The sequence below is a fragment of the Cornus florida genome, unplaced genomic scaffold (genome assembly GCF_030987335.1).
Source record: "Cornus florida cultivar Cherokee Brave unplaced genomic scaffold, ASM3098733v1 CherokeeBrave_3.0.0_Hap2_Chr01, whole genome shotgun sequence".
NCBI classification, from domain to species: Eukaryota; Viridiplantae; Streptophyta; class Magnoliopsida; order Cornales; family Cornaceae; genus Cornus; species Cornus florida.
In genome coordinates this window covers 81,254,387-81,326,475 of record NW_026775571.1, presented here as the reverse complement: position 1 = coordinate 81,326,475, position 72,089 = coordinate 81,254,387, and the positions used below count along the sequence as shown (strand labels likewise).

The 72,089-nt window shown below is 34.3% G+C and overlaps 2 protein-coding genes and 1 pseudogene across 2 annotated transcripts; 2 read left to right on the top strand and 1 right to left on the bottom strand.

Moving 5' to 3' along the window:
* Positions 1–34,986: 34,986 nt before the first annotated feature.
* LOC132302801 (poly(ADP-ribose) glycohydrolase 1-like) lies at positions 34,987–47,719 on the bottom strand. The gene is made up of 11 exons (XM_059799761.1): positions 47,264–47,719; positions 46,004–46,198; positions 44,881–44,984; positions 43,512–43,716; positions 43,258–43,362; positions 42,664–42,782; positions 39,203–39,346; positions 38,653–38,797; positions 38,209–38,409; positions 36,776–36,838; positions 34,987–35,206 (listed from the first exon to the last, which is right to left on the bottom strand). The coding sequence occupies exons 1-11, from the start codon at positions 47,516–47,518 to the stop codon at positions 35,033–35,035; spliced, it is 1,710 nt and encodes a 569-aa protein (XP_059655744.1). The 5' UTR covers positions 47,519–47,719; the 3' UTR covers positions 34,987–35,032.
* Positions 47,720–52,737: 5,018 nt separating this feature from the next.
* Positions 52,738–61,280, top strand: LOC132302798 (6,7-dimethyl-8-ribityllumazine synthase, chloroplastic-like). Its single transcript, XM_059799749.1, has 8 exons — positions 52,738–52,966; positions 53,072–53,202; positions 53,804–53,899; positions 56,339–56,434; positions 57,162–57,240; positions 59,801–59,847; positions 60,088–60,147; positions 60,913–61,280. Exons 1-8 carry the CDS (start codon positions 52,801–52,803, stop codon positions 60,952–60,954), a joined length of 717 nt encoding a protein of 238 aa, XP_059655732.1. The 5' UTR covers positions 52,738–52,800; the 3' UTR covers positions 60,955–61,280.
* Positions 61,281–61,718: 438 nt separating this feature from the next.
* LOC132276000 (inactive glucose-1-phosphate adenylyltransferase small subunit 2, chloroplastic-like) lies at positions 61,719–67,697 on the top strand (annotated as a pseudogene).
* The last annotated feature ends 4,392 nt before the right edge of the window (positions 67,698–72,089 follow it).

The window sequence follows — 72,089 nt, the reverse complement described above, 5'->3', positions numbered from 1 at the left end:
TTGGACTTGGAGGCGGCTCCAAGTGTTTTTGGAGCCTGCTCCATCTTTGCTTCTTCCAATTTTTCACGTTCTGCTCCTTCTCTGTTCAGTTTTCAGTAGGGAAGGTTTTAATAGTTGATTTTCTAATTTATTCTGAGGAGAATAGATGTTGTAATGGATGTTTAGAGACTGTCCAAAGGAAGATTTAAGTCTAAAGGAGCAGAGAACATAGATTTAGACACCGAGTTTTAATTGTTGAAACTGTATGAAAGTTGTATGTGCTTGGCAGACTGTTTGGTTTTGGGATGGTTTTCTTAATTATTTTAGAATTTCTGTGAGAGTTGTTCACTGCTAATTTCATGTTCAAAGAATAGAATTAGTTGCTAGGAGTCTATATTTTCTTAAGATTAATTGTCTAAAATGCGGTGCATCAATCTGTTGAGCAGAAAGTTTTAAGTGTGATAATTTACTTATATTTATGTTGCATGCCATAGAATGGAAGTGAGACAATATTTCTTTTAGGCTCCGTTAATTATATAGAAACTGGGTATAGAGTTATAATACAGATACAGTCCTGAGTGATCAAGTTATGGTTTCTGTATTGGTTTAATTAAGCATGTCTGTTAAACTGCTGTATCATGCTTAGTTTGAAATTCTTGGTATTGATATTTATATGGTCAGTATTTTGTTAACTGTTGATTTAATTAAAGCATGTCTATTAAACTACTTTATCATGCTCAGTTTAGAATTCTCGGGATTAACATTCATATGGTCAGTATTTTTATCAACTGGTTTAATTAAAGCATGTTTGATAATTACTTTACTATACCTAGTAAGGAATTGTTAATATTGTTATTGTAAATACTTTGTCAACTATTGGATAGATGGGATTGTATGCACCGGTATGGGACAGTGCCATACTAGGTTTGGATTAGCTCAAATTGCTAAGTCCTACCTATTTTGGAATAAGGGCACGGGTTATTAAATACAATCCTCCTTATATATATAAGTCGGTACGGTTGAATGCGCCGAATGACTTATTGGATTTTTTGCGGATGGTTAGGAACGGAGTTTAGATATATTTTTATGATACCGTGTCATGAGCTTGAGTCTCAGTGTCGACGGTTATGGTGCATATATGCAATTGGATGTGTAGCTGGCTATGAAGATTGAGGTATATCCTGTTTAGGTTTAAGTACTCATGCCCACTCAAGTACGTATTGTGTGATACCTTCTATTCAGGTTGAGACCCTCTTCATAGTTTAGCAAGAGTCCAGTAGTGTGGATATATTTATGTATGGATTATTAGTTATTGTTGAACTATTTAGTATGTACATGCGTATCGAGTCTCTACTTGGATTGTAGTAGGATAGAACTTGTTCGTGAGCCTGAACCACTCCTATTTTTCAGGTATACGTCAGTTCCAAGCTTGAGTTGGTCGTGCTGAGTAGAGACGATCTTCCACTCTACCGACGACGTAGGATTTCTTTCCGGATAATAGATTTGGATTTTATCTTCAGTTTTATTTTCATTCCAGTTTGGAGTTTTATTAGGGGTCCACTAGAGATGGATTCCCGAATTGTTTAAATTATGGAGTTGTGGATTACCAGATTTAAGTATTTAATTATTTAAGAATTTTATATTTCAGTTTCTTTCAGCTCTTAAATTTTATTCTTAAATTCATCATTTTGTCATCTGTGTTCGTTATAAAATATTAATTGTTCGATATTCCCTTGGGTTTGGGCCCGGGCCTGATCAACCCGTGTCTCAGATCCGAGGGGTATCACAAGGTCAAAGGGTAGCATAGTCATTTAACACCTCAAAAGTACTATGGTCCCACTAAAAATTGACATTTGCGGTGTAAGTAAAATGTTAAACCATTAATTCAAATATAAGTGAAATCTAAAACCAAAATGTCAATCTAGCCAGGGGCGGAGCTAGGATTCCAAAGTGGGGTGGGCTAAAGATAAGAAATTTTTTATCTTGAGGTCAGAAAATTCCTACCTTGTCAGTGGGAAGAACTGGGTCATAAAACGAAAAAAATTAAGATTGAGCTTCCACGTCTGAAGAAATTTGGAAAATGGGTTCTTCCTTCTCAGTGGGAAGAACTAGGTCAGAAATGGAAGAAACAGGAGGGCCTGCTCTGCCCTCAATTGAAGATGAAAATAGATGTATCTACAATCTAAATTTAAGCACTTACAAGATGATTTTCGGATTTTTCCATTCTAATCTGACTCTTCAAGTCTTCATCATCATCTTCTGGTCCAATTCCGAAGGTTCTTGTTCAGGTCTTGTAAGGGCTCACTCAAGTGGGTGATTCATCATTCATGGGATTTAGGGTTTCAGTATTCAAACTCTTGTAGTTGTATCAGTTCATGTATGTGGTATGCCTCGACGCTGAATAATTAGGTCAATCAGCTTTGGTTTGGTAGACTACTGGGTTGGGCCATTTATCATGGATTGGGCAACTTGGGCTGGGTTATAATTGATAGGAAATAGTAGTAGTAATTTATTATTATTATTATTTTTTTTTTCGGACCTGGGCTACAACCCAGGTTAGCACATAGGTGGCTCCGTCCCTGAATCTACCTAAAAAATGACCTAAAGTCTAAGTGTAATTTACCCTAAATATTAAGTTCATTCTAATAACTTAACATATATATAATTAAGCTTGTGTTAAACATGTTTACTTAATGCCTAAGAAATAACTATATATGACCGAAACAAGAGGGTCTTACGAATCCCAGCAATACGAAACGTCTCAGGCAAACTAGTTGGAATTTTTAAAGATAATAAAAATAGGGTGAGAATCATCTCAATCCTAGTTGGAATTGTTTGTAACCAAACTACGGGTGACATGATTCTCACCCTGTTATCTAGGATTGAGATACGAATGCAACCTAGGCAACCCCTAGGTTTGGACATGTCATTCCAAATTCAAAAATACCATGTCAAATCAAATTATCCCCCTTTGAATCTCAAAAATTATTCCCATTTAAGGCACTAGATCATGTCCTTCATTGATTTGGTCAAGTCTTTGAGGCAACAATTTTCAAACCCACATTGGCAAGCTGGCTCCATCACATAATATGATATTATTCGCTTTGGGCTTGAGCTTGCATAATTTGTAGTCTACTAGTGCCTCTTGTATCTACTCATGACACACCAGCTCAAAAGGTCACTACAATTCCCCTAGAAACTCAACGTCTCTGTCGGCCACACTTGCATAGGAACCCAACGTTCCTATTTATAACCACTCAATCCATCATATAAAATGACATTTTTTCAATTTGAGGCCAAATTAATTACCAAGCTATCTAAGAGGTGAACCTTACCCAGAGCGATTGTCTTTTATGTTGGATTAATTTATTTATATACAGATTAAAGAGGAGCATACCCCTGTACGGTTATGCCAAGGGCTGAAACTATACCATAAGTAAAAGAATTGAACAATCTAATTAACCTCAAAACCAAGCCTGGGGAGAAAAACTAATAGCAATAGTGATATCAACAACCCTACAAAAACATACTAGCTATTCATCTTTTAACTGCTGTGGGATGCATGCTAGCTAACCATTGGGGCACACAAGGCAATCGTGGGCAATAAATCAAAGTACAACCAAAAATAAATAAATAAAACTTATGATCAAAATATCATAACAGCCAATATTTACGGAAGTATTGATCAAAATATCAAAATATCATAACAGCCAATATTTACCCAAGTAAGTATTGAAAGACACCACTAACTAGATTTCACAATAAAGTTGGAGATCATCATAAAAGTGTGTTTAACTAATTTCCTAACAGTAACCAAACTAATGATCTAAATTGGGTATATCATCAAACATCTGGTCGACTTGTACCAAAACCCAAGTAGTTACCACAATTCAACCATCAAATCAACCAAGAAATGCCAAGTTTCCTCATTTCAACCAAACAAAAACCAAAAGAAGTTCATCAAGTAAAGACATCCTTCAACCTCCCCAAGCTCCCCAAGCTTTCTTGCATTCCTCCCAAATTCTGCAAAATAAAAAATAAAAATTGATGATGATGATAATGAAGACTATAATAAATTTTCAAATTAACTTTGACTTACATATGGGGACAGGTGGCCAAATGATCCAACATATCCTCCTGTGTCGGGAACCCATTACCGCATGACTCGCAAAACACATCCTTATGATGACGTAGGTTCTCAGCAAGGTCTGGATCCTCTTCCTCATGTGTCTCGTAATGGCATTTTACCTCTTCCCAACTGTTCATATTTGTCCTCAGGCCCTTTTCAGCCCCCTCAGGGTGAAGCCAACACTTCTTACAACGGAAGGGTGGTCTGGGTGGGAAGTGGGGCTAACAGACCACAATATTGCAATAAAATGGCATAAGAAAGGTGTTGGGATTTATATGCCCTGGCATAGCAAATTCCTATCTGGATTATAGTGACATATGTTCCTGACATATCTGAAATATTTATGATTTATATAATTGGTGAATTCAATGTATTATGTTTCGATTCACTATGAAATTGATAGTGTCCATTTAATTACAAGAAATATTTATATATATGTATGTGATGACAATCAATGCATGATATATAAATAGTAATTATAAATTGTTCATAGTCGGTAATTATGGATGGACTCATAATTAATTAAGACTTGAACTGGATCCGCGTTAGGTTGAGATATATTGCGAGAGCCGTCGTATGCAATTACTCCCTATCACCGTCATGGCATTTGACTCTTAAGCATGAGAAAAGTGTAGTCTCTTTTATTAATTAATAATTACTTTGATTTGTTCGGCGGATTCTTCGGGATCCTTAGACCGACACTTTGGGTAGTTATGTAATTAATAGTTAGAGGGTTATATTTTCAATATTTGCATTATTGCTACTTGTATTTATTTTGTATTGATTATGGTTGATCACAAAGTAAATTCGAAGGCCTTCGTGTGGTTTTAGACAAAATGATTTATTATATATTTATTTATTTAAATTATTATTTTTGTCAAACAAATGTTTTATTGTGATCGAGCCAGAAATAATCAAAGGTACCAAAATAAATATATTAATTAAGTAGTCGGATTGATGGCTATATTTATCCGATAACTAATTATGCATAGAGGGGTCAAAGTGCAATATTGACTTAGAGGTTATTTATTATTTAATTGGAGTTCAATTAATTTCTTTTAGTGGAGTAGAAATTAATTTATGAATTAATTGAATTGGGTCCATGGACCGGGCCAACTATTAATTCATTGTAGCCAATAAAATAATAGGCCCAATGGATTCTCACTCATAGCCCAACTTGATATTGGAATCATATTAGATTTGAGACATATGAATTAGAAATGGAGAAGGATTTGTTGTTTCCTTTTCTTTATTTTTATGTTGCCTATAAATATACATGGTCTATGTATATTTTAGGGGGTGATTTTTATGAGAAGGAAAAAGGAATAAATTTTCTCTCTCTAGAAAATTAGGGTTTATGTTCTCATCTAATGGAGGCTCCCACAAGCCTAGTTTTCCAAGGTCATTCATGAAGGCATATGAGTGATTCCTAAAGGCAAAAGAATTACCAAGAAGATGGAGATCCATGGAAAAGGTGTCTAGCAAAAGGGATCTACAATAAGTGAGAACATTCACTTTAGAGGAGAGATCTAAGGTTTACTCAAACCTTGATGTAAGTATTCAATCTTTTAATTGAATGATACATCATGTTTTATTTTTGCATAAAACTTGTCTCTAAGTGATGAATCAAGATCTATGAATTTAAATCCCTCGAAAAGTTTTTAAAACTAGCACGTTTCCCAACAGTGGTATCAGAGCATGGTTTGATTCATTATTAGAGATCATGATTTTATGAAAATCATCATTCATGGATCCAAAATTATATTCATATATATTTTTATTGATGTATGTTGATGTATGATTTAATATGTTGATATATATTGATACATAATGATGTATGAATGATTGTGAATGAATGATGATGTATGGTTGGGCCATGGATGAAGCTTATAGGTTAAATTAATGTAATTTTATCTTTGGATGAATGTAATTAAGGCTTTGATTTAGCCGTTTGAAAGTTCAATGATGTAATTTAATTTTTTCCATTGTATTTCAAATTGTAAATATTTTTAAAGCCATGTACTCTTCGTCAAAGGATGCTATGAAGCTTCAAGAAGGTCCAAGAGGGTTAAATTAGGCTTCAGAAATTTTCTGGGATTTTTTAGCAATTTTTCGGAATTTTTCTGGAATTTTTTAAGGCCTAATTTAATTTCTGGAAATTTTTATTAATTTTTCTGGATTTTTCGGCGTTTTTCCGGTGGCCGGAGCATCACCGGCGGCGAGAAGAGACGTCGGAGGAGGCTAGAATCAAGTGTAGTGCATCTGGGGTGAGCCTGGCGCGTGAGGAACACGCGCCAGGAGGTGACATCTGCTGGCGCGTGCATTGCACGCGCCAGCCAAATGTGTATGGCCTCCACGCGCGTGCAGGCGCGTGGAGGCGCGTCCCACGCGCCCCATGCGCGTGCCAGCGCGTGGGGGCGCGTCCCACGCGCCCCAGGCGCGTGCCAGCGCGTGGGGGCGCGTGGCTTCACCTGCAGCATGCCCCAGGCGCGTGTGAGCGCGTGTGGGGCCCTCCAGTCGCGTTCCAAGCCGTGTTTTGCTTCTCCTGGTGCGTACCAACCTTATGTGGGTGTTTGCAAGCTGATGGAAGATCTTCGCGCAGTGATTAGAGCAATTAAATGTTAAAAGCTGATTCCATTGGCCATTTTATTTGCTTTATCTGTCATTTATTATTGTATGAGATGCATGAAATAATTAATTGCTAATTATTATTGTTCATGCATTGGATCCATGATATTTATTTAAATGGCTTGATTTATATTAGTTAAATTATGAAAATTAATTGGATTTGATTACTAATTAATTAGAGGGCACTTATTGGGAAACGAAAAATTATTTTTATAAATTATTTTTGAAGTGTGCCTCAAGTTAAATATTAGTGAGTCGTTTAAAGTCCAAATATTTTCTAAATTTAATTGGATTAAAATCAAGACGTTTTGCATGCATTATATCATGTAAATGAATAAAATGAAAACCCTGATTATGAATGATTAAAAATTGAGTGGGAGCGGGGATTTTTATACATTGCCCCATGGCCTTCGTTATTAAAACCATTGTAATTAGATCTTCAAAAATAAGGCCCCACGCATGATTTGAAGAGTCTTAATATTACAAGAATGGTTGTCTCATGAAAATAAAAATATTAAATGTTCATTGTAATTAGATCTTTAAAAATAAGGCCCTACGCATGATTTAAAGAGTTTAGGTTATAATGACAACATATTTAATGTTTTATTTTTCATTAGAGCATTAATAATGTTATACACTCAATCTAAAATCAATCGTGTTAGCTCCCCAACGGAGTGGTCTACACTAGGTGATTTTAGAAAGGCTAAACATAATCGGGAGTCATTTCATATAGATAGACAAGGCATTGTCTTAAGAGATATGGAGATGATGGGATTTGCCCGCCAATAGCAATAATGAACTTCGCCAACCGAATAAGTTATTGGTGTATTGGTTATCCGATTTTTCATGCTGTGGTTAAGGGACCCACATACTATTTTAATGGAAGTGCTCACCTTATAGTAAATGAATCTCAACAATAGTAATAATGAACTCCTCCAACAGGATAAGTTGTTGACATATTGATTGGTTGATTTATTATGCTACAGAGTTGAGGGACCCGCATTAATTAAAAGGGATTGTTCACCAATAATGATAATGATCTCTTGTTCGATTGAGATTTATTATATTATGTGGTTAACAAACTCATTTTAATTTTAAATATGCATGACAGAATTAATAATTCACCTTGCATATTGTATGAATGCATTTATATTCAGATTAATTATGTCTAATACAGTTTATCTACTTGCTTACATATTCTATGATATTGGACCTTATTTATAATGACTGGAAAATAAACTTAGATATTTTATTCACAACGTAAGGGTACAAAATGTGTTTATTACTCCTATACCTATCTCTTTTACTTTGAGATACCAAATTTGACATTAATGCTTTTAATAAATTAGATAAGGCAAATGATATGACTTGGTGCAATATTCTAGAGTTTAGCTCGAATATACTCCAAAGCTAACATTTGTATTATTTTATTTTCTTCAAGCATCATATTAAATGTCAATGAAAAATTTTGGTGAGATTAGATAGAGCATATGCCTAAGTACTGTGTCAAATTTAAATACCATCAAGATAGCCTGATGAACTCCAGTTTGAAATCAAATTTTGGAAAATGATTGTTTATTATTTAAAAATTAGCTGGAGATCAATAAGGCTGACTTGGGTGGTAAGTTTCAAGTTGACATGATTATTGCCTTGTTACCAAACTCATTCGACTCTGTTAGAGTGAACTAAATAAGGAATCAGTTTGAGTTCACACTCGCTGATATTCTTATAGAATTGGTAACAGAAGAAGGGATAATCAAGAGTATGGGCGTTCCTATTAATCTAACCTAGTCTATACCATCTTCTTCTAGGCCCAAGAGGAAGGGCAAAGCACAGAAGAAGGATGATAATAGGACTAGGCTAGCACAAAACATAGGTATCTAAAAGGTTAAAGGGAATAAGGCAGTGTATGTTGAGGGCGAATGAAACTGTTTCTTTTGCCGTTAACTAAGACACTGAAGGACAAACTGTCTAAGCAATGACGTGGCATAGGAAAATATATATTTAATCATTGAGCCATGTTATGTGGTTGTATCTATTGATTCCTGATGGATAGATTCTGGAGCCACTAAACATGTTTGCAATTTATTGTAAGGATTTCAGGAATCCAGAAGCCTTGATGATATGGGTATATATTTATCTTTTGACCTGATGCCAAGGTTGTAACTAAGTCAGTGGGAGTATTACATCTGAAATTAGAGAGTATGAGGATATTAGTATTAGAGAACTATCTTTATGCACAGAAGTGAAACGCAATCTCATTCTTATTTCACTTTTGGCTTATAAAAAACTAGATCGTTATTTTGTAAAACTGGTTTTATAAAATTGAATAGATATGTGATTGCTTCTGGTGTATTGAAAGATGGTTAATATACTATAATCACAAGCTCTTAAGATTTGCAGGATGTAGAAACTAATGTTGCATCTTCTAGATTGAATGTTAAGAGAAAATTTGTTATTCCTGACTCATTGTATTTTTGGTGTTTATTTTTGGGTTGTAATCAATCAAAATGAGATTTAAAGATTGGTTAAAGAAGGTTTATTACCTAGTGAGGCAGAGGAGCCTAAACCAAACTTGTGAATCTTGTTTTGAAGGATAGATAACTCTAAGGGCTTAATCAGCCAAATGAAATAGACATAAAGAACAATTGGAGTCGGTACACACGTACACGTGTAGTCTTATGAACATCCAATCAAGATTACTCACGTTTTGGATAAATTTACCTGTTGCGACACAAGTCTTATACTTTTGGTATATTCCGAGAGGGTCAAGACTGATGTGGAGCTCAGATTAGGTAAACTTATCAAGACACTTCGATCTGATCGAGTATTTGAGTATTTCTTGGGATAGTGCAAAGACTATATGGATAATGAGGGTGTTGTGTACCAGTTTTCCGCAATTGACGCTAAATTAATTTAGGTGTCAAATAGGAATAACAGAATTCCACTTAACATGGTTAGATCTATGATCAGCTATGCTACATTATCTCTTTCATTTAAGAGTTTAGCGTTAATAACATCGATGCGCATTATGAACTGCATTCCATCTTAGTCTGTCTCAAGGATACCGTTGAGCTGTGTTTTTGACTAAATCTTAGTTTGAATCACATGCACATATGGGGTAGTCTTGCACATGTGCGCTTGATATGGACAAGTAAGTTGGAAACAGATCATATGCATGATAGATTTGATAGCTACTCTAAAATGTTACTAGGACTGATTATTTTATGATCTCAATGATAAAAGTTGATTGTTTACACTCACTGTTTATCTATAGGAGAATCATATTATGAATCACATACCTAGTAGCATAGTGTTAGAGAATATGGTAAGAGTACCAGATGTACCACAAGTGAACACACTTATTATAGAGATTGAGAATAATATATGAATTCCCTATTGATGCATTAGCATCATCTACAACACAGATTCTTGCATCGGTACATTGATGTAGTGGGAGGATTATGATCCAATTCGACAGAATCATGTTTTTAGGTGAGACCATTATGGACATCCCTGTTAAACATGAGTTGGACCCAGTATGCTACACGGAAGCGTGAACCGATGTGGATACAGATCGTTTTGGTGAGTTACTATGAAATCAGAGTTGGAATCTATGTATTCTAATAAATTCTGAGATCTTGTAGAACTTTCTAGTAGGGTGATTCCTATGGAAGGCAAGTTAATCTACAAAAAGATACCAGAAGATTTCTTAGTGAATAAATCATGAGTGTACAAGGGAATGTCATTATTTTTCTTAATTCTATATATTGATAACATCCTACTCATTTATAATGACGTGGAAGTTTTGTCATCAATTAAAAGGTAGTTGTTCAATTACTTTTAAATGAAGGAATTTCAAGATGTAAGCTATATTCCTAAGATCAAGCTTTTGCAAGATCAGGTTAAAAGGAAAATAGGCTTATCTTAATAATCCTACATTGATAAAGTTTTGACCAGGTTTGGTATGCATAACTCAAAGAATGAGTTCTTGCTTTATTGATATGGATGGCTCTCTCTAGTAAGTAGTTTTTCAAGACTATCAAAGGAGATTGAGCAAATGAGACTGGAACAATATGTTTCGGCATATGAGAGTCTCATATATGCCATGGTCTATACCAAACAGGACATCCGCTACATAGTAGGGATAGTCAGTAGAGATCAGTCCAATACTGGACTTGACAACTGGTCTGTTGTGAAAAATATCATTAAGTACCTAAGGAGAATCAATGATATCATACTCATTTATAGATGTGATGATATGGTTCTAGTCAGGTATGCTAGTTCTGATTTTCAATCAGAAGTAGATATTATGAGGTTCATGACTCAGTGTATGTTCACTTAATGGAAGGGAGATCAGTTGGTAGATTGTTAAGCAGATTTCAACTGCTGACTCAAACCTGTAGGTGGAATATATTGCAGCCTTAAAGGCGGCAAAGGAAGCCTATTAGTTTGATCTCACTGATTTAGAGGTTGTGGAGTATACTAGCCTGCCTATTGAGCTATGTTGTGACAATAGTGCAGAAGTAGTCCAAACCAATGACCCAAGGTTCCATAGAGGAACAAGATACACTGAGAGGAAGTATCATGTTCTACATGATATTGTCCGGCAAGAAAATGCACTTGTAGTTAGAACATTGCATTGGAACACAACTTTGTTGATCCATTATCAAAGGTGTCATTGATCAATAATTTTGATCATCATCTGGATAACATTGGAGTTAGGTGCAATTTGAATTGGCTATGAGGGCAAGTGGGAGCTGTTGGGATTTATATGCCCTGGCATAGCAAATTCCTATCTGGATTATAGTGACATATGTTCCTGACATATCTGAAATATTTATGATTTATATAATTGGTGAATTCAATGTATTATGTTTCGATTCACTATGAAATTGATAGTGTCCATTTAATTACAAGAAATATTTATATATATGTATGTGATGACAATCAATGCATGATATATAAATAGTAATTATAAATTGTTCATAGTCGGTAATTATGGATGGACTCATAATTAATTAAGACTTGAACTGGATCCGCGTTAGGTTGAGATATATTGCGAGAGTCGTCGTATGCAATTACTCCCTATCACCGTCATGGCATTTGACTCTTAAGCATGAGAAAAGTGTAGTCTCTTTTATTAATTAATAATTACTTTGATTTGTTCGGCTGATTCTTCGGGATCCTTAGACCGACACTTTGGGTAGTTATGTAATTAATAGTTAGAGGGTTATATTTTCAATATTTGCATTATTGCTACTTGTATTTATTTTGTATTGATTATGGTTGATCACAAAGTAAATTCGAAGGCCTTCGTGTGGTTTTAGACAAAATGATTTATTATATATTTATTTATTTAAATTATTATTTTTGTCAAACAAATGTTTTATTGTGATCGAGCCAGAAATAATCAAAGGTACCAAAATAAATATATTAATTAAGTAGTCGGATTGATGGCTATATTTATCCGATAACTAATTATGCATAGAGGGGTCAAAGTGCAATATTGACTTAGAGGTTATTTATTATTTAATTGGAGTTCAATTAATTTCTTTTAGTGGAGTAGAAATTAATTTATGAATTAATTGAATTGGGTCCATGGACCGGGCCAATTATTAATTCATTGTAGCCAATAAAATAATAGGCCCAATGGATTCTCACTCATAGCCCAACTTGATATTGGAATCATATTAGATTTGAGACATATGAATTAGAGATGGAGAAGGATTTGTTGTTTCCTTTTCTTTATTTTTATGTTGCCTATAAATATACATGGTCTATGTATATTTTAGGGGGTGATTTTTATGAGAAGGAAAAAGGAATAAATTTTCTCTCTCTAGAAAATTAGGGTTTATGTTCTCATCTAATGGAGGCTCCCACAAGCCTAGTTTTCCAAGGTCATTCATGAAGGCATATGAGTGATTCCTAAAGGCAAAAGAATTACCAAGAAGATGGAGATCCATGGAAAAGGTGTCTAGCAAAAGGGATCTACAATAAGTGAGAACATTCACTTTAGAGGAGAGATCTAAGGTTTACTCAAACCTTGATGTAAGTATTCAATCTTTTAATTGAATGATACATCATGTTTTATTTTTGCATAAAACTTGTCTCTAAGTGATGAATCAAGATCTATGAATTTAAATCCCTCGAAAAGTTTTTAAAACTAGCACGTTTCCCAACAAAAGGATCATACAGACACATGCAAAATTTTAAATTTGTGTTTTTTAAAAGATCGATACTACTAATACCTTTCTAGAAGAAAATAGCCTTTTGTAGACAACATTTTTGAAAAATTGATTTGCTACTGAAAGTGAGATAACCATCATTGTCCAGCTGTTCCCTGGACTAGCGGGTTTGAAAGGCACCAACTCTGCTTTTCCATTGTCTACAGCTTTCATCTGCTCTGCCTGCACCTACGACACACCATATAAATAATGGTCCCACCAAAAAAATGTTCAAATTAATTTCATAAAATTAACAGCTTGTTGCAAGCTCCAGTATGGTTATTGTGAGCTGAGGATGCATGGATAGAGTGATTACTAAACTAGAGAATGGATAAACCAATACCAAGCAGTTGCAGATAATAAGCAGAAAGAGACTCGAGACCGCATACTAGCAGCAGCATAGTGATTACCAATTGAACATGGTTACCCTTTGAGTCTCTCGAAACATTGAACACACTGATTCTTCTCTTACTATGCCTTAATTTCACCTTTGCTATGATACATATAGCTTGCATCACCATTAATTTTTGAGCATAGATACCATAGACGCATTAACTGAAATACTAATATTTATTGTTTGATTCAGTTAGCCATAGATCATATATTACTAACAAGTTTTATTACCTGCTCAACAGCGTCAACCATTTCAGACCTGTGGATCCCTTTTCTTTTTGCTTCTGTTTTTTATTTCCTTCTAGTTAGCACACTATAAGCATATTAATAAGATGCCATAGTTAGTGATATGTTATGGTCCATAGTCATAGGAACGGTTTAATAGAGTTAACCACTAATATATGTACGTATATAAAATAAATAAATAAAAACCTATGAACTTCCACACAGAAAATATATAATCAGGATTGACTCAATAAGTACCCGTATTTAAAATTTCCTAAACCCATATTTAATTCTACTTCATAGTGGGTTTGTAAGGCACTACCTCTGGTTCTCCATTATCTTTAGCTCCCATCTGCTCAGCCCAATTCCTCAGCCCATCATAGCATTGCAGGATCTTTAAAAACCCAAAATGTTTCCTTTCAAGGCCGGCCACCAAATTTCCCCAAACTTGAATCATCCCCTTTACATCTGCTACCTCCACCAAGTCATCATCAACCACAATGTTGGGATGCTGGACAAGCACCCACTTCTTCCACACATAATCCTGATAATTGTAAGGCGGCACCTGAGACATGACATGACAATAAAATCAGTCTGTGAGTTGAAAATCCATGACCTTTAACATAAGGTAAACATATATATATGTGTGTGTGCGCGTGCGTGTAATGATGAATCTTAATGAAGAAAAATAGAATTATAAGTATAACACAAAAGAATCCATGCATTCTATTTCAATTTTTTTGGCTTTCATTCTTTGACTTACTCTATCTTAGCAGGAAATTAGTTAAAAGAGATGGAACTTAGAAGATCGATCTTTTCCTTGAAATAATTTGAGCTTAGCAAAAATGTATTATACAATAATAGATGCGAGCAGAGTAGCACGATAACAAGGGTTCTCATTCATTTTCATCATATAGGCATTCGGGCACTTGATGCAAATGCTTTTTACTAGAAATATGACCTGGGTATGGACCATTCCTCTACAGAAGCACGACAAAGCTTATCCCCATCACCCAAACGAACGAGCCAATGAAAAACATTGAAGTTGGGCTAAAACAAGGACTATATAGTTTTGATTGAAAATAAGGTACTGATAGATGGCCCCGTGCGGTTATCGCATCTATGCTGGCCTCATTGTTTCGATTCCCAAACTGCGATTGCGGTTGTCGAGTCAAGTCTAGGACTCAGCTGTATAGCTGCAGTTCCACCACTCGTTTGCAAACCCGTTGACATCACCTATGGGACAACCTCTCGGTAATTATAGCTCCTGGCCACTATTTTTCCTTCGCGGATATGGTATACATCAAGGCTGCAGGGAGGACTAAGCTCTGCAGGCGGGCACCACTATTCATCATATCAAGACAGATTTCCAGACTCCTCATGACAGAACAACATGCCAGAGGTGGTAACATCTCGGAGTCTTCTTCTACCACAAAAAATCAGTTGAGTATAGCAGCGGTTGTGTTGCTTCAATCAGTTTCGGATTGAAAGGTTCCTTGCTTACCTGGCTCAACAGGAGAAGCCGGAAATGATCGGTTGCTAGCAGCTTAACCCCACCCCCCACGTCTGTGATGAGATGGGCAGCAGATAAAGGTCATTAGTGGTTGCTGGTTTCGAAGGGATCTGTCATCGATGATAAGGAATAGACATGGACCGGATTAGCCACCCTCGCTCGGTGAGCCACTCGAATGGAGGAACCAGCCAACAATGTGCATATGTGTTTGTTGGTAGGCATTTGGTGCCATCTGGCCATCTCTATCGGCCTACTAAGCAACAGAGCCTGCGTAGAATACTACAGTGCTAGGATGCGCACCACAAGATGTAGCACTTTCGACACCTCTGTTTGCTGGGTTCGGTAGGGAGGACAAGCTCCTATCCTGTGACCCCTAACCCTAGTCTTCAGAGTGCCTATGACCCCAGCGCAAGGGAATGCTCAAATGTATGAAATCCCAAGGGATAAAATGGAAGGAAGCAGCGAACCAACCCATCTTTACTAAAGTCAAGAAGTGGGACCAGTAGTGATCGGGGCATTAAGGGCCAAGGCCCGCTCTCAAGTCAGTAACCGATAGCCCAAAATCCTTTCCCTACCATCAATGTAGGAAGCCAACTCACATCTGAGTTCTTTCTTTCTGATTTCCAGTGAGATTGTAGATCGAGGAACTGTGGGTCCAATGTGCCCGCAAGCACGGACCTGTAGGTCCAGCGTGGCCGGTCACCCACCAGCTAAGATTCTTTCTTCACTGGAACTGAATTAAGAATGAACTCGAGTAAGGAAGGAAAGTTAGCATATAATAGAGTATATTATTTCAGAAATAGCTTGTTCTACAGTTTTCAGAAAGGGAAAACTGTCACATCCCAAAACTACAGGTTGTAATTTAATGAAGTTTTGAGGGAAAATGAGGAAAGCAGATACAATTTAAGTTGAAAATAGAATCTGACCAAGAAAATGGAGTGAAATTTTGATCTGTCTTAGTCGACTATCCCAGCCTCTAACACACACACACACATATCCTGCACACTAAGAAAAATCTGGAAATTCATTGCTAAAAAAACAACTCATAACTACCATAAAGCAACCAAAATTTCATAAGTAGCATCAAGCAAAAATAACACGACAGACATGATCCTATGGTCATCTAAATTGGCCAAAAAATAATTTTCAAAAGATCCAACAACAGAGGATGGAGCCTTCTGAATACGCAAAGGAGATGCAGCATTTACATACCCAAAAGGAACACTTTAAAGGAACATTACATCAGCAAATCCAACTCGAGAGTATAAACTACTCTTCTTCTTTTTTTAGCTTGAAAACCAAATAAAAACTTCAATACACAAAGTGAAAAAATATGATTAACAGAAAATAATAATAATAATAATAATAATAATAATAATAAAATATAAAATAAAATTGAATTTACCTTCTTAAGTATCCGGCATATTCCAGGAGTGGAAGCGGCAAATTCAGTATCTTGCTCAGACCTGTTCGAATAAACAACATAATAAAATAAAAAATTTATAATCTCGATAATTAAGATTAAAACACATTGACTACCATGGCCCTGATTAGAGAGGAGATGTGCAACACTTCTATAATTCGCTTGCACCCCAACTGAAACCAGATGAAAAGAATGCTGATAATTCATGTGGTAAAGGGGTCAAGGTCAACTGTTGATGAGTTGTTGCAAATATCCAATCACTGTGGAAGTGTTGCACTAGCTGTGGACAATCCTGAATTGTTCAACCAGATTGTAGAAACCTTCTGTTCCCGAGCAGCAATAAGATTTGTCATCCTACTTTGAGGTGAGAAATCAAGACTAGCTAGCAAAGAAATGGAGGGTTTCCAGTTTATAATTTCAAGGAGATCATAGATTTGGGATGTAAAAGTTGGATGGTTTTGTTTGATTCGTGATGCTAGGCAAAACTATATTTATGAAGCGATCAGCTCCAATGATATTGCTACTAAACTTGTATATACAAGGGAATCCAAAAGGTGCAATGCTCACACTTTAAAATATGTTGCACTAAATAAATAATTTATGGCTTAAAGTACTCGCTGAACCAGGGTATACATGTCTATGTATGCGTCCACCCTAGCATGCATATGAACCAGCTTGAGAATATATCATATTTAGATACAGAATTGAGCAAGTTTACACAAGTGAAAAACTTGAAGCAATAATTGCGACACTATCAGCCCTGATACCCAATATCTGATCCTTTAGTCTATGAAATTTGGGTCTACAATGGGGTTCGAAAACAGATTTCTACAAGCTCTGTCATTCGTAAGTTTGTGCACTATTATTTATAAAGACCGATTTGGCATACATGGAGTTCAGATGAATTTATGTGGGGAAACGTCTAACAAGGAGTCAGAAGCAACATTTCTTCCTAAATTGCAGGATAAGGAAGAAAATCGGGGAATTAAATTCAACGGTAAATGCAGTATGGAAGCTTGTGCAGAGAATAGGCAGGCGCTGGTCAGTCTTTACAAGGAAATGGAAGGTTGTGTGGGATATGCAGATATACAAGTGATGTGGGAGATGATTCAGACTTCATGTCCTCCTAATGCCCACAAGAAGAGAAGGGAGTCAAGAGGCCTTCTCATTGGAGATTCTGTTTTAGGCCAACCTAAAGTTTTGTTGTTCCTTTCAAAGATCCGAATTTAGATGGGTTTGATACACATCTTTTTTGTCACTCTTCTGGCTTCAATTAGAGGGGGTCTCACTCCAATCTATATTTTGCCTCTATAATTAAGTAAATATGAGCAGCTGAGTGTCTATACAATAGATTTCTTCCTATGTTTATTTTAATAACAATAATACACACATTTTCTAGAAAAACACCCCTGATCTTGTGCTACAAAGAACACTTGCTAACCAAGAAAGAAAACAATAGAGAAAAGCTTGATAATGCTGCATCTCCCTCATGAAGGGCAATATCAGTAGATTCAAATAATACCACAAATAATAACTCCAAATTGTGTTTTATGCCGCAAAACCCATCTCTATTAACCACAAATAATACCACTCAAGATTTACAACTAAATCATAAGTCATAACACAAGCAAGGATCCAAGTTCAAGCATCAACCATTAGATAATGTGCACTGCTCTAAACATTTATATTTAGCATATGCATACATCAACTTCATGTATCTACATAAATGTAGTACTCATATACATATATAAAGATTCTAGAAGTCTTCTAATTTAATCCTTTACTCCATATCTACAATTAACTCATAGTGAAACAGAGTATTTAACTTATCTAATTGCATGCATTTAATCCTTATACATAAATATTACATAAAATTAGAATTTATATTTATAGAAATCTTAGATAATATTTATATGAATATAATAAAAAATCAAATTTTAACTGCCCTCTCCACAAGTAGATTTCCAATTTACATGGAGATTGATTATGTGAATTTTCAACCTCGAAACTCTTTATTTTCAACTATTTGATGTTGCTCGTGGAGTCCTACACCAAAGGGAGTTTCCTTCCCAAGAAATAGACCCTTGTAACCCCCCAACCAGGGAGTTTCCTTCCCAAGAAATAGGCGCTGGTAACCCCAAACCAGGGAGTTTCCTTCCCAGGAAACAGGCGCTAACTGATATTCGATCGCTTCACCGACTTCGTTCCTAAACTTAGACCTTGTTCATTTTCACATGGTGTATATATACTGTCCGATATTTCCTTTTTTCACAAAGAAATATATATTTGTGTGTATGTAATGTCTGATTTCTTCTTTTTCATAATATATTTGTATGTGTGTGTGTATATATGTAGTGTGAGATTTCAAAAAGTGGTAGAGAAGATAAAATGACGACTGGAGATCTAGAGAGTAGAGGAACCACGAAGAACAGAGGCATATATCATGACAGAAAATGGAAAAGAAAAAAAAAAAAAAAAAAAAATGAAGCCAAAATACAATCGTCTAGAGTGATAGCAAAGAAAAAAAAACCTGCAAGTTGATATGACTGACTCAGTGACTTTCTTCATCGCCGTCGCAGCTCTCTTACAAACGGAAACCGCCATTCTAAATCTCAGACTCATTTTCTTCCCTTCGATCTCTACTCTGCTCTCTCTCTCCTACAAAGTCTGAACTCTCTCTCTATCTCTCTCTACCCATTTTCTTTTCACATTAGAGCCATTTTATTTCTTTTGGAGTCTTGACCCTTCTCTCTCTCTCTCTCTCTCTCTCCTAAATAGCGTGTCTGTCAAGCTCTATCAATCTTCTCTCTAGGCTAATCTGATACCTGGTCTATAACCTATAATCAGCTGCACGTACTGCAGACTCCTCATAATGAGCGTCTGTACAAACAACGGTTGTGTGGCTCCCACCGGTTTAAAATGAATTGACAAATAAGATGTCTGAAAATAAAACAGCTTAAAATGAAAAATAAGATAGAATGAAAACAAATTGGTCACTCTAATTTAAATGCATCGAATTGGGTTCAATGTTTATAAATTAGGTCGCATCGGATTCCAATTAAATAAAAATTATATCTGATAATTTGACTAATTTTTTTTTTGTAATTAAATTGATATTCAAATTTTCATTAATTAAATATTAAATTCCACAACTCGATTTAAAAGGAATATAATTTTTTATTAAAAAATCAAAAGTAATTAGCAAACACCGATTGGTAAAAAAAAAAAAAAAACGAGGGAAGTTTTGAAGAAAAACAAATTATAAAAATATATATGTGTATGTACATAAAAAAATAAAGAGAGAGAGAGTAAGTATTGGATTTTTTATAAAAGAAAAGAAGAAAATAATGATTAAAAATATTTTAATAATATATAAATATTACTTCTTCTATCTCATAATGATATATTTTTTTATTACTTTTTATTCTAAATTAGTGGTCCTAATATGACAAGTCATGAAAAACAATACTATTTTTTCACAATCACTTTAAATATTAAAAAAAAAAAATTGGATACCATTGCTGTTACTTCACTCTTCTTCATTTGCATTGAACTTATTATGGGTATTATTGACACAATATTGAAAAAAATTATTACTGAAAAATAAATGACCAAGATTTTTTTGTTTATTCTTTATTAAAATAAGAAAGTGTAGTGTCAAAGTATATTTATAGATTAATTGCATATCAGCCTATAACATTAAAAGCAGTAGAATATAAACTCTTTAATCAATGATAATAGTTAATCTGATAATCATAATAATAATAATAATTAATTATTTGCATGTAAATACGAGGAGATTACAAGTTTATTTATTTTATCAACAATCATGTCAAATCTCTTAGTATAGCAGAGGAGATACCACTCAATTAGTAAACATTTCATAATCCACAATTGCACCAATTACAGCCCTCTCATTCTAGTGCTCCAAACAACTATTTTTTTTTTCCTTCTAAAAGTCACCTTGAGAAAATTTAAACTCTCAAATCATATCTTTGAAATTAGGAATACAAATTTATTTTTCTTTTTTTTATTGTCAAGAAATTCATCTATCACTTGCCAAAGAAAAAAATTTCATGTATCCATTAATACTCAAAACCTCACCTCCCACATTGATGGAAAAAAGGTTATTACTAAACTAAGAATGTACCCAAAAAAAAAAAAAGAAAAAACCATTAGAATCGATAAACCGGCATGAAGTAGACTAAAACTGAACTAAATCGAATTGTAAATTATACCTATATATATATATATGATAATATTAAAAAATAATATTATAACACATAAAAAAAATGACTATACACAAATACATTTGGAAAATAATTATCAATTTGTTGATTTGTTTCCATAAAAATGAAATTAATTATTAAGGAAAAACCGTGGTTTTAAATGGAATGAAACAGGTCTTTCACAGTTCAATTCTAATTTAGTTTGAAATTATATCGAACCAGACCATGTGCAACCCCTACACTATGTTACAACCTTTGATATCGATAGAGACTACAAATTAAACAAACTAACATCCTAAAAAATACAGTAACATCTTTTTGTCATTTCAAAATTTTAATCTCCAAGTTAGACCGTAAAATTCACTTGACTAATCCTCACCCCTTCATTATTTTTATTTTTTTGTTTCCAAAATTTCCAAGCAAACAAGCACCTCTCACCATATATTATACTCTCCCAACATAACATTTGATCTACGTAACGTCTTTTTTAACAATAGATTTCAAGGGGTTAAAGGTGTGTCCAGTATCATGGCATCAAAGGTGGGCGGCGATGGAAGTAGCCAATTAAAGAAGCCAAGATTAGTTTCTCCTGTCAATCTCTGGGAAGAGTACTCCACCAACATGTTCCAAAGGTCTCCAACGGTCCATTTATGTGACAGAATCCATCGACTCACCTGCCCGCAATACCCATAAACAGGGTTAGTGCTACTGATGATAAAACAACATTAATATATGAAAGATTACACAACCATGTTAAAAGTCCTGAGGATAGGGGCAGTATCAACAAGGAACTTGAAAATGCACAAGACAGGTCATGTACTGGTAGAATGATTTAAATGAGATACTAATCAGGGATCAATCCGATTATTAACCAAAAATGCACAAACTCATAGCAAGAACTGTATAGCACATGCTAGATAGTTAACCAGAACCCGAACAGTAGCCCAAAAACTGAATATTAAAACTTTTAAGGTCTCGACTATATTTTGAGCAAAATTTCCAAGGTCTGATCAAATTTTCAGTGGAATGAATCTCAATATTGAAAACTTGTTGCAAGCAGCGAATGTTGAACTTCTAAACGGTTTAAACCTTGTGTCAAAGTTTTCTGTTCAAAAAGAATGTTGCTGCGAGGGATGAAGTTATGGCACTGTCATTGGTCAATTATTTTTCATTCTTAGATCTAAATTTTTTTCATATAGCATTGTCATTGGTCAATTATTTTCCATTCTTAGATCTAAATTCTTTTGTTGGCCTTCTATAATATTGAGACTTCCAAATCCAAAACTTCAAAGTAGCGTATGATTTGAGGAATGAGATAAATAACGTTTCAAAAACAATTATACAAACAGTGAGTGAGAAGATGTCCAGAAAAATAACAAAACAAAAGGTATCAACAAGTGAGAAGTACTCAATAATAAGGAAATGCCTGGGAAAGAAAATAAAAAGAAACTAGTCTATTCAATTAAATTTTATATTAAATGTATTTTTTTAATTCAAAATTTTTATGGGTCCACATCAAGGAATTGAAGAATATTAGGTAATAAAGAAAACCGGAATTAATATCAATATGGAATCGGATTAATATCAATATTAATATGCAATGTGTAAATAAACCATTTTGATCTTTTATATTTTAAAAATAAAAAAATGTTAAGTTCCTAATTGATATGTGGGGTTTATTTTCACAAATACTATGTGTTAAGTTCCTAATGAACGTGGTGAGGTGGTCAAAGATTGCGGTGTTTGTGGGGATGGGTTTACTATGAATTTTATAGGATAACCATTTGTCCGGTTGATGAAACCTTAAAATCCATTTGCATTAAACTTAAACTTGTAAACATTGAATGGAGTTGACGAAAAGCGTCCTTCCTACAATTGAGATGTATATTTTGAGGGCACTTTAGTCCATGGAATTTCTTTAAATGAGGATATAAATATCTTTTTACATAAGTTGAAATGGACAAAATGTCTTCACAAGCATTTCAGGGGTAGTATAGTCATTTTGAGGGTGAGATAGTGATGATGTCAGTTTTGACTGCCGTTGGCCCTGGAAGTTGACCGGAGGGGTGTATTTGTTATGAAGTTTTTAAATTAAGGTACGTAAGCGAAATTATCCAAACTAGAGCGGATGCGGGTATAATTTGCCCTATCGGTTGGGATAATTGTAAATTGGCTAAAAAATACTTCAGAAAAAATAAAAGGGACCCAAAATTTTTGTATAAATTATTAATTTTTACTGAACCAAAACATTAAAAAAAAAAAAAAAAAAAAAAAATGTACTCCTCAAAAAGTTATTGTTATTAAATAAATTACATATTTTGATAGGACCCCAAAAAAAAACAGAAGTTATGACAAGATCCCCTTAAAAAAAATAATAATAACCCAAAACAAGTAATTTTTATTAGAAGAAGTAAAAAAGGTAAAAAAAGGTTAAAATTTAGTTATAAAATAAAGAATGATGCACTAGTGAATGTATTGTCATTTCTTTTAACAAAGAAGATAATAATAATAATAATAATAATAATTCGAAGTGGAGTGTGTGAACTATGAATATCACTTTCCATTATTTTACACACTAATTAGTTTATATACCATTTCTAATATAGTAATTAACTAATTAGTAACGGCTCACAAGCCACAAGCCGAACAATTGTGTTTCATCAGATCTCAAGAACTGAAAATCTCATCATTGCGTATGCTCACACCTCCCTCTGGTTTATTCGGTCTCTTTGTGCTTATTTACGTATGTTTATGCATATATATGTCAATCTTTACTAGATTTCTATCAATTAGGGTTTATAATTACTATCAGGAATTAATTGTTTTTTAAAATATTTTGGACATAAAGCTTTGGAAAGAAAAAGATTAGGTTTTTTTTTTTTTTGTTACAAGGGTGGTCTTGTCCCATATCATTTGAATAGGAAAGTGATTGGGTATATATGGGTTGAATGTTAGCAAAATCTAATAAGCACATGACTTGTTATGGTTGGTATCAGAGCCAGACACAGTCCTTGATCCGGTGTCACGCCAAACACCCAGGAGGCGCCCAGGTTCATCGCCGGGTAGGCAGGTGGACCGACCGCAATGAGAGTGTTGCAAGTTCAGGTGATCCGGCTGGCAAATGATTGGGTACATATATGGCTTAAGCTTTTAGGTTGGAGTGTTGCACCTAGAAACACCCGACTTGTTACACTTTCCATCCCTACTGCTAGGTGCGACATCAGAGTTCCTGGCTTTGTTTTGCTGTGTTCTTGCTATCTATTTGTCCATATTTAGATACTATGGTGATTAATGCTTGCAAAAATTTGGTTGACTAGAGAGTTTGTTCGATTAGAGCTGGAAATTTTACATTTTCTGATCAAGTAATTATCCATGTGATGAACATTTGGATTATTTGTGGCATCAATGTGAAAGAAAGTTGCAGACATGCTCCTTTCACATAAATTATGTTATTAATTGAGCCTCATTCTGTTTTTTTCGAAATATAAAATTAAAATGGAAATAGTTTCTGGAAATTTTTTTGCTGAATAAATCTTTTCATGATCATTTCCTTCATTTTGATGTATATCTTTCCAGCAACACGTTTTTCCTTAGAAAGAACAAAACAGACATTGGGTGTGTAGATGAATTTTCTCCCAAGTTTTAAATACACCATTCGTGACTGATATTATTATTTTTGCAGCATTTTAGGTTATGCATTCGAATCATAACTAATTGATCACTGATAACGTTGTAAATTTTTTTCATATATATATTCTATCTTCCTATTCCTCACTATATAATATATATTCATTTCCACCTTAGTAGTTTTCCATTTTCTGCATTTTATTGATCAACATTTTTCTCACCCGTTTATTTTATTTTTTTTTTTTATTATTATTTTTTTTTTTTTTTGTGTTTATGCCTCTTTAATTGATGGACAGCCTTGAATTGATTATTTTTATAAATTAAAAAAAATTACAAAGATTATGGATTCATAGCTCTTTGTTGTTCAACTTAATTAGTGTTGATTTAGCACTAAGTTTTTGTTTTTATCAAGTTTCTTGTAGAACTATATACCAGTTACTCAGTTAGGAATATATTTTCTCGAGATTAACGATATTTAAAATTGCTTCTAATGTTGCTGTCCAAGCAGTAAAAGCTTAAGCTATGGTTAAGATGTGATTGCAGGGTACATTTATGTATTGTATGGATTGCATTGTATATCTTAAGGTATGTTTAAGATGTGACCTCAGGGTACATTTATGTGTGTATATTTTTTCCTTGTTTGACTTCATACTGGATCCGGTAATTAGTATTGGAACCACCTTTGCATGGAAAATTCATTTTTGAGCATCACAATCTAATGTACCTAAGAGGAAATTTACAGGTTTATCTTTTAATGGTTGTAATGTATCTAATGCTTGTCTAAAAGTCGGAGTTCAATTATTCTTTCAATATAATCTTCTTTTTTATAACCCCGTAATAACTATGAGTTTATCAAAATTTATCCCTCTGCAGCCTATGTTGGATGTGCCACTAACATGGAAGAATTGCAATACTTGAACCTTTTTTGCCCTCATGTGAGTATAGGACTTGAATTTTTTTGTTTTTATGAAGAAATTACTTGAGATTTGGGAACATAGACAATGACTGTCTTCATGTTTCATTTTTTGACATCATGGACAGAGTGAAACACAAGATTTTTTGTTCATTGCAACAGAAAGATATAAATTTTGTGTTCTTCAATGGGATACTGAAGCAGCTGAGGTACAAAAAGCCAAATTTGTTTTGTTTGGGGTTCGGTTTTGGATACTTATAGTAGTATTTCTTCATTGTCTACTTCCATGCCTTTCTGTCTAAAATTTCACTCATTAAGTATGCATCTTGTTCTTTGTTGTACTCTTAAATCTTGACGGCTTTTACCGCAGTAGCGCCAAAAGTTTATGTACTCTCATAAGGAAAAATAATTTTTTAATTTTTTTTCCCTGGGTAAGTTGAAACTAAAATTTGGCAATTCTTGCACTTTAGATTGCTGATGCAAGATGATACAAATTCAGACTTTATGGATGAAATTTAACCCAATATTGTGTTGTTAATGGTATGGGCAATCTGCATGTTTTCACGATGAAGAGAAGAGAACAATCCACTAGTCCAAAAGCTATAATGGGGTTGAGGGCCTTCCTTTGTCTTGCACATGGAAATAGCTAGCCAAAAGGCAACTTTTCTGGACAAGCATAATGTAGTCGGTGAGGATTTTGTAGACCTGCTAGCTCAGACCCTTTTAAGCATTTATATATTCATTGGCGGTGCCTGTATTGAGAAGACATTATTTTTCTTAAACAATTAGGTTTATGCTGAAGCCAAATCACCTTTTTCTGGAAGTTGGTAGAGGGCCCCATTCAGCCCACTTATAAGGCTCCACAGAAGCAAAAGCAAAGATTGCTATTGGAGGAGACAATTTCTTTTGTTACAGCAACTCGTGGAGAGTTGGAATATTTTCGTTTCCCGAACTGAATCTCATTATGAAGGAGCATTTAGGAGGAGAAATAATACCCCATTCTGTTCTTCTGCGTGCTTTTGAAGGGGTATGCATTTTGCTTTAGCTTTTCTAACCTTTTTGTCTTGAATTTATCTTGCTTCTGCTTAGGTTTTTACCAATAGGGTATGTAAATTTCCTAATAGATTCAGAATGCGCTACCAGCTGTGAAGTATGAAAATGGCACACATGCAGGACCGGGTTATCCATTCGAGTTACCTGAGTGAGCCATTTAGAATGAAAATTTCATATTATTGCATCATTTGGAATCATGACAAATTAGTGGCTGTAGCCTTTTCACATTTGAAGGATCCAGTGAATAATGGCTCCGGAACATGCATCTGTGCCACTTCTACCAGCATATTGTCGATAAAGTATTTCCACGGTTGTTCGCCAGTTCCTCATGCCTTATGTTTTATCAACTTCCTGTTGTTTGTTCCCTTACAGATATCATATTTGTTATGTGCCCTTTGAGATGGTCATCTCTTTAACTTTGTTTGAATAACACACATGTATTTACTGCTTCAGATAGGCCAACTGTCATTTACCTTGGTGCAGAGAACAATTTCAACCTGAGGAGGGGTGCCATCTAGGAGCGAGCTTGCGACTTCAATGCAAATTGGATGTCAGCTGTTTGAGATTCTTGATGATGACATTTACCTTGGTGCACAGAACAATTTCAACCTTTTCACTACCCAGATGAATAGTGAAGGTGCTGTTGATGAGGAGCGGGGCTGCCTTGAAGTGGTCAGTGAATACCACCTTGTCAATTGGTTCTGACATGCTTCTCTTGTAATGTGCTTGCCAGATTCTGATGTTGGCCAGATCCCAACCATCATTTTTGGCACCGTTAATGGTGCTATTGGTGTCATTACGTCCCTTCGTTATGAGCAGTAGTCTTCTTGGAGTAGCTTCAGACAAACTTGAGGAAGGTGATAAAGGGAGTAGGAGGATCAAGTCATGAGCAGTGGAGGTCCTTTTATAACGAGAAGTAAACAGTAGATGCTAAAAAATTTCTCGGATGGAGAATCTAACTGAGTCATTCCTTGATCTTGGTCGAAGTCGAATGGAAGAGATTTGCAAGGAAATGGAAGTTTCAATTGAGGAGCTTATAAAGAGCGTGTGGCACAGCAAGCACTGTTTTGCATGTGTAATGTATTCTTTGAGATTTCATGCTTGGGAGACAGAATTGGTGCATTCCTTTTAACTTGAATGGGTGTTTGAAACTGTTCAAAAATTTGACTCATTTATCTCATCAATTTGTCCAAATTTGTGTAAAATTGAGCCACTGATTGATGACTCGTGGTGCAGATTTGAAGAATCATTTTTCGTCCCGAGGATTTTTTATTTAAGATCTTCATCTTTGAATTCGTGAATTGTGGAAGAATTTGCCTAAAAAGATTTAGTGACTTTAGTCATCAATAAGAGCAAAATAATCCTAAATTACTCACTCCAATTAATTCATCATTTGCTTACCATACAAATTCCATACAACTTAGCTTAAAAAGATTGCATGACTTAAGTCATCAATAAGAGCAAAATAATCCTAAAATACTCACTCCAATTAATTCATCATTTGCTTCCCATACAGATTCCATACAACTTAGTAATAAAAAAGTTCACAGCAGTCAAGTAAGTAAATTTCTTCTCTAAACCTCACATTGCATTCTTGCAATCTTCCCAGATTCTGTAAAAGAATAAAAATTAAATAAAAATTAATAATGATATAATAATAATAATAATAATGATAATGATAAACAATAACAACTTTTCAAATTAACTTACCTCTGAGGACACTCCTCCAAATGGAGATCCACATCCGTCTTATCCTGGAAGCCATTACCGCATTTCGGGCAATACTGACATTTGTGACGTACTTGAACGCCTGATTCAGTCCTGAACAAGGATCTGTGATGGTCTTCCACCTGCCTATTGTGATCAAAGATTTTCCTAGGTTCTTTACACGCAATAGGAAACATCCAGCACTTCTCACATCGGAAGGGTGGTCTGTCTGGGAAGGGTGGTCTATTTGGGATGGGTTTTATGGGAATAGTCGGCTTTGGCTTTTTGGAATTCTAGCAGACCACAATATAACATAAGGTAAACATATATGTGTGTGTAATGATTAATTTTAATGAAGAAAAATAAAATTTTAAGTAAAACAAGAATATACACATATTCATACGTACCAAAAAAAAAAAAAAAAAAAAAAAAGCACATGCAAAATTTTAAAATTGTGTTTTTTAAAAGATACTACTAATACCTTTCCAGAAAATGGTCTTGCAAAGACACTGAAAAAGGGATTCACTGGTGAAACCGAGATACCAGCCATCAATGTCCTGCTGTTCCATGGACATTTGAAATTGAGATAGCCGGGCACCTAAGACACATCAAATAAATAATGGCCCCATCACAACAACAAAATGTTTAAACTAATTTCATAAAATTAACTGCAATACAGATTACAGACGAAGATGGCAGAAGAAGAAGTATGTTTTCTTGCAAGATAAAATGACCAAATGCAAAATTTTAAAATTGTGTTTTTTAAAAGATACTACTAATGCCTTTCCAGAAAATAGTCTTTTAAGGACACCATTTATGAAAAATTGATTCATTGGTGAAACTGAGATACCACCCATCAATGTCCTGTTGTTCCTTGGACTAGTGGGTTTGAAACTGAGATAGCCTTTTGTAGGCACCTAAGACACATCATATAAATAATGGCCCCATCACAACAACAAAATGTTTGAACTAATTTCATAAAATTAACTGCAATGCAGATTACAGACAAAGATGGCAGAAGAAGAAGTATGTTTTCTTGCAAGATAAAATGAACACAGAAATTGATACAAATACATATATTTAAGAAATTGATACAAATACATATATAACATAAGGTAAACATATATATATAGACGTGTGTGTGTGTGTGGGAGTATAATGATGAATCTTAATGAAGAAAAATAAATTTAGAAGTAAAACATCAGAATATACACAGATGGAGAGATAGAAAGTGAAATGCATGGATAGAGTGATTACTAAACTAGAGAATGGATAAACCAATACCAAGCAGTTGCAGATAATAAGCAGAAAGAGACTCGAGACCGCATACTAGCAGCAGCATAGTGATTACCAATTGAACATGGTTACCCTTTGAGTCTCTCGAAACATTGAACACACTGATTCTTCTCTTACTATGCCTTGATTTCACCTTTGCAATGATACATATAGCTTGCATCACCATTAATTTTTGAGCATAGATACCATAGACGCATTAACTGAAATACTAATATTTATTGTTTGATTCAGTTAGCCATAGTCTGAATACAAAGAACCAAATTCACCCCATTCACCTACTAAACAAGCGAGAATTGCAAGAAAAAATTCAAAACCAGGCGATCGCCCTATCTAAGCAAGTGCAAGCAGGTGTCCCAACAGCACCAATAAGAAGTCAAAACTGCTTATTTATCATATACACAAGCTCAATCTTTAACCTGCTCAATACAAATATTTATTGCTTGATCCAGTTAGCCATAGATCATATATTACTACCAAGTTTTATAACCTGCTCAACAACGTCAACCATTTCAGACCTGTTGATCCCTTTTTCTTTTTGCTTCTGTTTTTGATTTCCTTCTAGTTAGCACACTATAAGCATATTAATAAGATGCCATAATTAGTGATATGTTATGGTCCATAGTCATAGGAACAGTTTAATAGAGTTAACCACTAATATATGTACGTATATGAAACAAAATATATATATGAAGTTCCAAACAGAAAATATATAATCAGGACTGACTCAATAAGTACCCTTATTTAAAAATTCCTAAACCCATATTTAATTCTACTTCATAGTGGCTTTGTAAGGCACTACATCTGCTCAGCCCACTGACTCAATAAGTAGCCTTATTTAAAAATTCCTACACCCATATTTAATAAAATTTTAATATACAAGTCCCCTATTTTCACTTTTTCTTTCTGCCATCACAACATACTCGAGAATGGGTTTAAGGTTTTAGTGGCTGAAATTTGATGGCAAAAACCAAAATTAAAGAATTTAAAAGGTCTGAAGCAATAGAAAAAAGGTCCTGTGTGGTTATTGAGAGCTGAGCATCAGCAAGTCGGTATGCTTATAGATTTACAGCTTTTCCTGTCTACAAATGTATATACACAAGATATATAACATAACGTAAACATATGTGTGTGTGTAATAATGAATCTTAATGAAGAAAAATAAAATTATACGTAAAACACGAGAGTATGCAGACTAAAGGGAAATTGTCATATCCCAAAACTATAGGGTGTGATTTAATGAAGTTTCGAGGGAAAATGAGGAAACCAGATACAATTTAAGTTGAAAATAGAATCTGACCAAGAGAATGGAGTGAAAATATGATCAGCCTTAGTCGACCATCCCACCCTTTAACATACATATATATCTATATATATCCTGCACACTCAGAAAAATCTGGAAATTCATTGCTAATAATCCAACTCAAAACTACCATAAAGCAACAAAAATTTCATAAGTAACATCAAGCAAAAATAACACAACAGACGTGATCTTATGGTCATCTAAATTGGCCAAAAAATAATTTTCAAAAGATCTAACAACAGAGGCTGGAGCCTTCTAAATACACAAAGGAGGTGCAGTGTTTATATACCCAAAAGAAACACTTTTAAACAAACATTCCATGACCAAATATATTTACAACAAGGCAAAGATAGATGCATATCAGGCTAATATGTTCATAAAAATTCCTAAAGCCATTATATAATACAAACTCCAAATCACACAAAATAAAAGTTTGTATGGAAACAAATTCAGAACCCACATAAATGTTATGCTATGGACTAAATAAATAACAAAAAATATGATTAACAAAAAATGAATTTACCTTCTCAGGTGTCTTGCAGATTTTGGGAGTGGTACCTGCAAGTTCCCTGGCCTCGAATCTGATCAAGTAAACAACATAATGAGAGAAAAAATAATAATCTTGACAATTAAGATTAAAAGACATATTGATCACATACACTGATTAGAGGGCAGGTCTGAATTTGTTTGATAAAAGATGAAACTGTTGGTGGCTGGTCGCAAATGAGGGTATAAAGGCCTCGAGGTGTAACTATGTGTTGCAACTAAAAAATCCTTGTTTTCAGCCTAACAGACTTCATCTTCCTAGGTTCTAGTCCATTTTTATTTTTGTTACGCGATAATACATGCATTTTCTAAATAACAACAACCCTGATAAATGTTGCTTGGGATAAATGTTGCTGCCAAAGAGAGCAGGTGGTCTAGGATTGCCAAATCTCCATACATGGAATGAAAGTGCTATAATGAAGCACTTTTGGCATATAATCAAATCAAAGGACATGTTGTGGGTAAAATGGATCAACACCCATCTAAGTATTTGGGAGGTCAAGGTCCCAGGCCAATGCTCATGGAACTGGAGGAAATTGCTCAGCCTCAGAGATACAATTAAACCACTTGTCAGGGTAAAAATTGGAGATGGTTCAAGCTCTAATTTTTGGCTTGACAATTGGTGCCATCTTGGTCCTCTGCACCAATTGACATCTCCACAACTGATCTCACTTTCAGGCTATCACAGCAACACAAAGGTAGGATCCTTCATTACCAACAACTCATGGTCCTTTCCCCCTTCCATACCATCCATCATTCCACAACTACAGCATATAACCAACCTTCCAAACCCACAAACCAGCTGCAGTGACAAACACATTTGGATACCCTCACCCAATGGTCAATTTTCTATTCCACACACCATGAAACATTTCAACAAGCATCACCCAACCCTACCTTGGACTCACCTAGTGTGAACCAAACCCTCTATCCCCAAACACTCTTTCATACTGTGGGTGGCAATCCAACAAAGCCTCCCTACTTTGCAGCACACATGGAACGAGAGAAACAGAAGGGTTTTTCAAAAGAAATCCATCTCTGCAAACTCACTTCTTCACCAAACTCTGGAATCTATTAGATCAAACATCATACTCTCATCTATCAGCGATGCATCTAATGCTTCAAGGATTGCAGCAGAATGGGATGTTCCAGAATCCATTATTCGACCACAAAGAAAATCACCAGACCTCAGCAATTGATCCGTTATTGCTATGGTTATTTTGTGCCTATATGGGCTTTGTTTCCTATTTGGTTTGTATTCTGGGCCTGGCCCATCGGTTAGCTATGGCTAGCCTTGTATCCCTTTTATTTAATCCAAATTTAACTTTATCTTTCAAAAAAAAAAAAAAACCAACAACAGAGAAAATATGTGTATACAACTATACAAACATACATATATAGTCTGTGATTTCTTTCATTTCACCATTTTTCACATAGATATACAGATATGTGTGTGTATATAACTATACATACATACATACATACATACATATATATATAGTCTCTGATTTCTTTTGTTTCACCATTTTTCACATATAGAAATACAAATATGCGTATGTATACAACTATATATATAGTCTGTGATTTCTTTTTTTTCATATGCGCCTGTAACACCAAACCAGATGACGGCAGTAACAAGACTCCATCGCTTCACCGACCTTCCTAAACTTCACCTTCACCAGTTTTCACATAGACAGAGATATTTGTGTGTGTGTGTGTATATATATATATATATATTGTGAGATCGATTTCAAGGAAAAAGATAGAATGGCGAGTGCAGATCTAGAGATCAGAGGCGGCACAAAGAACAGATGCAACACCTATATCTACCGCTCGATCATCGTCATACCACATAGACTCTACAGTTCAACACCAAGTAGAGTCCGGCCGGTTTGGATGAGTTTCATTACAATAAAAGTGACAAAAAGTAGAAATGCAGATGAGTATGGACTCAAAATCATTCAAAGAACTACTACAACAATATGAGTAAAAAAAAAAAACACAAAAAGAAAATCGCATCGCAGTTCTATCATCTAAATAGGAAACGAAAAGAAACACCACCTGAAGGTTGACTGCATAGCCCCACCGACTATTTTCATCCCTCTCGCACCTATCTTAGCCAACTTGAACCTCAATATCAGTGCCATATTTCTTCTTTTGAGTTTCACTCTGCTCTCCTCTCTGTCTCTCTCTACCTCTCTCTAGCTATTTTCTCAACACCGCTGCCTTTTTTGTTGGAACAGCTCGACTCTGCTCCCTCTCTCTCCTCTATATAGACGATTCCCTCTCTCTATAGAGACACAATCTGCTTTCTCTCTCTAGACTATACTATTTGATTCTATAGGCTCCCTATAGGTTACAATCTCTGCACCTTTGCACTCTCCACTATCGCTGCAGACTGATGTTGGTTCGTTAAAGGAAAGAAATGAAACCAACGTTGGGTGGGTCCCACCGAATCAAAATTGAGATAAATGAAAAAAAAAAAAAAGAAAAGAACTTAAAGGTCCAGGATAATAAGGTATATTGAATTTGTATATATAGTAATAGTAAATTAGTGATAATTATAACAATATTAATAAATAATTATTTGCATGAAAATATGAATAATACACAAGATAATACACAAGACTAAAGGTTTATTTATTTATTATTACCAATACATAGAGACTAAAGGTTTATTTTTTTATTATTATCTATGTTCATGTCGGACCTCTTATAACACTTCATAATTCCATTGCACCAATTGCAGCCATCTCATTCTACATGCTCTACGCAATTACTAAAAAAATTTATAGGAGTAACTCTGAGAAAATTTGAATTCTCAACCTTCCAGATATGCTGTCATGAAGTTATTCCTTTGAAATTGAGAATACATTTTTTTAAAAAAAGTATTTCATGGACTAAAAAACTCGCATACCAATTTATTTTTATGGAACTCGAACTCTCACCTCCTATTTTAGAAGATAGAGACCACAAACTAATATAGTGAAAAAAAAAAAAATGACATGTCTTTTATCCATTTTAAAATTTTAATCTGTTAATTGAAATTTCACTTGTCTAATTTTGCATTGGGAAAATCCTCACCGCTCCATTTAAAAGAACAAGTGATACCATTTAAACCAAACCAGCATTGTAGTAATTCATTGGTTCTGACGTATAGATTCAATCTACGTATATTTTTTAACACCTTTCATTGGTAATAATATAAAATAGCTCCAAAAAATCCACTCCCTTTCCCTTTTCCTTTCCCCACCACGAGGGAACAAAATACTCTCTTTCGATTCCCTCCTCGCCTTCCCTTTCCGGAAAACTTTTTAAGAATACACTCTTGGAACTTCTCCACCCTCGTAACGATTTGGTTTGTGTTTTCATGGTTAAAAACATTAGATAATCAGTCCCAATATATTATTAGTCCAAACAAAATTCCTTTTCTGGCCCCAATCAACATTACATGACATGTTCTTTTTGAAGTCAAAATGGACTTCATAATCACATATTTGAAAGTTTTCAGTCCATCTACTTATAAAGCCTTTTCTGGCAGAATACATTATCCCAAATTAGTGTACAAGACTGCAAAATGGTTTCAGTCATTTTGAAATCCCTGTAATTTAGCTATTAGAAAAACTCGAATTCGAGACAAATCTTCGAAACTAAATTATAATTATAACAAAGTATTACATTTTCTTTTACTCGATATGTACAATTACATGCAAGAAGTAATTAAAAAAAAAAAAAAAAAAGGGAACGGAAGCAACTCAATAATACAAAAGTTTTCAAGGGGTTAAAGGTGTGTCCATGAAAAAAAAAAAAAGGGAAGGGAAGCAACTCAATAATACAAAAGATTTCAAGGGGTTAAAGGTGTGTCCAGTATCATGGCATCAAAGGTGGGCGGCGATGGAAGTAGCCAATTAAAGAAGCCAAGATTAGTTTCTCCTGTCAATCTCTGGGAAGAGTACTCCACCAACATGTTCCAAAGGTCTCCAACGGTCCATTTATGTGACAGAATCCATCGACTCACCTGCCCGCAATACCCATAAACAGGGTTAGTGCTACTGATGATAAAACAACATTAATTTATGAAAGATTACACAACCATGTTAAAAGTCCTGAGGATAGGGGCAGTATCAACAAGGAACTTGAAAATGCACAAGACAGGTCATGTGCTAGTAGACTGATTTAAATGAGATACTAATCAGGGATCAATCCGATTATTAACCAAAAATGCACAAACTCATAGCAAGAACTGTATAGCACATGCTAGATAGTTAACCAGAACCCGAACAGTAGCCCAAAAACTGAATATTAAAACTTTTAAGGTCTCGACTATATTTTGAGCAAAATTTCCAAGGTCTGATCAAATTTTCAGTGGAATGAATCTCAATATTGAAAACTTGTTGCAAGCAGCGAATGTTGAACTTCTAAACGGTTTAAACCTTGTGTCAAAGTTTTCTGTTCAAAAAGAATGTTGCTGCGAGGGATGAAGTTATGGCACTGTCATTGGTCAATTATTTTTCATTCTTAGATCTAAATTTTTTTCATATAGCATTGTCATTGGTCAATTATTTTCCATTCTTAGATCTAAATTCTTTTGTTGGCCTTCTGTAATATTAAGACTTCCAAATCCAAAACTTCAAAGTAGCGTATGATTTGAGGAATGAGATAAATAACGTTTCAAAAACAATTATACAAACAGTGAGTGAGAAGATGTCCAGAAAAATAACAAAACAAAAGGTATCAACAAGTGAGAAGTACTCAATAATAAGGAAATGCCTGGGAAAGAAAATAAAAAGAAACTAGTCTATTCAATTAAATTTTATATTAAATGTATTTTTTTAATTCAAAATTTTTATGGGTCCATATCAAGGAATTGAAGAATATTAGGTAATAAAGAAAACCGGAATTAATATCAATATGGAATCGGATTAGGCAATTTCCATGTGGGACCCTAGGCTATTGCCCAAATGGCCTGATGGTTGAGCAGGCCCCGCCACTTACATTTGGTGGTCTCAACTCTCAAGAGTGCCTACTTGAGAAAATTACCCTATAAGTATTCCTACTTTTCTACTAAAAACAAGCATCAATATTCATAATTGCATATAAAAAATTAAGTGAAATTGGCAGCCCCTCCGAAGTAAATAACGGTAGCAAACACTGAATACCTAAAAAAATATCACAAAAAAAGGAAAAGAAGAATATGTGAAAGAGTAGGAAACAAACAGTTGGTATAAATTTTTTTCCTTTTCTTGAGGGGGATTTTATTTTATAAAGAAGTATGCAGTAAGTTGAGCAAATAAATGGTTGAAGTTTCCAATTTCTAGAGAAGTTAACCTTGAAAGATTTAATGAGAAAATTCAAATTATGTTCCACTGAGGGGGAACACCACATTTTTCATTTACTATTGGCTATACATCCAAAAGCAACTGATACTCCAGCAGAACATTAATACACAGCTCATGGAGTATTAACATTGATTTGGTTATTTAAAACGTAAACAACGGTTGCAAATTATCTTCCAAACATTTATTTCCAGGAATGATGCATAATATTCTTTGGAGATTTCTTAGAGTAGCAGGCAGAAGAAAAATACCTGGTCCACAGTCTGCAGTGCCTCCAAACCAAATGTGTAATAAGTGATGAAAGGCCTCAATGCCTGGAAGTGTACCCAAATTAAAAGAAAGTCAAAATATTGAAAGGAAACATTACTATAACAGGCTGAGATAGAATCTATGAAATTATACATCACTGAGAAGATATTAACTATGTTCTCCCAATCATTATATTATGCCTCGAGAAACTTGATGTTCCGAAAATGGGGCCTTTCACATACAAATAGTTTGATCTAACAATAGCAGTAAAGGAGGTACATGGCCAAGAACCTTTTTCTCTGAAATTAAATAGAACCATTGAGATGGTTCTGTCCATTGAATATGTGTCTCTTTCAGCAGACTGATGTATAACATCAACAAACTTAAAAGAAAACTGATGTATGTGGAAAGGTGCTGATAGGAATGTATCTCATAAAAAAATAGTATCAATGAATGAAAAAGGATGCCCAAGCACCATTTATTGCCATATAACGCTGAAGTAGCAAATCACTTGTGTTCAAAGCATCTAATGCTCCTTCTCACCTCCCTCAGTGTCAAAGATATCTTTTCCTGATTGTCGTCCTTCCCCTCCTCCTTCCCTTTCTTTTACTTTTATGTCTTTCAATCCAAACGAAGTGTTAAATTTCTTTTTGCACTTTTCAAGTCTTCACAAGCCACACAACTAGATCTGTTTAACATTTCAGCCCAAAAAATCCCCTCTCACAATTTTTAACCTTTCCTCCTTCCAACCATTCAATCATATACAAACAAGTCCCTAGTTACTATTTGTGGTCCCAAAGCTTTGTCCTTTCTTGCGTCAATTAAAAATCCAAAATCCTAACCCTTTGTTACACCTTTACAAACCCTAAATCCCCTTTTAATGTGGCCCTATGTCAATTCTGGTGGCAGAGCTTGTAGGCGAGGGTATTCACAGACTTGTCCAACAACTAGTCAATCACTTCACCCATTCCAACAACTTCAAAAGAAAATGAGAAGCTAGATCTCAATCAAACTCCTTGGAGCATCATTAGAAAAGTTAGGTTGTAGCTTAAACTATAACCACTTATCTGAACTTAGTGCAGCCTTAATTATGATTGGTTAGCTTATGACAACCTCAGAATCATCAGCAGTATTAATGAAAGATTTCCATTCTCTAAATCTATGTCTTGGCATTAAGGTCTATTTAAACTGTAATAGTTTAGAAATTACCGACAAATAAAAAAAATTAAAAAACACAAGAATATACAGATGATGGCAGATAGAGAGGTTCTTATTTCTTTCAAAGTTTATGAAGGAGAAAAGCACACAAAATATCATAAGAAAAATATACGAGGCATTTTTGTCATGCAGTCATACACTATTGTATGGTTATAATAACTAGTGTATCACATGGCACAAAACTGAACCAACAAGGAATCAATCAGTAGAAAATCACCTGAGAAGCAGCGAGCCACTGAATTGTGGCCTTGAGTTCGGGGTCTCCCCCAAAAGCGCCACAACCCCAGTTTCCTGTCACAATGCCAATTTCTTTTTGATGGTCCAGGCACTGACTACCCTTTTTCTCCAAATTCCTCATCAGGTGGTCACCCAAAATTCCTTCTTTTGCTTCACAAGAGATAGATGAAATTTCTTGGAACTATGGGAAAACAAAAAATGAAAATAAATAATACACCAGCACTAACAGTTGTAATGTTAAAATCATCAAAGCATGATTCTTCCACTTATAATAAAACGAATGAAGAAAGAGAGAGAAGTGTGTGTGTGGGTGTGGGTAGTGGTGGTGGTGGTGGTGTCCCGGGGGGGGGGGGGGGGGGGGGGGGGGAAGGGGAAGAGGGGGGCTGGGCCAACATCAAATAAAAAAATTCTATAGAACTCCTACCAAAAGTTGATTATCTGACATTCCACTCGGGTCTTTAACATCTTGATCTACCTGAGCTCCACAAAATCCATCATCTTGAAGTAGTCTATGATAATGCTGATATTTACATGGATCAAAAAAGCCGCAGAACGCCTTGTTAATCTCCCTGATGAAACCAACAAGTTGGAGTCTCACTAGTTTACAGATCAACAGTAACTAGGACTCGACAATTTTAAAGGGTTGCACAGATAATCTATATACCATAAGTCAAAAAAATTTGAAGTGTTGAAACTGAAAATAAATTACTCGACAAAAGTTTAGGTTGGTTAGATATGTGAATCCAATCAACTCAAGTTTGGGGCATAATTTCTTCCATATCAAAGGCTCATAACCTCTATATTGACAGTCCCAACACTGAAACATTAACCTAGTGCAGCAACTCCATCCAAAAATGTTCCATTTAGATGGGGGCCATTATTTATTCTCCTATTCATTCCAGGTATATTACATATTCACACCCAAATGCACACATACAAATGTACGTAGTGCCAGAAACCAAAGTTTTACATACCGGAGGAGGCATTTAAGTCCATATTGTCTCTTTCCTGGGTTGCATAATGCATCTATTGCAGTGATCCTAGTTTTACGTCTTCCCATATGATCAAAATCTCTTTTGTCCACATAGTCACCAACAAATCGGAATGAAGAAGCATACCTGCACCACTCAGACAAATGAGAGAGGAACCACTGTAACAAAAGTCATCTGAGAGACTGCTGTATGAATACCTCTGCTTTGAAAAAGTAATAGAGTTACCGAGTTAGGCTAATACAATCTATTATCAAAGAGCTTCCAAGAGTATATCATAGAGGTGTAAAATGCCATTGACATAATCCATATGCTTCATGTACCAAATATAATATTATTGGCACAAAAAATATGCATAATGATATTAAATTTTCAGAAGGGCATAATCACATATACTTTTGAATTCTATATCATGAGAACTATTAACAAAGATTTTCAAAATTAGAGATCTAATACAGTTGTAAGAAGTAACAATCAGAGCAGGGAAAAAAACACCTCACAAGGCAATCTAGCTCCAAATGCCACATCTATTTTAAGTTACACGCAAAATTAAATACACATTTTCGAAGGCATAACTGAGGTGTATTAAGATCTATATATTTACAGGGAGAATTGTATAAATACGGCTATTTAATAAATTTAAATCCTGGAGTCTAAAACCCGGAACATGATGAAGTATCTCCATGAAAAAAGAAACTGCTTATACAACGTTTGTAACAAGTCACCAGAAACTACCTCTCTTTTCTTTTTTTAACAAGTAAAATTTCATTAAAGATGCTCAAAGGGGAGCATACCAAAGAACAACTACACAAAAGAATTCATCTCTACATCCTCAACTACACAAAAGAATTCATCTCTACATCCTCAAACTGTCCACATAATCTAAAAAGTCGTCTATAGATTTACAATTCCTCCATGAAACCCAAAAAAATAGAGAACTTGAAATATAATACTTAAGCACCCACATCATTGCTTCCACACCATCAAAGGATCACTTATTCCATTCGCACCAGACCCCACTAAATACAAAGAGGGGCTGCCTCCAAGCACCTCGAACTTGACTTCCCACCATACTTCCATCCTCTTGCACATGCAACACCAGTTAATCACAAACTACTGCCTCTAACTCAAATTGTCAAGCGTCAAAATCCTCCCCAAAGCCATTGTCTGTCCCAAGACCCCTATGAGGGAGGCCCTAGTCCTCCCAATTGCTTTTCACAGGAAGGTTGCCTTCTGGTCACCTTGACAAATCTAATAATAAGATGTCACCATAAACCTACCATGATCCCACCCAATTCCACTCATCAACACCCTCCCTATTCACATTTTGCTCATAAAGCAAACTGAAGAAAGCTATGATGTCTTCCAATTCCCAATCTGTCCCGAACTGCACATCCCATGATACCCTTCTATATCAAGGCAATAACAATCGGCTACCATGCTTTGCTTGTTTGCCGCAATCCAGAACAATATTGGAAACACACATGCAAGAGGTTCATCTCCACACCATGCATCCGCCCAAAAGTGGATGAATCTTCCACTTCTCACCTTGATTTGGCCATGTTTGGAGAACTCATTCCAAGCCCTTGCAAATGTTTCTTCATAAGCACACACCCGCTGAAGAAATCACTTCCTTGGAGCACCACCTGCCTCTTTCCTCCTCAACTTCTTTCTATAATTCTCTGCCACACACAGTCAGCTCCACCCCATATCTCCAAAGCCACTACCCTATCAAAGCTTGATTAAAAGTGTTGAACTTCCTCATTCCAAACCTCCCTTTTGAATGGGACCATAAACCTTCACCAAATTCACCAAGTGGTATTTAAATTCGCCACCCATGCCACCAACAAGAATTCCTTTGAGCTTCTCTGTCCTCTTCACTATTGAAGCAAGAATTTGAAACAAAGAGAGGTAATAGGTTGGGAGATCAGAGAGAGTACACTTGATAAGAGTGAGGTGCCATCCCTTTGACAGATATGCTTCTTCCACCCTGCTAGCCTTTTCTCAAACCTTGCAACCACAGGATCCCATATGGATGACATCCTCGTCAAATCTCCCAAAAGTAAACCCAAATATGTCACCAGAAATGCCCCCACACCACAAACTAAAATGCTAGCCAACCTGGATATATTATCAGCCTCCCCAACCAACACAATTTTCACTCTTTCTAATATTAAACTTCAACTCAAGCACTACTTGGAAGCACACCAGCAAACATCTCAAGTACCTCATCTGATCCTCAACAGCATCACAAAACACAATTTGTCATCTGCAGATAGCAAATGAGATACTTCCAATTGTGCCGCTATGTTCCTTTGCACACCAAAGCCCCTAATGTAATCAAGAGCCTCTGCACTCCTGATCATGCTGCCAAACGCCTCCATAACTATAAGAAAGAGAAATGAGGACAAAGGATCGCCCTCTGGAGCTACTACAAAAGCCTACAGGGGACCCATTCACCAAGGCCGGGAACTTTGCGGTAGAGATGCATAAAAAAATCCACCTTCACCACTTCTTGCCAAAGTGCATCCACTCCAAAATGTAAATGAGAAAAGTTCAATTCACACAATCATATGCCTGCTCAATATCCACCTTACATTACATACAATCTCTGGCTTTCCACTTTTTATTCTGGAGTCCACACATTCACTGGCAACTAGAACTGCATCCAAAATTTGGGAACCTCCCACAAAGATATTTTGAGATTCCGATATCAAACCTTTGACCCTTCACAACCTCAAGGCAATAATTTTTTGACCATTAGCATGTAAATGCATCCGACAAGGCTAATAGGCCTACAAGTGCCAATGAATTTGGCATAAAGAATTTCTTTCAATACCATACTTAGAAACTAAACATTTACACTTCCATATCTTATTTAAAGGAAACAGCTATTAGGATCTTCGAGAAGTGAAAAACCACTTCTTGGTGTTTTATGATACCAAGTGTCAAGCCCAAAGGCTAATACGAATCCCCACTCATACAAGCGGGTCAAATAGGGATAGGGATTAAGCCTTCCACCAGGCACCTTATCTGTCTTACCAAAGCGAACGGGTAGACGATAGGGGGCAAGGGATAAGGTAAGAAGTTTTGAGAATTCAAGAGGTCAGGGCGAGATGAGCCGTTTATCACTCTTATAGGTGTGCACACAAACCTCCCTTTTTTCTTTTCTATTGCAATTTCTGGATTATTATATGATGATTTTTTAACTGTCCATATATATAACATATATAGTAGTTCAACTTCAAAATGCAAAGCTCCGACATATATGAATAGGTTGGTACTGTCACTACTGGTGTACAGTATACATCAGCATATCTGAGAATGTTGGGCATGATAAAATGATAAATTTGTAGTGTACAAGAAATATATAACGCAGTTATAGCAATTAATATGATATCAATACCCAAGTTCTTTGAATGAATAATTCAATGGATCATACTCACCCTGTATAATTTGAAAACCTTTCCGTACCAACAATTTCTACAGCCTCGTTGTCTGCCATGGAAGGAATGAAAAGCATGCCAGCAATTAATTCGGGATTGATCATGAAACGGATCTCTTCCTACACAAGACAATTAGGACAATAAAAGGTTAAGAAAGCTTTCATTGCAGTGTTCTACTTTGACCCAAATAAAGGTTGCAGAAGTACAAAGATGAGAAAAACCCATGCATGCAAACAGATGTCAGTAATATACAATATTTTAGAGTGTGGAAGCATCAATGCCTACTTTAAATATAAACCTTGTAATAATTCTGACTTGCTTTTAGGTCCAAGAGCATCCACTTTGGCAAAATTATACCACAGATAAGTCTGTATCCAGTTTTTTTCCTCCCAGTACCCACGTCGGAGGAATCATAACTGGTTAGTAACTTTTTGACCACAAAACAATCCTGTGTATAATCATTGCGCTTAAAGCTTTTCAATTACATTCTTTTAATTTCTATGAAGCTTCTTTTTACAACTATAAAAAGAAACTTGGTCCTCAATGAATAACTCTATTGAACATGTTGACTGTGTCGATTCTAGAGGATCGAACCTGTACACAGCCCCTATGAAGAGCACCTCCCCCTAAATACTTGTTTGCAAAATCCACTTCAAGAGCTTCACTGGGTTGATCTTCTATCAAGCCAGACCCGCAAACCTATAAAAATCAAGAAAGAAAATATAATTATCCGAAACTAAGGAAATACCACTATCAAAAGTTTAAACTAAATCACATCCTTACAATATCTCATCCAAATCTGAACTTGAACTCACTTTACTGGACTATTCTATTCATTCAATATTTACCTCAAGACGGCAGAGGGAAGCAATTGACTTGCTCCAAAAATCATCCTTTGGATAGGTAACAAAAAAACTACTATATTCCAAAGGGAGAACTTTCCGCTCAAATGAGAGAACCCCCATAGGCATAAATGAACATATCCTCTCAAAGTAGTGAATGATGCACTTTATTTTGTTTTCCTGCTTCTCACTGTAATCATTGTGTAGACTCCTGGAAGCAAATATATATCAGTTGCATCAACTTTTGTAATTCGGGAAAAAGGAGAAATAACTAGAAGTATGGAATGAGTAGACAACACGACCAAATTTGGTCATTTAGGAAGTTAATGACATTGCACCTCTCTAAATTGATTGTCACTATCAAAAAATAAAAATAAAAAATGCTCTTAGAGAGATCTTAGAGCATCTGGCAATACAACTGTCATTTCGAGCAATATTCGCAACATGCGGTAGCTTCTGACCATAACCAGTCAGATATGAAAATTAAGGCCCTCAGTGCAGAGTAACGAATAAAGCAGATGAATGACAAAGCAATGAAGCAAACATGCCTTTTTTAGCTACTTGAACAGTGTCTTAGAGAGTCGCTATATTGTCAATAAACTGCAGGGCATTTTATTTCAGCTGCTTGCCTATAATATCCAATTCTGATCCTACTTCTAGTTTCCAGGAACCACAGTCAGAAGTTTAAAGTTGTGACCTCCCCTATAGTATACTTGACAACTTTTCTAAAAGTTGCAATCCCCTGTTTTATAAGTCACAGAGAAGAAAAAAAAATACTGGAAACTCTCTGTGTCTGTGATTCAATATTCAAAGAATACACACACACACACACATCTGTAATTCAATATCATATAAATAAAATAGTTAACCTCTGTGTGAGTGTGGGTGGGTGGGTGGGTGGGGACGCGCGGATCAAATGTAAATTCAATATTCATAGAAACAAGCTACTTAGAGTTGTAATCTGAACTTATCTTACGGAGACAAACTGCCTATACAGGGGACTGCCTTAAACTTTGGCGTGAAACACTCATACAAACAGGAGCAATATTATCAAAAGAGCATGAGATAAATTGAATAATGTTTTGCATTACCTCTAAATTTTCTGCCAACATTCATAGAAATGGCTTCAAGCTAGCCAATTATGAAAAGTTCTTCTCTATTGAGAACCCTTCTTTAAATTTAATAAATTGTCACAAGCCAATAATGAAATACTTAAATTACTCTCTTCTACAAAAGTCAATACTTTAGCATTATACTAGTCTATAAAGGGAAGCAAAGGAAAAAAATTGTAGAAATTAAACCATTCTGTTATAATGATATACATTGAATATGACAGTTGAAAGAAGTTAAAAAAAGACGGCTAATGGACACATACGCAAACAAATGATCAAAGTTGATCGTTGGAAGGTGTTTGGCAACTCTATCAGTGATTGGAAACAAACAGAAGAAGGAACAAGCAAGAAGAGCACCAATCAATTCCTGAAAACAACATAGACATTCATTGTCAACAATCAGACCATTAAAAAGACAACAGCAATGCATAGATGAAGGATGAATCTTTCGTCTAAGAATAATGCATAAAATATGGAATGTTTCAAATCCAATGTACTATGATACTTTCTAAGGTGGTGTTTACCAATATTCTGAATTGGTAATGCTACATATCACTTATAAAAATAAGTTAAGAATGCAAAAAAATTAAGTTAGAAAGACTTCACTCATCACTAAACTACAAATATAACCTAAGACTTCAGCACTTAAAATTCATCTCACCAAAACTATATTATATTTAAATCGAGCCAAGATGTACTTTAAAATCTCCTATGGTCCAACTTATCAAAAATAAATTAAAAAATCTCCTATGGTCCAGCAGCTATAGAGCAAAATGGTACCATGACACTCTGATTCAAGTGCCCCATGCTACAAGTTTCCAATGGCAGTCATAATGAAAATGGATTTATCTAAAATCACTTTTAAGAAGCACAACCGAATGGTCCATTGGTTCAGAAAGAATACAAAATGTGAAAACGCATCTTACTCTATGAAGTAAATAAGGATAAAGATACCATGTTTTATAAGATTCAATTGTTCTCTCTTATCTAGCTTTTCTCATTAACGGAAAGAAAAGAAACATCCCACATTTTGATATTCTTGCACAATTTTCTTGTGACATGGTTGAGTATAATTACATGAACTATAACAGTAATGCATAATTATGCTAATGTCCTATGTATGTGCATAGCTCAAATCTTCTGTTCAACAATGTACTAAGATCAACTATCAAGGGCAAATCCCAAAATAGACGCAGAATTAAAATTGGATATCTAAGTACACAAGGTAGCACAGTCATATAATTCTCTACTTCACAATTATTAGTAAAGAATAAAGGGTGATGTATCATACATGTATAGGAAAAATCGAGAACATCAATATACTTGTTGAGGATCACACTCTTAGTATTAATGAAGTCAACATATTAAATTAAACGTGAAAGGTACCTGGCTGAGGAGCACTATGCCTGGTTGTTGTGACTCCAATATCCGAAGACCTGTTTTAATTCTGTCATTTTCACCATTAATGACATCTGCATTCTTATAATGAGTTTCTAACAACAACGGAAACCGCAACAGCAGATTCGCCATTGATGGGATTACCTCCCCAAACCATTTTGCCGATTCTGACCGAGACATCAGCTGTTCAAATTTGTACGACCAAGTTATACAGGCAAAAACTGAGCCTTACTAAGGAATCAATTCGTGAGATACATATATAATTGTTTCAACAATTAATGAGATACATATTCACTCTTGTTCCATTTTGACGTAAAATATTTCTTGAAAAATGCTTTTATCATTGAAAACATTTCTCGATGTTTGGTCAATAAGAAAATGAATTACACAATCTTCTAGGAAAACAAAAATAGCTTAGAAATTTCTGTAAACCGTTTTCCGAAATTACACTAAAAAATCCTCTAGGAAAACAAAAATAGCTTAGAAATTTCAGTAAACCGTTTTCCGAAATTACACTCAAAAAACATATGTCGAGACAATAGCCATGTGTATATGTATAGATACAAGGGTATAACCATATATAATACATAGTAATTATATAAATAAGCATAGTACCTATATATACACCTATACGCACACATACTTATAGATTTATATATCTATATATATAGATATATATGTGTACAAACTTCAATGCATAATCAAATACAAAAGTACTTCCCGATCTATCAACCCATCTGTAAAATTGACCGCTAAATAAGTGCATGTTTATATAAATGTTCATTATGCATTTTATAATTGGCAACTCATTTTCAAAACTTCAACCAAACACCAGTAAACAAGAAGAAAAATGACTTTATCAAGAAAATTTTACAATGTAAAACATTTTACCTATGAAACAAACATTTACATTTTACCTATGAAACAAACAGAGCCAAAGTGTAAAATATAATCTAAACCCTAATCAATTGATTGTGTTTAAGCGTAAGCATGCGGCTGAAGAAGCTAAGTTATGAATGTTCATTATGCATTTTTGTAACAATTGGCAACTATTTTCAAAAACCTCAACCAAACCCCGGTAAACAAGAAGAATAATGATTTCCTTCATGAAAAACATTTTCCAATCTAAAACATTTTACAGTGAAACAAACAGCCAGAGTGTAAAATCTAAAATAAACCCTTATCGATTGACTGTTCTATTGATCCAATAACAAAGTAAGATTGGTAATGGTGATCGTGTTTACATACATCGTCGAAGAAAAGAGCGTAGCCATCGGCGGCTGAAGAAGCTAAGCGTTCGGTGGAGAAATTGAGGCTGAGAGATTGTCTGAGATCGGAAATAGCGAGGAAGAGAACCTCTCCAGAGTCGATTCTGCTGTGTTGGGGGCCTTCGGACAACGCTTTCAATGATTCCACCACTTGAGATGGCCAGAACAGAGAGGGCGATCGGAGAACCAGTGGTAAGTACGGTAGTATCGACTTCAAGTCTTCCCGATCTTCCATTCTCTCTCTATATGCGTGTGTATATATGTATCCGTCCCTCAATGTACTTTAAGTATATATAAACACAGTTATTTCAAGCCTTCCCCCTCCCTCTCTCTCTAAAACTGGTATTGCTTGATATGGATGGCCGCCACCAAAATACTTTCCGGTGCCCGTCGTGCGACACTTGCACACAAGAACAATACTTCGTCCTTTGTACAAGGACTAAATTGTAAATTCCCATTTTGTTATTACTAATTTTCTTCGTTCCCTCGGTATAAACATGATACACCTATTATGATTAGATTGTATTAATAAATTTGGTATATTATTTAGTTATTTATTTATTTTTGACAACTACTGAGTATTTTTTTAATAATATTTTATATATCCATCTATATCTATACTATTCTAAAATTGTAAAAAAATTCTTAACATTTTTTTATTTAATATATATATATATATATATATATATATATATATTAATTTATTGCTTTCATTAATATACACACATACAATAATTAGTTGATGGTTGAATTTTAAAAAAAAAAATTATTTTTTCATTTGATATATATACTTTAATTTATTACTTTCATTAATATATAAATATACCATAATTAGTTTGATGGTTGGTATTTATAACTCCTAATCCAGAGGATCGTTTGCATTTCACTGTATATTTTTATAAGTAACCTTTTTCACATTATCAATCAATATCTCTCTCTCTCTCTCATTTTACATTATTTTAAGAAGTAATTTGATGGACATTAGGATAATGCATTGGTTGGCTCCTACTTCAACAGGGGATGGCTTTTCTTTCGGTGGAGGCTTGATTTGTTTTCTTTTTCCAATTTTTAATTTTTTTAATTCATACTAGAAAGAAAATAAATAAATAAATTTGATCGAGAAAATCCTACTTTTTTTCTTAAACAGTAAAGTATTCAAGTGGGCCTAATCTAGAGGATGAATGTTTTAAGAATGGAAAGATTGTAAGCCTTGTTTGGGATTACTTTTTTTCTGAAATTTTCTTTTATCATATTTATGAGAGCAAGTTTTACTCTTATTTAGCTTTAATTTTATTTCTTGAATTTTTTATTACACATTAATCTTTGAAGGCTTGAAGCACTTTATTTTTTAAAGGAAAAAAAAATGATGAAACAGTTTTGGGATTAGGTTTTTTCTGAAATTTCTTTTATCATATTATGAGGATAAGTTTTACTCTTATTTAGCTTTAAGTTTATTTGTTGAATTTTTTATTTCACGTTAATCTTTGAAGCACTTTATTTTTTATAGGAAAAAAAAGAATGATGAAACAGGGGACAGTTTTACAGAGGTAATTTTGTGTTGAAAAATCTGATGGTATAATATACTAGATGTTATTTTGTTGCTGAAAAGGGTAAGGGCTATACTAACATAAAAAGGGAATTTAAGTGTTTTTTTTCTAGTTTCCATTATGATTGTTCTTATGCTCAAGAATATCTTGGTTGTTTTTATTATTACTTTTTCTTTTTTCTTTTTTCGTTTTTTTCCCTCCGTGATGACGGTGTAATTTCACTTACCAAGCCAAGTGAGTGGCTATGGATTATTGTACCACTTATATATGAATTATTGTCAGATTTTGTGTTTTTACATTTATTTAAATAATAACACACTCTTTATTGATTTTGAATGCTTTCTTCTTTTATTGATTTTGCATTGCAGTTTCTCCTTTGCTCTTCATCCAATGGAGAAGAAGAAGTTGAATAGCCTAAAATTGCAAACAATTATTCTAGCACCTATTGCATTTTCCCACTTCGGTCATTTTAATTTCAAAATTTACTGAGAGATTGAATAATTCGATTTTTAAAAAAATGAAAAAAAAAAAAAAAAAAAGAAAAAGAAAAAAGCACACACACACACACATGATTCACAGTTGGGGAGAAGACATGATTTTTGAAAATAAATATTAATTAACTTTATTTAAAATAAATATTATTTAACTTTATGTGTAAATTGTTTTATAAAATATCATATTTTGTTGAAACTAGGATGATATAGTTGTTGGAGTTTGGCATGCTTATAACACATGTTTAATTAGCAATTTAGCATTCTAATCATAACATTTATATTTGAAAATTAGAATACTCAATAGCCAATACTTTATCTTACAAATCATAATTCATTTTCATGAATTTTCAACTAATCATCATTCTATGATTTCTTAATATAAATGTACATATGACAAAAGGTTATTCCAAGATGCTTCATGATAAGCTTTACAATATGAAAATTTCCCCAAAAAATGATTTATCTATTATGCACTTGTTCTATTTTATGCTTTTGAGCCATTGCTGGTATTTGCGCACAAAATTTATTTTTCTTATTATTATTTTTAAAATTTTACAAACTCTATTTATAAACAAAGAGTTTCATTAAACAAGTCTTTATTTTTAAAATTTTATATTCATGTATTTTCTATTTTATAGTCATTATTGTGTACATAATTTTTTAATAATTGTGTTTCTATATATTATAATTATTTTTATTTTTATTACTTGATATTTATTTTTTACCCATTTTATATGATTTTTAATCACATAAATAAACATTATTATTATTATTATTATTATTATTATTATTATTATTATTATTATTATTATTATATAGGTTTGTATTATTATAGTTATTATTATTTATATTCTTTAATGATTAATTCATCACGAGTATTGCAAGTAATTTTTACTAGTCTATATATATATTAAGGACTAAATGCTAGAAAGAGGTGAAGAGGATCAAAATCCAAGTTTCTCCCAATAATAAGGATGCAAGTATTATTTATTTTATTTTTTTATTTTAAAAAAAAAAAAAAATTCAAGCAAGAAATACAATGAGACCAAGTCACGAAGGCCCCAAATTGACTGGTAGAGTTATTCATACCATCTCCACTAAATTGAAAATTACAGTGCACTAGAAAAAAATTTTGGTCATTAGAACTGTTTCAATATCTGCCAACAAGTGTTAACACTAATTGTAATTACAAAATAAAATTAAATTTGATTCAATTTCAAATTCAATTTGTCAATTTTTTTTCATATTAATGTTTCAATTTGGTACTCAAATGTAACATAACTTTTAGTCATGATTAAAAAATAAAAAATAATAATAATATCCTCTATCCCTAACAAATTAGAACCAAATAGATTTAAGAAGTTTCTAAAAAATTAAAATCGGAATTATAATTGTTGAAATATCGGATCAACACAAATTGATCCGATATTTCATACCATCTCCACTAAATTGAAAACTGTAGTGCACTGGAAAAAGATTTTGGTCATTAGAACTGTTTCAATATCTGCCAACAAGTGTTAACACTAATTGTAGTTACAAAATTAAATTAAATTTGATTCAATTTCAATTTAATATGTCAATTTTTTTTCACATTAATGTTTCAATTTGGTACTCAAATGTAACATAACTTTTAGTCATGATTAAAATAATAATAATATCCTCTATCTCCTTACAAATTAGAACCAAATAGATTTGAGAAGTTTCTAAAAAATTAAAATCGGAATTATAATTGTTGAAATATCAGATCAACACAAATTGATCCGATATTTCATACCATCTCCACTAAATTGAAAACTGCAGTGCACTGGAAAAAGATTTTGGTCATTAGAAAGGTTTCAATATCTGCCAACAAGTGTTAACACTAATTGTATTTACAAAATTAAATTAAATTTGATTCAATTTCAAATATAATATGTCAATTTTTTTTCATATTAATGTTTCAATTTGGTACTCAAATGTAACATAACTTTTAGTCATGATTAAAAAAAAAAATTAAAAATAATAATATCCTCTATCTCCTTACAAATTAGAACCAAATAGATTTGAGAAGTTTCTAAAAAATTAAAATCGGAATTATAATTGTTGAAATATCGGATCAACACAAATTGATCCGATATTTCATACCATCTCCACTAGATTGAAAACTACAATGCACTTGAAAAAATATTTTGGTCATTAGAACTGTTTCAATATCTGCCAACAAGTGTTAACATTAATTGTAGTTACAAAATTAAATTAAATTTGATTCAATTTCAAATTTTATGTGTCAATTTTTTTTCATATTAATGTTTCAATTTGGTACTCAAATGTAACATAACTTTTAGTCATGATTAAAAAAAAAATTTAAGATAATAATATCCTCATCTCCTTACAAATTAGAACCAAATGAATTTGAGAAGTTTCTAAAAAATTAAAATCGGAATTATAATTGTGGAAATATCGGATCAACACAAATTGAACCAAAAGTACGGTTGGAATATTCTTGGAAATGAAAAGATTGAGATGAAATTCGGTTTGGTTTGTACTGATTTATTAATTCCTACTAGTCTTTCTTGTGCATGGCCGGTACAAATTTAGATGAAATTCGGTTTTGGTTTGTACCGATTTACTAATTCCTATTAGGCTTCGTTTGGTTAGATAAAATCAACGGGAAAATAAAGGAAATAGAAAATTTTAAAACTTTTTTATAGTTTAGTTAAATAGAAAAGGAAAAGTTATAGAAAATTATGATTCTTGAAACCCTTTATTTTTCTCCAAAATGTTTCCTTCACAAAATACGGGGAAATTTTATTTTCCTATGAAAGCATGTCTTTTTATTTAGTATTCCTATTTTACCCAACAACTTCAATAATATTATTTTACCCAACAACTTCATTTTATATTTGGAAATAACAACAAATTTTTACTAGGTTTCAAAAAATTGGAGTCCACTAAATACTTTATCATTGATAAAATTTTAATTAACTCGACTTCCATTCTTAATTGTTTTTTGTCATATATGAATAATAGTTATTCAAAAGGTCTAAATTAATTGAAAATTTTATCATTTTTTTAATATATTTTATTACTAATTCTTTATTATTTTATAAAATAAGGTTAATTTAGGTATCCAAACTATAATATGATATTTTTCTACAATTTTCTTGAAGAAATTTTCATCCTAACCAACTACATATTAGAAAATCACTTTTTTTTTTTTTAATTCGCTTCACTTTTTATTTCATTTTCTATTTCTTTTTCTTTCTTGCTATTTTCATCTAACCAAACGGAGCCTAAGCTTGGCCGATGGAAAGTGCTGTATACCCGACCACGACCCAGGTCCATGACCATTCCATTCGGATCCTACTGTCTGCTTTGGGTGGTTTAGTTCCAGACTCCCAGTTTTGTAATACGGACTTTGATTTGTCAACTCTTTTAAGAGTCAGTACCATAAATCAAATTCGCCACCAACCTATTCGTTCGAAGTGGGTGCTAACATGGCTGCTTCATTTGGCATCACCATCACCACCACCACCGATTCCAACTGTTTTCTCGCCCACCGCCGCAATTCCAACCCCCACATCAAATTCTCTTCAACCCTTTCTCATGGGTTTCTCCGGAAAGTCACACCAGCACTCGTCTCCTCTTCCTCACCAAATCAGGGTATGTTTTCCCACCTTCTTGTTGATGCGATTTCTCTCTTCTTATTCTTTTAATATATATGTATGGATGTGTATTGTTGTATAATTGAATTGTGTTTTTGACCAGAAATGCGGTTTGGGTCTCATGTGGAGGTGGCAAGGAAGGATCGTTCCTTGTCATTGGCATTTGCACAGACAGCTGCTGTTCGACATGTGACGGGATCTGTTACTGCAACTGAGGGTCTTCGATTCGCTATTGTCAGTATTTTTCTTCATTTTCTCTTTAATTGTTGGATTAATGCTTTTGGGATTGCAAATCATCCTTTGGTTTTTTTTTTTGTTGGGTTTGGGCCTATCATCTATATATATACACATACATTCATGTGTGTGTATATATATATTTGTATGCCTTTTATTGCTACATTGGTGTAATTTCCACAATTTATCATTAAATATGGTATATTCTGATGGGTGAATAGGTGCTAGTGGGAGGTTGGGGTCTAATTTCCCATTGTGATATACTGGGTGTGTTTATGAGTTGGGTGTGCGTGAAAAAAAGAAAAAAAAAAAAAGAAAAAGGAAAAAGAAGATAGTTTTATTTCCTTGCTGTTAATGATTTTGGCTTGAAAGAAAATTTTGTATCTTCAGTCTTCATTATTTCATTGTTACTTCTTGTCTGTATTCGTTTGCTTTTGAGAATTTTACAGCCTAACTATTAATGGTGTTTGTGACTCTGTATACTTGTTTTAATGGTTGCAAATTTTTTACCCTAGAATCACATTTCATTTAGTATCTAACACTTCTTTGATAATTTTTCAACATGCAATTTGTTGGACATGGACTGCCTTCCATGATAAAGGTTGTGGCACGGTTTAATGAGATTGTGACAAAGCTGCTGTTGGAGGGAGCCGTGGAAACTTTCAAGAAATATTCAGTTAAAGAAGAAGATATAGATGTATGTAGCCATAGTCATTTTCTAAAGTGTTAGCACCTATAAATTGGTTCCCTTTGTGTCTGCATTCCATTGTCATTTGATTTGTACATATGGAGTTTATACATGTATTGCTTTTCAAAGAGCACCACATCAATTGATGGGAGATGTTCGTGTGATGAACCCACTTTTCTATTTCATACAAAAATGACATAAAACTCTAATTTGGAGAGCTGCAATGATGGATTGCTCAAAATTTCTGATTACCTTCATAATTGACGTTCATGATTTCCATGGCTGGGACACCTAATCCAATTATTTTAGCATTCTGTTTGCAAAGCTTGGGATTTTTTGAATTTTAGAGTGGTTTGGGAACTACAACTCTTACACCAGGCAAATGCATGCATTCTTCTAAATAATAATAATAATAATAAAATCCTCATTCTTGTTCTCACCCAGTTTGGATTGCCAAAAGTGAGAACGTGTTTTTTTGAGTCCAACAGCAGCCATTTTGTGCAAAATAATATAAAAAAAAAAGGTTATTATCCATTCCAGCCCTCTCAGCAACCGACTTAAGTACGACTGAAACTGGGTGTTGACATTGTCTACTCCTTCTGCCCTTCCACATTGTCTTTTCCTTTTGATCTGTTGAATTTATTTTTTCCCTTCTCGTTGTTCTTCTCTAAATGTGTCTTTACTCATCTAGTTGCTTTAGTGCACTAGCCTGTACTTCATAATCTGGTGATGCCTGCAATTTTATTCCATGTTCTATATTGTACTGCCAGTTTGGCCTTCTTAAATTAGTTCACTTTTGTATCGTATGTGTATTTTGGACTTCTCTTAAAGTTCATATTTAAATCCTTTAACTTCCCATACTGAGGTTTATCTTTTCAGAAGACAGAGATATATGCATAATGTATTTTAACACAATATGATCTTTATTGTGTAACTATAGTTTTTAAGGAGAGAGTTTCCATCTCAATGGTTCCAGCCATTTTTGTCGAAGAGAGAGATTTTGGTCGATTAATTGTATTGACGGCCAACATAACCATGAGAGATATCTTATTAAAATGATTATTGTAACGTCTATGAATGAAGAATTTCTTGTAAACATTTCATATAGTTTTTGTTCTTTAGGATATTTGTTTATTTGAGTACAAAATGGACTGGCATCTTACCTTTTGCGTGTGTAAAGCTTTGATTTTTGTCGTGATTTCCAGAGATCTAGGCCATTGGATATTTCACCTGTTAATTTATGTAATTTGAATCATACTCAATTTATTATTATTATTTTGACAAGTAAGACTGTATTAGAAAAAAGAAAGCCATCAAACAGGGATCGCATCCCCCAAAAACTATGCAAGGCCAAAAAGGCCCCTAAACTCTCAACGAGTCCAAAAAATCAAGTATCTCCCCCATGCGTCTCAGGTATCTTACCTGTTAATTTATATAATTTGGCTTGCTCAAATTTTAATTATTATTTTTAAATGTGATCACTAAAATTATCCGAACTACATTTTCTTTCACGGGGGCTGGTCATGCTTGTCCATGCGTCTTATAGTCAAAGAATAAACTATAGATAGTTCATAACTCCAATTTTTATATAATTGGTCAAAGAAACCTCAACATTTTAGTTAAATATCACCTAGAAGAAGTAAATGGCAAATCCAAGCATTGCAAGTTAGAATATCTTAGTGTTGGTTGCAATCAATTTGGTAATAATGTAGATAATAAACATAACACTAATTATATGGTGTTTTTTTTCCTTCCCTATGCTACATGTTAACCACCATCTATTCTAAAAGGTTAAGTTGTTAGAGAGGGTGTAACTTTAATATTTAAATCTTCTAACACACCCCTTCATGTGTGGCCTTCTTTTGGTCCAACACATGGTTTAATTTTAATTATTAGGATGACAGTGATGTTCGAACTTAGGAACTTGTCTGCCCTAATACGTTGGTTGTAACTTTAATATTTAAATCCACTAACAACATAAACTCAGAAACAGGTATTGGGTGTGGATGTGTGTTTTTGCATCCTTCTCTAGTTTTGCTTGATATGTGTCTAAAACTTGGAAACATGCACGCGGACACTTCATCCGCATTTAAATACACATGTTATATAATTGTATAATGCATGTTGTTATTGTTATTTAGGATATACTTAATTATCATTTAAGTTAACCGAGATGTGGTCACAAAGGGGATTCCATCTATATCAGAAGTAGGAAGCCCTTCTTTGTTGTTAAATTTGAGTTTTTTTCTTCTTCTATCATCTCATGTAGAGGATTTGGGTGTCCAATTTAGATATTTGTATAAGACACATGTCCCATACAGATACTTAGTTTCTATCTCGTTGACGCAGGTACATCAAGGAGGATGGGTGTATCCATGTAACACCGATCCTTCATTATTTTGTATGAATACTTTTTAACATGGAATGATTATTCTCTTTATCCATCAGGTTGTTTGGGTTCCTGGGAGTTTTGAAATTGGTGTGGTTGCGGAAAAGCTTGGGAAGTCACGAAAATATAATGCGATTTTGTGTATCGGAGCTGTGGTATGATTTCATTCTGCAGTACCATAATTTGGCAGTGCTGCAAAATTTTCTCTGCTCATACTCATTTTTTCTTGCCCCATTTACTTTTGTTGCTTAACATGCAGTTTTACGCATTTTTTCTTTTCTTACACGATGATTGCCTTACTCACATGGAATCACTTACATTACTCATTGGATTTACATGTGGAATGGATCTGATTGGCCGTCAAGAATATCAGATTAAATCACATGAATTGACCTCTGTTGCATAGAATCTCTATGCATTTTAATCCTAGAGGGATACACATATTATACAATATATATTAGACACACTCTTCCATTTAATTCGTCATGTCTTGATTTTATGATTAACATCATCTCAAATTTCTTCTTGATTCGTGACCATCTATTTATTTGCCTTGAAATTCAAGAGGCCTTGTATTCTTGTTTTGAATCATCATAGAATGCTCCCTTCCTGCACGTAGAATACTCTCATGTCTATTACTTTATTCATCTTACTTAAAAAAGAAAAAAGAAAAGAAAAGAAAGAAAACACAATTCATATAAACATCCATGGCTTGGCAGTTCGAGTGTCAAATGTCTAACCTGGCTACTGGCAAAGGCTTGTTGACTTATGTATTTTATTCTGAAAGAGGCTTTAACCTTTTCTATTCTCCTGTTGTGGTGGTCAGTATATGCTGCTTGCTTTTGGTGCCCTAATTAATTAATGATTCTTTTTTGTCAGTAGATTAGAGGTGATACTTCTCACTATGATGCTGTTGCTAATTCGGCGGCATCTGGAGTACTCTCAGCGGGTCTAAATTCAGGTTTGTTTATGCATTATCTATTTGTGTTTCTTCTGATCTGATTTCATCCTTTTTGATGATAATGGAAATAACTCAGAAAAATTAATGATTGCATCTTCTGGCATGCATAGTTCGGCATTGGATTAGTGTTTGAGTAATTCCAGTTGCTATTTATTCATTTAGCTTTTCAATTAGATTGCATGAATATTGGGTCAAACCTATTAAGTGACTGAAACGTGTACATATCACAGCTGTTTTTACTATATAAATATTTTCCATATTTCTGTTATGATTTTTGATTCACCAGGATAACCTTTTTGTTATTCTTCTGGGTTTCTGAGAATGGAAGTCTATTTAAATTCTAAATGAAATCCGTCACTACTTAATGATGTAAAGCATGCATATAGGGTAAATACCACACACCATTGTGCTGGAGTGTTTCTACTCGCGTATTTATTCTGACTGTCATCAGTTGTGTATACATACAACTAGATCAATTTACAATGTCTTAATTATTTTGGCTGGCCAATAAATCATTTGATTCCATTCCAGATTGTCATATGGAAAAACATATTTCACTATGCTGAAGTGGAGTAAGAAACCAATGCTTCCTTGTTCATGACATAAACAAGAATAGAAAAAAAAAAAAAAATTGAATGGATCCCTGTCAATTACTAATAACAATTTGTTCTTACATCTAAAATTTGTAAAAGTTCAATCTAGTGTGACATAGTCAAGACAACATTGTTGACCATTAAATTAACCAGCTGTATATAACTTCCTTTTTATGCTCCGGATATGGCCATCCATATTGCTAATTTTAAACAGAAAAATAAAGTGAACCTTATGTGCAGCTCCAATCCTTGCCACTTCTCCCTGCCTACCTTACGCTCTTCTATTCCCCATAACAAATGAAAAAGAAAAAGAAAAGAAAAAACCCATTCCCTTTATACTCACTGTTGAGTGCTAGCCACTGAAACCACTGCCCTTTCAATTTTTTCCAATGACGGGGGAGAATTTAGTTTTTAATTTATTCTTCCTAGCTGTTGGAATTTTAAGGTGGGAACATTCCCTAATAGATTCTTTCTAATAAAATAACAGTTTGTGTCGTCAATCATAAAAATGGGGCTACATTAGTTTCCTTTAAGCTTGACCCAATCTTCTATTTTTGGCCATTATCCTCCAATGTAAAGCAGGGAGGGGCATATATACTCAACCTGGTCAAGGAGGCTCACACCTTCTTTTGATACGTAGAACTACTTGAGATCCCCTGGGATGCCTCCTAGAAGAACATTGAATAATTCAATTTGGTTGAAGGCAACACTATTTTGAGGTTTTTGTCAACATGTTATCAGTGCCTATTGGGGGTAGTAGGAAACTTTTTTACATTTTCCTGCAACAGATAGGTTCTCTTTCCAGACTTTACTTTAACTCTGTATGTGCATGTCTTTTCAGGTGCAACTACAATAAATATTTTACTTTAAGGATTATGGTCTCCATACATAATTTTTTTCACTTCTGATGTTCAGTTGCCTCAATTTGAAGGATTCGGTATATTCTATCACTGGCTCCCTTCTGGCTGCCAATTTAGTCTTCGTTTAGGATTTCCTCAGCTTTTTTATCTGCCTTATAACTGTCATATCTGTAGCCAACTGTTGATTTACTTAACTTCAGGTCAATCCATGACTAGGACTGGAACTTTGATCCGCATCCTGAATAGAACTTTACACTTGTTTTTCCCTTGAAAATATTAAGAAAAAGGAAATCCATTATTCTTATGCATTTAGGCTTAAGAGGTACCCACACATGGAAAATGCTGTTCTAATAAATTTCTGCTATGACTAACTCTCATGAACTGCCTCAAAAATAATAAATTAAAAGAACCTAGAATTATTTTGAACACTGCCGTTTAGGGGCTGTTCATATGGTCGTGAGGGCAAACTATACTTTTCTATATCACCATTCATTCATATATGCATGGAGATGAACATTCATGCAAGCGTGTCCTTGTGGTGTGTGCATCTACATGTGAGTGCATATTTGTGTTTTTATGCAAGTGCATGTGAATGTGCACGTGTGCTGAGTATGTGAACGGGGGAAGGGAAACTGGTTGCATGTGTGTGCATTCATCTATAACCGAAATATGGTTGTCGTGCTAACATCCAAATGTCTGGAGTATGATTATCATACCATCTTGCATATGCAAAAAAAAAAAAAAACACACACACACACACACACACACACACAACTACAACAACAACACAGTATTATCCAATTGAAAAAATTTGGCATACTTGTTAGCTCTTCGTGAGTGTGATTTCTTGGCTGGAGACACATTGATTAGGTTCTTTGGCAGAAGTACCTCACTAGTTAGATGCTCACGTCAATTCTGTATTTAGGCAAAACCATGATGTCTATAAATAAAATCAACGTTGTTGTTCAATATTACACTTGCAACTCGTTGATTACTAATGGCATTGTTGCCAATAATTTTCTTTTCTACAGATTGTTGTACTGTTATTAACTTCATAATTGGTTTGTTGATCCAAATTGAACTTTTTTTTCCTTAATGATATTGTAGGAGTTCCTTGCATATTTGGTGTTTTGACATGCGATAACATGGAGCAGGTAAATTGATGATATAACCTTTATTTTAACTTGTTGATTGCTTATTTGTGTTATATTATTCAACTTAAACTTTGGCGAGTTTGTTAAAATTATTAATTATTTTACAATCTTTTATTCTTAAGATATCATAATATTCTTCTTTTCTGCAGTAAAGGAATGCCTCATAAAAAAACACTGCATAGTTATTTTCATATTAGATGGCATATGATTTTTCGATGTTTTCTTCATAATAAATTCCAGGCTTTGAATCGAGCTGGTGGTAAATCTGGGAATAAGGGTGCTGAAACAGCTCTGACAGCTGTAAGTTCTCTCTCTCTCTTTCTCTGTGTGTGTGTGTGTGTGTGGTGTGTATTTGGTAAGTGGGCTGACTCTAAATATATTTATCTCAAGACTTGGCTCTTCATTGAATAGAAAGATTACATAAATGGTGGTAGGCCATTGTATATTTGTACTGCTACTAAGACTTGGTTTGCAGAATAGGAACTTTTGTTACTTAAACCACTGGTAGCATTCTTGATATAGTAAGGAGTGCATATAATGATCTAGTGGAATAAATTGACTATAGGTAAGAACCATGGACCCCTATTACCGTTCATGTCTACCAAATTTGGTTAGCATTGCCTTACTCTTAAAATATAAGAAGACATATAAAACCCATGCTAAGGATTTTGAAATGTTTGAAGTACTCATGTGGGATGCACAATACAACATCCAAGATGTCTGGTTGGACATGAACTTGACACATACATCAAATATTTTAATTTATGTATTTGTGCACGACTTGTTTGCCATATTCCTTTTGTCACATAATGCTTCAAAATGAATGAAGTGCTCATATTGAATGCTCCACAGATCCATATACTCATTGTAAACCTGATTTTCTAGACTCTGTTTTTTTTTTTCTTTTCTTTTTATGGACAAAAGACAGATTATTTATGTCAAAGTGGAGAACCTCCTGACATATTAAATGTCTTTATACCCATATTTGCTAAAAATTATAGAAAAACTAACTTTTTGCTTGAATGGGCTATTCAGTTTCCATGGTTATTTTGGCTCTTCTTGCAGATTGAGATGGCATCTTTGTTTGAGCACCATCTGAAGCAGTAATAATGTTTGACCAAGTTCAATTTAGTCCTTTTCTGCTGGCATGCTGTTGAAATTTTCTTCTCTAAGCTGCCCGGATATCTTTATGGTAAGAGTTTCCAGGAATTGCAAAATGGTGATGGCATTCAAAATTATTACCAGCTACTCATTGATTACCTGCAAGCTCGAATATCTTCCCCCTGCTGAAACTCGTCAAAAATTGGAGGACATAATGTTTTAATGTATGTTAGACAATCCGTTCTACTGTGTCACACTTTGTTTCATATATTTATCTTCACATTTCAAAATGGTGCAGTGTGTGTGCGCTCGCACACATCTTTTAAAGGTTACCTCAGATGTCAGTTGTAGGTGGCGATAGCAGCGGTGGCATTGCTTTTAGTTGAATAAAGTAGTGTCGTGGTAGTGGCGATGTCCACTGGTGCGGTGATCATAATTGGAACTTTAATGAAATTAGAACTGGAAATCTGGGCAAGTGTTATAAATAGCACTTGTTTAAAATTACTCTTTCATAAATAGTCCGGAGCAAAAGGGTAGGTGGAAGAGAATATTTTGTTGTAGAGAATTGAAAAGAATGGAATGCGGTGATTATGAGGTCTTAGCAATACCTAGACAAGTGTCTTATGTGATGCTATGCCTTGTACACAAGTAATTGCAGCTAGCCTGTGGTGGCTTGACAATGCTTGGGTGGTTTTTTTGTTTTTTTTTTTTTTCAGTGGGCATTTGTGTGTAGCTTATGAAAGACTGCTGTTTTTTGATTGTCTTTTGATATGGCATTGGATTTAATTGTTGTCAAGATTGTTTTGGCAGCTAATGTGAAAGAGCGTCATGGCATGAAGCTGCTTGGTGATTACACCACCATCTGTTATATTCCATCATCTCTTCAGCCTTTGCTGCAATCGACCGACCTTGACTGTATGAGTCCACTTCTCAATTCATTTTCTACTGGGACTGCATGCAATGAAACTCTATAGGAATTTGGTGTGAGAGAGGTTGAAACAATAACAGGGATGTTGGGTGATTTTATACACTTCCACTGTTTAGGACAAGCAGATGAGAAAATGTAAGATGTGATTAGATCCGACTTGAAGAAATGAATGGGATAGACTTGAACAACTAGAACCGAGTACTCCATCAGCTTGGCCCAATGGAAGATATTGGGCGAGCCGGGCATGTCATGTCACTGGTTTGCCCACCTGATGAACTTGTACAATTTAATCAAATTTGTCTCACCTGTACATAAAAACTACACACAACCAACTTAAAAGGTGCATGTTCATTGTGTTGGTATATCAATGAAATGGCATGATCGGCTCCACTCAATATCTTCTCGTGATCTAGGGGTCATGGGATTGAAATGGAAATTTCACATGCAGAGGCAGAGATGCATGCATCGTGAAAGTTTGCAATATCTCAGGGCTATCGTGCCCTTGAGGTTTTCAGCCGTTGGATGTGGTGGTGGGACCCACCCACTGGTTGATCCAACGGTTGAATTCTGAGGTTTTCAGCCGTTAGATGTGATGGTGGAACCCACCTGATGATTGATCCAATGACTGAGAGAATCCGGGATACTGTAGATTTTCTCGCATACATCACATTCTCTCTAGACCTTATAGTAACCGGAACCTTGTGTATCAGGCTACCCGTGGCAGAGGAGCCAAGTCCGGCAAAGCATAACCATTCTACAAGGGTTAGGTTCAGCAATAAGACCTTACGGTACCCGGCGGGAAGTATCCTGAACGGTTTGAGCTCCCATATCTAAAAGCATTTCCGAGGAAAGCAGGCTTGACAGGCCCAAGTCTTCATTTGTAGGACTTTTCGAAGAGAATTGGTTAGCTCATTGAGACTCAAGCTCAACGTAGGGTGAAAAATGGGCTCTTCTACTTCTATTAAGTTCTTTGAAAATTGCCATACAGAAATGAAATCGACTTGATTGCTCATCCAGCTTGTGTGCAAATCTTTTCTCAGAGGGAAACTGGCCATGATGGGCCCTCCGGACCAGATAAGACGACACTCCACAAAGAGCTCCGCACAGAAAGAGGAGCTGTCATTTTCTTCCATTCCCTCTCATTTTTCAAGCTGTTGTGAGCGAACCTTGTGCATCGGGCTACCCGCAGCAGAGGTCCGGCGAAGCATAACCATTCTACAAGGGTTAGGTTCAGCAATAAAATAATTAGATGACTACAAAGTGCCCAATAGGATTTGATCAACAGCCTTTTCCTGTAAAGCCCTAAAAATGAATGCCCACTATTGGAAGATCATATCAGAATTAAAACTACACGTATGTTCTCTTTTTATAAATAGACTTTTTCACAACTCAATTCAAAAAACATCCGTGTCTTGGCCAAAATCTATATGTTTTCAAAATCTTTTATTCATACAGAGAAATAATTTGCATTTGAGTAATCACTAAGTATTGTCCTTGGCAAAATAGTATTATTCCTTAAGTTGTGCTTTATTATTAAAAAGGTATACAAGGAGAGAATAGCAGCTCCAAGCTTAAAAGGCTGAGACAATGCCTACCTTCCAAAGTACTTCATTCTCCAATGCCAGCCCATGATCAACGCCGTTGAGATTCATTTCTATAAGTTTGGAGACCAAATTGCCCCTGTTCCTTCAGGGAATCTATCTTCTCTGAAAATTATAAGAAAGAAGACAAAATGAGGAAACTCTCATTCTCCAATCTGAAAAAATGATTAATTAATGATTATTATTATGTTTCAAGAATCAAAGTAACTTTTTTTGCACACATATAAAAATGGTCAAATTCATCATTTAAAATTTCAAAAATGATTGACAGTTATTGTGGTGAAATTTCAAAGTAAATGTGGTGAAACAGCAGCACACAAAATTGCGGGAAAAAGACACTGGAGAGGATTCTGCCCAAAAAGTTCAGTGACATATATTGAATTTTTTTTTTTTGACAAGTACAAAAAAAAAATAATAATAATAAAAAAATAAAATAAAATGGAAGAGAACAAAATATGCATCTGAAACAAAAGAAAAAGGCCAGAAGAAACTTAGAATCAAAGCTAAACATAGTAACAGAAAAGACGACATCTAGACACAATATTATGCACACACACACATATGTGTATGTATTAGCTCACCTTTACACTATAAATCTATGTATTATATGCAAAGCATGATTGATGAGTGTAGCATAGCAATTAGTAAATAGGATAATTTCTACACACCATAACCATGGAAGAAAGGTCCCCTCTGTAGTATCCATGAGGAAGAAGAAAGCTAAATGTTCTCTTCTTAATCTCTCTTAAATACCTACCTACACCACAAAACATGAGGTGAATTGAATCAAATGACATTAGAAGATCTAACGATATAACAAAGAGAAACTATATTATTATTATTATTATTATTATTATTATTATCTTTTTTTCTCTCTTGTCATGGTGACATTGCAGCTTTCTCTTCCCACTTCTGTGAATCTCACAGCAAAGCTCCACATTCCTGGAGTGTTTCCTAATTGTCAGAGACCTACATTGAAGACTGTTCCTTCAAGCTTGTTCATAACCAATTCACAGCAACCCAAATGTCCCAATTCGCTGTCCCCCCTAGTGAATCAGGTCCTGCTCTTTTCCTTTCCATCATTTTTTCATAATGGGGTGTTTTCTTTTCTTCTGTTTCTGTTTTTGTTTTTTCTATGCATAATCATATAAGTTCGTGAGGACATTGCTTGGAAGAATGACACTTGAGTGCATAAGTTTGTATACTGTTTTATTTCTTTTGCTGGGCAATGGTTCTACATTCCTTGATTTCTTTTATTAGTACATAAATGCGCAAATACAAGAATCCATTGCTTGTATAAGTTTGCTAGGCATTGGTTCTACATATTTCTTGAACTTGTTTTTTTCAATGATCAGGTGTTTGATATTTCTGAACTTTATTTAAGAATTTATTCATGTCAGAGTGTTGCTGCAATAGTGTTCGGAGATGGATCAGGGTCGCGGCTCTATCCATTGACGAAGAGGAGGTCAGAAGTTAACTATAGCTGCAAATTGCAGACTCATTGATGCAGTTGAGAGCAACTGCATTAGCAGTAACATAACCAAGATATATGCTCTCACACAAGTTAACTCCAATTCTCTCAATGCCCACCTTTCCAGAGCTTATTCTGGTGCAGGCCTTGGGAAAGAGGGGTTTGTTGAAGTACTTGCAGCATATCAGAGTCCTGAAGACAAAGACTGGTTTCAGGTCAAACAATATAAGTTTTTCCTAATTTATGTGTGCGCGCGCGCGCAAGCGCACGAATTTGTCAGTTATTTCTGCTTTAGTTGTAGTTCTTCAGGAGTGCATTTTATGATTTTTGGCCTTACCTCTCTATGTTCTTCTAAATTTGTAAGGGAACTGCTGATGCTGTAGGAAGATGTTTGTGGGTTCTAGAAGAGTATCCAGTACTCGAGTTTCTGGTTCTTCCAGGCAACCATCTATACAGAATGGACTACCAAAAACTTGTAGAGGCCCACCGGAACAACAAGGCCGATGTAACTGTTGCGGTGTTGAGTAGAATGAGAGATCAGGATCCGACTTTTGGTGTTTTCAAAATAAATTTTGAGAATCAAGTTATTGAATTCAGAGAGAGTGCAAAAAAGGAGGCAGTGAAGGCTATGCCAGTAAGTTTTGTATCAGCAGCTTCTTGTTTAAGCTATATTTCCACTTCTACATGTTTAGTCACATAAGAAGAACCGGACAAGCAATAAGTTTTAAATTAATTTCTAAAGAAGCTTTAATCTGTAAATTCAGGTACAATGCTGTAGAAAATCCAATGGTGTTGCTGATAATGATTTTCCTAGTATGGGGATCTATGTCATGAACAGAGAGGCCATGATAAAGCTTCTTAGAGAATATTTTCCCAAAGCAAATGACTTGAGAAGTGAAGTAATACCAGGTGCATTGTCCTTGGGAATGAAGGTCAGATTTTTTTTTTTTTTTTTTTTTTTTTTTTTTTTTAAATAAAAAAAAAAATCTAAAATTCATATAGGCAACTCTTTCTGGTTTCTGCTCTCAATTTCTGAGAAAATTTCAATTTGTGCAAGATTCAGGTTCGTGCCTACCTATTCGATGGACATTGGGACGACATGAGAAGCATTGAGGCATTCTACAAAGCAAATATGGAAATCACCAAGAACATGAGATACAAGTCAGTAAAATTTAAGTACCTGGAAGCTGATAGAATAAAGTCAGTGACTAACAGAAACTTCATCTTTTGGTAACAGCTTCTACGATAGGGATTATCCGGTATACACTTTGCCTCGTCATCTGCCTCCGACCCTAATAACTGATGTAACAGACAGTGTCATTGGAGATGGTTGCATTCTTAGTGTAAGAAAATGATTTTATTTTTTATTTTTTTTGAGTTCCCAAGTTCTAAGTAAAAGGGGTATAGAAGTTTCTGTTTTGAATTTCTTGGTGGGATAGGTTTTCATGAGTCCCTAATAGCAGAGGTGCAAGATCAAAGGTGCAGTACTTGGTCTGAGGACAAGGGTAGGAAATGGAGCCATAATTGAGGATTCAGTAATCATTGACTCTGATATCCAAGGGCGGATTCAGCCTTTCTGAAAGGGGTGGGCTAATTTTGGACTGGGCTAACTTTAGACTGGGCTACCATTACTTTTTTTTTTTTTTTTGGGGTGGGCGAAGCTAGGATCCCCCCTTGCTGATATCTATCAGGTAAGAGCCATATAAACTGCATTAATTTTTTTTCCAAAGGTGTTGGAAAGCACATGAAAATGAATCATTTTTAGATTTTGTATGTGTTTGTGCACACGCGCTGACCGTTCAAGCAAATGCATATACACCCACAAGAATGCTCCTAACACGGATCAAACACTCAATTCCTCATGGTGTTTTTAGGTCAAATTCCATCGTCTGGACAGCTAGAATGCCCAATTGGCATGCCTACCAAATTTTAGTACATTTTTAACCGGACTGTTTTGACCTTGGAAGACCCATACCGATCAAAAATGGGCTAACAATGCCCATTGGTATCATTTTTAGACTTTCGGATAATCATTTTTTAGATGAGCATGGTTGTACTTGTTCTTGCAAATTCTCATCTAAATTTCACTTGTTTTTCTTAACATCACTTCTGTTTTTTGCTGTCATTTTCGCAAATGCTACGTAAATCTACATCCCACCAGTTATCTCATTTCTCATACAAATGTGTGAAACAGGCAGAAGATGTGCAGAGTTGTGGTGTAGAAGGCAAATGCATGGACATTCCAATTGGAATTGGGGAAGGTTCACACATAAGGAAAGCTATAGTGGATAAGAATGCAAGAATTGGCAAAAATGTTATGGTACCAGCACATAAGCATTTGATTTTCCAAAGTATAGATATATTGACTTTTTAGCTTACAAAATCACAGTTTTAATAAACTACATCACATACATAATTTTATATATTGTGTATACACATGAATTATAATTTTATTAAAGGACTTTGCTCTATTAGTAGGTTGAAGTATATGCACTTTGATATTTTGTAGATCGTAAATAAAGACAATGTTAAAGAAGGGAACAAGGAAGCTTATGGCTACATCATCATAGCAGGGGTGGTGGTAATTCTGAGGACTGCAGTGATCCCAGATGGCAGCATCCTTTAAGAGCTGGACTCACTATCATCTCAAGATATATATATATATATATATATATATATTCCGTTTCTTATTTTCACAGAAAATTTACATAAAAATACAGTGAAAACAAATTCTTTCTTCCTTTTCATATTCCCCAAATTGTATTCTTAGTTTGAAGAATTCAAAGAAATAAAAATTTAGAACTTTCTCATTATTACTTGCCTAAGAAGTAGTACTGGTTTCCGTTTTTCTTCTATACTTTCCATTCAACAAAAAAGCAATGGAAAAGAGAAAAAAAAAAAAAATGTAGCCAAAATAAAGAAAATTCAGGTCACTAGCATTGCAAAACAAATCATATGGGAATTTCATTGCAACAATGGTCATAATATTATTAAAAATAGTTCAATATGACTTTGAACCAAGAGACTTGTATAGTTTGTCAAGAAAAAATCTTAAGAAGGTTCATTTCTCATCCCTTGAGATCGACGCAGAGCCAGAAATTAAATTTGGGGGGCACTGTGTGAAATTTATTTATTTATTTATTAAACATGACAATAAATATAGATTCTTCAAATAAAGAGACACAGAAGAAATTTTTTTTGCAAAATAATATGTCAATCAATCACTAATATAAAAAGAGAAAGAGAAATAGTTAGACAAATTTTTTTTTTTTAAAAAAAAGGAAAGAAAAATGAGACATCTTTGAAAGGAAAAAAAAAATGACAATACTTGGGTCCACTTGACATGTGATCTTTAATTACTAAATCAAATATGGTGGATAGATATTCACTTACCAAATTAGAGATAGTGATTTGATTACCATCTATGATTTGGTAATTAAAACAGGACGTGTCCATTTATTATTGGTTCATATCAGCGGTGAATATGTTGTAAATTCTCACTAGTGGACCTAAGTATTGTCCAAAAAATAATAGAGTTTTATTCAAAAAAGAAATTATAACTTTTTAGTAAGGAAATTAAATGAATTTAGTGAGTAAAAAAGAAAATAAGTAAAAATTTAAGAGATAATTTTAGAAAATAAAAATTTTAGGGAGAGCATTATATGTATTTTTTCATATATACCGTATAAAAATATATAAATTTAGTATGTAAATTATAGTAGGCGGGGCGAGGACATGTTCCCCCCCTAGGCATACACTGGCTCCACCCCTGCTTGAGATCAGGGGCAAATGCCTAGGGGGCACGTGCCCCTCTGACTTGGCCTTACTTACTATAATACATCTACTAAATTTATGTATTTTTATATGTATATGTGAACAAATTCATAGAATGACCCTGTAAAATTTTTATTTTCTAAAATTATCTCTTAAATTTTGTATTTGTTCTTCAAATAATACTCAAGTCCTTACTAGTGAGGATATATATTGTCTTCACTGTTGATGTGGACTAATTATTTAATTATTAAATTAAGGATGGTGAGATGATGCATATATACACCACCATCTCTGATTTAGTAATCAAAGAAAATATGTTCATTTTTTTATTGATCCACGTCAGCGGTGAGGACGGTGTATTTAATTTTTTTCGTTACTCTTTAAATTACTTTAATTTCTTAGAAAAAAAAAAAAAAAAAGGTCAAAATCTCCTTTTTGACTTGTCCAATTTTTATCCTTTCAATGGTTTCTCATTTTTTATTTCTGACTCCACCCTGGTTGAGATGATTATTCCCGGACTAAAAATTGACAAGTGTCATTGGGAGATCAAATAAATAAATAAAAAATTATAAAACTTAGAGTTGCCAATTCAATTCTTTTTATATTTGCAGCAAATAACACACTGGTTTAAGGAATTGGTCATGTCACCTATTGATGGAGATACTATTATGAAGCTTTTGATGTCTAGTCCACCGTAAGTGTCACGTGGTGCACAAAAAAAATGAATCTCAACAACTTACTGCAGTGAGGTGTAATGGTAAAATGAGATATAAACCATTTCACCATTTGATGAAAGTTCCTCATATTACTTCAATCCCAATTGAAGAAATCAACAAACCATCTCCAAATGTTTCAAGGTTATGTTTGGCAGGTATGGAATTAGATTTCTGAAATTGATAGAATTGGAGAAATGCAACTCAAATATTTGAATCAATTTTTTTTTCAATTCTAATTTCAATGCTCCAATTTCATACCCCAAACACAGCTTGAGCAAATTTGTAGCTGAAAAATAAATGATCCCTCAAATGAGAAATCCTCACTCAATTATGGCAGAAAGGAGTAACACATATACCTCTAAGCTGCAGTTTTGAAAGAGTTTGTAGTTAATTTCGGAGAGCCAAACAATAGCAGGGTCTCCCCTCCTTTCCGAAGTTAGACTAATATATTTCCTAGGAGATCCAGTTTGATAATGCTTCCAAAAGGATTTAAAAAAAGGCATTTGGGTTTCCAACCAACGAAGCACAGACACTTCTGTAAGGTGATGAGAGCTGAAAAGTACACATTTAAACCCCTTAAGCTTGAGTATTCTAAGACCTTTATCTATCTTATTTACCCGTTTTAGTACTTATTTGTGTTTTTGTCTATTTCAGGTCAATAATGTTAAAATGGGCTAAAAATGAGTTCTTAAGGCCTTTTTGGAGTCAAACTAAGTCTTAGCGATGATCCGGAGCAAAAAGAGGCTGATTTGGAGCAAAAAGAAGCTGATACTGAAAAGCTGAAAAGTTGGATGGATCGCAGAAAAAGTTGGATCGATCGAACTTTTAGTTGGATCGATCGAAAAATAAGTTGGATCGATCGAAAAAGTTGGATCGATCGAAAATAAGTTGGATCGATCGAAAAAGTTGGATCGATCGAAAATAAGTTAGATTGATCGAACTGGACATGCTGGCAGCAAGCTGTCACTTTTTCCGTGCGCGCCCATAAGTTCACCTACCAAAAAGTTGCGGGATTAGATATTTTTTGGCATATATTCTAGACTTAGTGACTAAGAAAAGGACCTTCTATATAAAGGGAAGCAACCCATTTGTAAAAAGAGGATTCTTTAGGCTTTTTATCATTATATTTTCTACATTGTAATTTTTTCTTTCTCTTTCTAGAAAAGTTAGAGATTAGGGTTAGAAGAAAAGAGAGAAGTGGAGGCACATCTCAAGAACACACTTCTAAATCCACTATCTTTCCATCTCTAGAGCTTCAAAGAAGAAGAAGAAGAAGAGGAAGAAGAAGATGGGGCCATGTTTGGAGCTTGATTCCATGACTACATCCACCTCCTCCATGATTGACTAGATCTACACTTAGGGCTTGCATGAGCCCTAAGTCTTGTGTAATCTAAACCCTTGTATTTCTATTTTTGGTGATTTTTATATATATTGTTGTGATTAGTGTTTTAGCCTTGTGAATTTCATGAATCTTGGTATATTTTTATGATTTCTATAGTCTAATTCTTCCTATTAATTCTCTAGTTTATTTACATGTCTATGTGTGATTAAATTAGGAATTATGTCTCACATGATTCATATGGGTTAATTCTTCCATTGATTCTCTATTTTAATTACATGTTGTCTTATGTGTGATTATTTGGGGAATTGATCTCTACACTAGTTTTTCTATATTAATTGCATGTCTATGTGTGGTTGATTGAGAATCTAGTGATGGTTAGACATTAGTGCTTAATGGAATGCTCTTGTTATGTCTCTTGATGGTTCATACTTATTCCTTGATGGATTGTACCTCTTCCTTAGTTTATTTTCATGCTAGTAGTGTAGTGTTAGATGGGGGAGACAATTCATGCTTGTTCTTTGATATTCCATGTTTTTTAATGCAAGAAGTATATGCTTTAGTATTGTGGTGTAATGGAATTTTGAGCTTAATGAAGGATTAATGACTAGTTATGATATGTTGTATCTTTCACATGTGTTTAGACAATTTATTCCTCTCCCAATAGATAAATTGTGGCCTCTCACATGATGTTTAGACAATACATGTTTAACTAAGTCATCCTTGTGAATTATTTGGACTATGAGATCAATGAAAGGTTTAATGACTTGATTTGATATTTTGTTCTCTTCACATGTTGTCTAAACAATATATTCCTCTTCCAATAGATATATTGTAGCCTTTCACATGTTGTTTAGACATTATACACTTGTTGAGTCACCGTTGCTAGTCGAACCAATTTTGTTCATAACAATGTATTCCCCATTAATGGAAAGCAAGTGGTTAATTACACAAGCTTAGTGGTGATTTTAACACCCTAAGTTCTCTCTTCTCATCTCTTAAATCCCTATCTCTACTTAGTTTTATTTTTATTGCATTTTAATTAATTCTTTTCTAGAAGTAATCAACCAACCCAACTTTCTTTTGCAATCATTTGATACGCTAGAGTTGAAGTTGAAATTCCAACACGTATAATCCCTTGGGACGATCCCTACTCACTCTTGCTACGTTAGTAGTGGTGTTGGTAGTGGTTTTTATAAATTTAAATTTGACATAAAAGGCTTTTCTTGAACCACACATTCACTACATTTAGTTTGGCGTTTACAAGCGACCTCGTCATAAGGTATTATGTCTGTGTTGAAAATTGTATTGG

What these genes read in the sequence shown, in the direction of transcription:
- LOC132302798 (XM_059799749.1), top strand. Translation starts at nt 52,801, where the DNA reads ATGGCTGCTTCATTTGGCATCACCATCACCACCACCACCGATTCCAAC. An exon ending in CTCAGCGGGTCTAAATTCAG is followed by an intron (nt 57,241 to 59,800) that starts GTTTGTTTATGC and finishes ATGATATTGTAG; the next exon opens with GAGTTCCTTGCATATTTGGT. An exon ending in CTGAAACAGCTCTGACAGCT is followed by an intron (nt 60,148 to 60,912) that starts GTAAGTTCTCTC and finishes CTCTTCTTGCAG; the next exon opens with ATTGAGATGGCATCTTTGTT.
- LOC132302801 (XM_059799761.1), bottom strand. Translation starts at nt 47,518, where the DNA reads ATGGAAGATCGGGAAGACTTGAAGTCGATACTACCGTACTTACCACTG. An exon ending in AACTTTGATCATTTGTTTGC is followed by an intron (nt 43,717 to 44,880) that starts GTATGTGTCCAT and finishes ATTTGCTTCCAG; the next exon opens with GAGTCTACACAATGATTACA. An exon ending in CACTGCAGACTGTGGACCAG is followed by an intron (nt 35,207 to 36,775) that starts GTATTTTTCTTC and finishes TATTGCGGGCAG; the next exon opens with GTGAGTCGATGGATTCTGTC.